Raw genomic sequence first — 56,940 nt, forward strand, 5'->3', positions numbered from 1 at the left:
TTTCTTCTTCCCCAGCCAGCATAGGTGAGGCCAAGCTTGAGGAGCAGGCGTGCTGGCTCAGGGTCCCTTTTGGGAGGCTTGGGGTTCAGCTCCTCCCCATCAGAGACCCTCCCCGGGTGCCAGCCCTACGCCTTCCCTTGTCATCCCAGCTCCCCAGAATGTGTCCTCCACACTCCCCACCACCATCTCCTCCCTGCTGCTTCCTCCTCTAACCTGGTTTCTCTGCCACCTTCCTCTCTGACTCTTGTCCCAAACCAAGGTTCTGGGCATCACTGAACCAAACTTAGGTCCGCTCACCTGCATCCAGCAGAGCCAGTCTCCTGACACCAGGGTGTGGTGAAGGGAAGGGCAGTGTTTATTGCAGGTATCAAGCAGGGAGCTCAGGCAGCTAATGTTCCAAAGGCCCAGACTCCCTGACAGTCTTCAGGGAGCAATTCTGAAGACAGGGTGAGGGACTGGGTCACAGGATGCCCAGTCAGCCCGTGGACATTCTTCTGACTGGTTGGTGGTAAGGGAATCAGGGGTCACCATCATCAGGCCTTTTAGTTCTGTTCAGTCTGGGGTCTACGTGCTTATGGTCAGCATACACTTCACTTCTTCCACCTGGTGGGGGTTTCAATCTCTGCCAAGCTGCTCACAGGCTAAGGCTCAGGATCTTATCTGTAGCCCTTGAGGAAGAACTAAAGGCCCTTGACTTTTGCTCAACTATTATTATTTCGTCTTCCTTTATTTCTGAATTTTCTCACTTCTCAGATTAAATTTTTCTTTGGAACTTGGAGAAGGCCTAGGAGGCTAAACTTTTTCTCCAAACAAGAGGCATGGTAGGGGGGAGGGTGTCTGTCCTGGGAAGGCCCCACAGGGTCCTGCTTAGTTAGCTGGGGATCCAAAGGGCTGCAGTTCTTCACCTGTTATCATTTTCATTCCAAACGAGACAGTTTTGAAAATCAAAGGGGACAGTCCTAGTGATTGAAGCTGTGGGTCACCCTGCTCCACCACCAGCGTCTCATGCCTGCATGCTCAACTGACGCCCTCGCCAGGCCTGCACCTTCCTCCTTCCTTTTTCTGCTGAAATAGTGGCAACACTTGCTTTCACTCCACTCAGACCTGTCTCCCCTAACCAGCTCCCTGTTGTGGGCTAGAGCCAGCCTCTCCTGGTTTGCTGAACTGATTGTTAGATTTTCAGAAATTTTTCAAATCAGCTGCCATCACCTTAAACTTACAATTTATTCTAAACCCATCAGTTGCTCATTATATTATTGTTTTCTATGCTTTTGATGATATATATGTCATAGCTCAGTTGATAAAGAATCTTCCTGTAATGCAGCAGACAAGGGTTCGATTCCCAGGTTGGGAAGATCCTCTGGAAAAGGAAATGGCAACCCACTCCAGTATTCTCACCTGGAGAATCCCATGGACAGAGGAACCTGGCAAACTACAGTCCGTGGGATCGCAAGAGTCTGACACAACTTAGCAACTAAACCACCACATGTCCGTTTTATTTGTTTCATGGGAATACCATGGGCTCATTGATTCCTGCATTTCTGCTCGCACCTGTGTCTTCAGTGACATCAGAGGGGCAGCTGGGGATTGTCTGCTGTGGGAGTAATTACACCATCCACATTGGCAAGCACTACACACCAGGGCAGGATTTATTGTCTTGTTGGTTGTCGATACTTTAGAAGAGTATCATAACAGTATATGAAAGAGAGAAAATGTTAATAAAGTAGATTGAACTTAAAAACTTACAGTGTCCGTATCCATGACACTTTTGATTAACACAGAAAAAGGAGGGACCATTTCCTAGCATTTGAGAACAGTTATCTGATTCAGTCAAGAAGTTACTCAGGTCAAAAAAGTATGTATGGGGACTTCCCCAGCAGTCCACTGATAAAGACTCCACCTTCTAAGCAGTGGGTATGGGTTTGATCCCTGATTGAGGAACTAAGATCCTACATGCTGTGTGGTATAATTAATAAATGTATCTCATATGAAAGTGAGAAATTGTTTATCTGATCACATATGGGGAAAGAGCTGATGGGGGTGCAACTTCATTTGTCAAATAATGGTTGAGTGGAAGGGTTTAGCAAAATCAGTGAGCATGTCTTATGAGAACCATCTGGCTGTGTGGGCCTTATGGTGTGGACTATATGCAGACCTTGTTCTGTTGTGCTTTGCAGATATTGCAGAATAAAGATTTGGGGCAACCCTGCATCAAGCAATCTATCAGTGCTATTTTTCCAACAGCCTTTGCTCTCTTCCTGTCTCTGTGTCACAGTTTTGTAATTCTCATGATGTTTCAAGCTTTTTCATTATTATTATTATTATAGTTTCTGTTCTGGTGATCTGTGATCAGTGATCTTTGATGTCTCCATTGCAGAAAGACTAAGACTTATTGAAGACTCAGATAATGGTAACACTTTCTAGCAGTATAGTATTTTTCAATAAAGGTATACACATTCCCTAGTGGCTCAGTGGGAAAGAATCTACCTGTGATGCAGGAGACCTGGGTTCGATCCCTGGGTTTGGAAGATCCCCTGGAGAAGGATATGGCTACCTACTGCAGTATTCTTGCCTGGAGAATTCCATGGACAGAAGAGCCCAGCAGGCTATAGTCCATGGGATGGCAAAGAGCCGCACACGACTGAGTGACTAACAGTTATTCACTTTACTATTGTTTGTTAGACATAACACTGGCGCACTTTTAATAGACTACAGTGTAGTGTAAGCATAAGTTTTATATGTACCAGGAAACCAAAAAGCCACGTGATTCACTTTAGTGCCATATGTGCTTTATTTTGGCATCTAGAACCAAGCCCTTGATATCCCTGAGGTGAACCTGTATTGTGGATTTTAAGCATTGTTTGTAAATCGTGTGTAACCCATCCTTTACATCAGTTACATTTCTCAAAAACACAAGCGTGTATATGTCGGCAAACACGGTTTTTCAGAGTCGGTGTGGACTGCTTGCTTGCTCAAGGCTGCCTGCCCCTCGCCCAGGCTGGGCACGATGCCTCTCTGCTGCCCCCGCAGGACTGTAACGCTGCACCAGTTTGTACGTTGACACACATCTGAACTTCAACGAGGACAGGGACGTCTCTGTAGCTCTACATTCAGCATAATGCCTGGCACACTTTAGGGGCCCCTCCTGAAATGTGATGACTGACTCCATGGATTTAATGGCTGAGCAGTAAAGGACACACCTCTGTGTGCTTCCTCCTCCTGGGGAGGGGCTGTATTCCCCCAATGAGTCCAGGCGATGATGTGGCGGGGTGATGTCAGCCACTTTCAGACAGGACCCTCCAGGTGCCTCTTCCTTCCCTGCTCGGGGCCCATGGAGACCAGATGTCCCTGACTTTGAAGCTATGTGACAAGGAGGGATACCTGCCCCATAAAGTGACTCTGAGTAAAGGAACTTTTATTTTGGTAAGCCGCTGAGATTGCGGGGTTTATTTGTTAGCGCAGCACAGCCTAATCTATCCTGACTAATGCAATGAGGAGATGGAGCCATGGGCGGTGACTCGGCGGGTTGAGCAGTTGCTTAGCGGCGGGGCCTGGCCAGGTTCGAACTTCATGTTCACTGTACACAGTGCCTGCCTCCCACACCCAAGAGGTTTCTCCCCTCCCAAAAGCTTTTTCAGAAATACTGTGAATCTGAGGAAATTTTGTTCAAAACCCTATTTCCAAGGAAGATCCGTTGGGACCCCCTCACAGGGAGGCTGCCAGAGGCAGCCAGCTTGCAGGACACGTGCCAGACCTGCTTGTTCCTTAGAGGATCAGCAAGTTCAGCTGGTGTCTGGGATCCATTAGCCGTCATTAGCCTGGCTGACCTTTCACCCGAAGCCTCCCTCCTGGCCTGGGACTTACCCCTCCCCTCTGAGTTATCTGGATGGATCTGGTGCTTGGACAGAGACAGAAGCAGTTTTACAGGTGACTTTCTTAGGGCATAGAACTTGGGCCCTGTATTGGGACAAGCCTCAGTTCTTTTTTCCTGTGTCCCCCTGTATCTCACACTGTCCCCACCCTCAGCACATCTGACACCAGATGTGTGGGGGGTGTTCTCCCATCAAGTGATTCTCTGCACCCCCAGCTGGGTGTCCTACAAGTCAACTCAATCCCGACACTACCTTCCTGGCGAGTGCATCAGAGCCCTAAGTGTGAGGGCTGAGTCCCATCCCCTCTGCAAATGCTGATCGCAAGTCATAGGTCCCCAGGTTACCCATGATTTCTCTCTGATTTGGCTACAAATTGGAATTTCCCATGATCTCTTCCCCTTGGATTAGAGTAATTTGCTAGAACAGTTCCCAGAACTCAGAACACTTACTTTATTATCTTCTTATATGATAAAGGATACAGATGAACAAGCAGTTTGATAGACACAGAGGGTAAGGTCTGGGAGGGTCCTGAGTCCTGGAGCTTCCATCCCTGTGGAGGTGGGGGGTGTTACCCTCCCAGTACATGGCTGTACTCACCGGCTTGGCAGCTCACCAGCCCCACAGTGGGGTTTTATGGAGGCTTCTCACGTAGGCATGATTGATCATTAACTCCATTTCCAGCCCCTCTCCCCTCTCTGGAGAATGGGGGAGGTGGGTATAGGGAAGGTGCTGAAAATGTCAAGCTTCTAATCATGGCCTGATCTTTATGGTGACTGGTCTCCATCCAGGAGCCCATCCAGAGTCTCCTCATTAGAACAAAAGACACCCAGGAAATTCTATGGGTTTTAGGAATCAATATGCACACATGATAAGTCACTTAGTTGTTCCTGACTCTGCGATCTCATGGACTGTAGCCCACCAGGCTGCTCTGTCCATGAGATTCTGCAGGCAAGAATACTGGGTTGCCATTTCCTCTCCAGGGGGTCTTCCTGACCCAATGATCGAACCCATGTCTCTTATAGCTCCTGCATTGGCAGGCAGGTTCTTTACCACTAACGCCACCTGGGAAGCCCAGGAAGCAATATAGCAGAAATAAATATATGTTTCTTCTTATCTCACAGTCCCCAAAGGCCAAGCAGAGGAAATAAAGTTCCCTATTGTCTGCTGGAGAGGCATTAGCTTCCGTAAACATTTATTTAGTGTGGATTGTGTGTTAGGCATTAGGCTGTTTAGATAGTGGAGCATGTATTGTATAGTATGTGTAATGTAATGGAGAATGTTTGGTATTAGCATGGTATTAGTCCAGCATCGCATCCTGTGTGTGGTGGAACCTGGATGGAGCAGTAGAGTCTGTGCCCAGAGGAGAGGATCAGCACAGCAGAGTGTAGTACTTGTCTCGTCTTGTTCCTCCTGTGAGAGCTTGGTGATTTCCTCTTTCTTTTAGTGCAAAGCAGGACTCTGGGACCATCTGGTTGAAGCCGGAGCCCTGAGTGGCAGGGGGGACGTGGGGGCTGGGCGTGTTCCTTCCTGGTGATGTCAGCGCCTTCACCTTCCTCAGCCCCACTCCTTCGTCAGGCATTCTGCCCATCCTTGCACTTGCCTCTCTTGCAAGCACCGTCCTTGGCTTTGCGTGATTTCCGTCTTCTCTCAAGCAACGTCTGTGTTGTGCTGTTTCTGATCTCCTCTGTTCCCAGTGTCAGGAAAGGTGCTGGCGTGTCTGTTGAATGACTGCTAGTCTACAGAGTTGTGTGGGCAGGGGCTGCACCCCTGCTCTGCAGTTCCACCTCACTTGAGGTTTCATACCAGCAACTGTGGATACTGACAGCCCCTCGCAGTGCCCTCCTCTCCTAACCGCTTTAGTCCTGACCTGCCTCTGGACCTTTGCACCGGCCGTGCCCTCAGCCTAGACCACCACTCCCCTTGCAGTCTCACGAGCTCCTGTGTATGCTTCAAGTCTCAGCTTGGCCACCTACCCCATCACTGCCCCCTCTTCTCGCCCTGGCCCTGGATTTCCTCCCTGTAATACTGCCTTCTCATAGTTACCGTGCTTCCTTGTCTCTTTCTTCCCTGGACTGCCAGCTTGGGAGGATGGCACTGGGTGTGTCTGGCTCACGGCCGTCTCCTCAGTCCCTGGGACAGCACATAGTAGGTGCTCAAATACTTGTCGGCTGAATTGGTGCATGGCAATCACGGCCAACATGTGACCACTTGATCCGCTCGTGGGAGGCCCCAAGGCCACGTGGCGAGGATGCAGGAAGTGTGGCCTGGCCCCTCATCTAGGTGAGGGTTCTCACAGACCCTCTCCCCCAGGGCTGCTCTGGGTGAGGCCAAGATGGTGGCCCGAGTCTACTAATCTTTCTGTCTCTCTCTGTCTCTGTCTCCCTCCCTCAAACAGGATTATCTGTGCTTTTGAAAATTTAAAAGTAACATCCTCACTGGAAGACTTCAGAGGTCCTCCTGTCTTTTCATGTTCACACACTCATTCTATGTAAGAGCTGCTCACTGAACACCTACTATGCACCAGATGCCACCCCAGGCACTGGGATGGTCCCCACCCTTCAGGATATCACAGTCCTGCATCTCTTCTGCATCTTTGCTCACTTCCCCATCTGTGCACCTTAGAAGTTGGGGCCTGTTCTTTGTTTCTAGCCCAGGCCTCTGAATCACAGGGAGGGCTTGCTCAAACCAGACTCCTGGGGTCCCAGCTCCAGAGTTCTTCATTCACTAGATCTGAGATGACTGCTAATTTGCCTTTCGAACACGTTTCCTGGTGATGGTGATTCTGTCGGTTAGGGAACCACACTTTGAGAACCACTGCTTTTGACTACACTGCTCGTACCGCCTTTGGATGTTTTGCACACCCATTATCTCATTTGGTCTTTCAGAGTCTCTCACCTGAGTACCTTAAGTGCATGGAGCTGGTGAGAGCTGAAGTTCAATGTAAGCCCAGGTTTTCCTATTGAAGACTGCCCTAGGTTAGAGGTATCGGGTGGCATCTGAAAATCCTCACCGTGTTGGGATGTCCCTGGTTAAGGCTTTGCCTTCCAATGCAAGGGGCATGGGTTCGATCCCTGGTCAGGAAACTAAGAGCCCACATGCTACAGGGTATGGCCAAAAATTAAAAAAAAAAAAAAAGAAAGAAAGAAAATTCCACCACCCTGGGAGTGCTGAGAAGATGACTATGGGTCTGGTTGGAGGAAGCGGGGCTCCAGTTGCAGAGGAAGGGGCCAGGAGGTCATTTCTTGGAGGGAGGGTCTGCCACTCCATCCTGGAAGGAGACTGGCTGGGGCAACAGGGGCTGAAAAACAGCTGAAGAAGGACTAATGGCCCCATCCACCTAGAATGCGGAGCAGGGTGGAGGCGATGTTGCAGAGGAAGGGGCCGTCCAGGGGTTTAACTGGGGCAGGTTTAACTGGGGCCTGGGTCATCCTACCTGCTTCGTGAGGGCTGCTCTGGAAGCTCTGGTGGTGAGGCCGCTGCCCTCCCCGGGGAATGGCTGGGAGTGTGCCGGGCAGGACGGAAAGTCTGAGGGCCCATCCCGGCCAGCCAGCAACTCAGAACAAGCACTTCCTCCCCGGCAGCCCCATGGTGACCAAGGGGCTCGGGCTGCACAATCCCCCAGTGTTCCCTGGAGCCTTGCAGCGCAGGGCTGGGCTGGGCACTTCCTCCTCTGGGAGGAGGCCCTGTGGGGAGGGGGGCTGCAGGGGAGCCCAGCTCCCAGAGGAGCTCTGCGGGCAGAGGCCAGAAGACGTGGAAAAGTGTGAGCCTGGATGGGGAGTCCTCCTATGTGTATCTAAGCAGGAAGCCAGACCTGCCCAGCCCTGGAGAAGGAAAATAAACTCTGGAGACCTATTTTTAGAAAGTGGCAAAACCCTATTTCTCAGTAGGCAGTGGAATTTAAATCTAAAACTCGCTTCCTTGCTGAAGTAGTCACTGGACTGCACTTGGGGACGGGACAGTGGTGAATGGCAGAGTCTGAACCAGGCTGTGAGACCAGCACCTGCTCACCCCTCCAGACTGCTGGGGTTGAACAGAGCCATTCTGGAAGGCTCTATAGGAATTCCCGTTTGGCCTTTGTGGTGCTTTTGGCGATGGTGATGATGGTGATGATGATGCTGATGACAGCAATGATGGTGTGTGCCAGGCATACACGTGATGTATGTGGTTCTTAACACATGTGATCTCATTCAGTCCTTACAACAACCCAATTAGGTGATTACAGTTCCCCTTTATTTTCTCAGATGAAGAAAGTGAGGCTCAGAGAGGGAGCTTAAGTCACACAGCAATTGCAGGGCTGGGTCAGGTCAGGATAATGACAACTCCTGCGCTATATGAGCCCGTCATGAAATCTCAGGGTTGGAAGGGGTGCCACTGGTGCAATTCCGGTCACTTTCCTCTGCACAGCGCTTGCCTGGTGTCTGCACACCTCCACAGAGATGGCCACTGACACTCCTGTGAACCGCTGTTTCTGTTTTCAGTCGGCTCTCAGTGCTATGAATTCCGTGTTCGTGGAAATCTCTCATGCCATCATCTCTGTGGCCATGCAGAACTGTACTGTAACAGCTCTTTGCCTCTGGGATCACTCTCACAGCATCTTTAGTTCTCTTCTCTTCTATTTGCAAGAAACATAGACAGCATATTAAAAGCAGAGACATTATTTTGCCAACAAAGGTCCATTTAGTCAAAGCTATGGTTTTTCCAGTAGTCATGTATGGATGTGAGAGTTGGACCATAAAGAAAGCTGAGAGCCAAAGAATTGATGCTTTTGAACTGTGGTGTTGGAGAAGACTCTTGAGACTCCCTTGGACTGCAAGGAGATCAAACCAGTCAATCCTAAAGGAAATCAGTCCTGAATATTCATATGACTGATGCTGAAGCTGAAACTCCAATACTTTTGCCACCTGATGGGAAGAGCCGACTCATTGGAAAAGACCCTGATGCTGGGAAAGATTGAAGGCAGGAGGAGAAGGGGACTTCAGAGGATGGGAAGGTTGGATGGCATCACCAACTCGATAGACATGAGTTTGAGCAAACTCCGGGAGTTGGTGATGGAGGGAGGCCTGGTGTGCTGCAGTCCATGGGGTCAGGAAGAGTCGGACATGACTGAGTGACTGTACTGACTGAACTGATTTTGCGAGACATGCTCAGTCCTGTCAGCTGTGCCTGCCCCTTAGAAAGGGTGGCCTGAGTCAGTGTGGAAGTTGAATGATACACTTAGAGCACCTTTGAAGGTGGATCTGATTTTTAGAAACAGCAAATGGTCTTTTGGAATCAAGATTTTGTGAGGTGGATGATTGAGATGAGAAAAAAAATTGGTTTCAAAGATCAAATCGAGTGATTATAAAATGGGGCCCAAACTGTCCCTGAAAGCATTTATTCCTAGAAGAAATTTACAAAAAATAATTTAAACAATAGCAAAATTACTAGGTGACGTGTAGACCCTCCCAAGGCAGGGAGACACTTCAGTTCTCTGAGAGCGGCACATCTCCTTAGAATGCAGACAGAAACTTCAACAATGCCGCTTTTAAATATCAGCAGAAGTGTAAAAACTTAAGACATGATTGGAGAGGGACCACCAGCTCAATCTGCACTGCAGCTGTGTCCCAACTGCAATGTGGCTGGGAATTTACGATGGTGAAATAGTCCCACCAGTGCCATGGAGCCAGTGGCCCCTGGCGGGGGCCAGGCCAAATGCAGATGTGGGGGGCTGCCCTGCCTCACCCTACCCCAGCGCTCCAGCTCCATGGAGCCAGGTCCTGGATTTTCCACTGAAGCCTGGTTGCCTTTCCAGTAACAACCATGACTTCAAAGGACTGCCAGCGAGCAGACTGGGCAGTTTCCCCAGTGAACTCACTCGGCTGCGTGCGTGGGTGTTCTGAGCACAAGGGTGTTGGAAACCACCCCCTGGCAATTCCAGGCTCCAGAACCGAGTCTGGAGGGAGGGTGGAGGAGGGATGCAGCCAAAGGATCTGCTCTGAACTGAATCCCCCAAGGCAGGGGTCACGAGTAGTGAGTTAAGACACCCCCAGTAGGGTTGGCAGGGAGGCAGGGAGGCTGGGGCCACCCTCTGCCTTCTTTTTCCTCTTTCAAGTCCCCTGCAGCTCACTGGCCCACTCTTTCCCCCAGGCCTAACTTCCAAAGGCTTTACTTGTCTCTCTTTTCATCCCCAAAGACAAGCCCTGGCACTGTTGGCAGAAACATGAGGACAGTCCAAATCAGAGATGAGACTTCATGAGAGCTGGGCACAGGAGGCAGGCCAGGGGGTGAGGGGAGAAGCCCTGTACGAGGGAAGGAGACAGAAAGAAGAGGGAATGACATTGGCTGGCACAGCCTTCATGGCTTCACAGAAGGTTCGGCAAGCAGGGAGTGTGCAGCCAGTGGCCCCCACGAGGCCCTGTGAAAAGGAGAGGAGGAGCCCAAGGTTGGGAGGACCAAGTGATGATGCTTAGCACCACCTGTTGTGTCTGTCGCATTCAGTACCACCTGGGTCAGCTCCTAAGCTTCACAAACAAAGAAATTAAGTTCCAGACAGCTCTTCACATTCTAAACATTTTCATTCGGTTCATTTGGCCTTTAAGATAGAATAAATAAAGAGCTTTACAGAGTTTCACCGAGCTTCCCTGGTGGTGCTAGCGGTAAAGATCCTGCCTGTGATACAGGAGACTCTAGTTCAATCCCTGGCTTGGGAAGATCCCTTGAAGAAGGAAATGGCCACCCACTCCACTATTCTTGCCTGTAGAATCCCATGGATAGAGGAGCCTGGCGGGCTTCATGGGTTCACAAAGAGTTAGACATGACTGAGTGACTCACACACACACACACACACACACACAGAGTTTCACAAACACATGGACTGTGAGCTGAGAAGAGCTCAGTCACGCATGCCCGGAACTGTGGGTCTGGGAACCAAGGACGGCAGGACACCTTTTCGGCTACAACGTGCCCTGCACAGACAAGCCCCACCCCACCCCCCACCCCCGCCCTGTACCTTCCTGCTCTTTGAAATTGTCTTCACAAGGCAGAGGTTATTTCCCCCAAATTTAAAATGCTTAGACACTGAATAAACAGTCCCAGAAATGGGTGTACAATAGAAATAGTTAGAAGCTGAAGAGGACCTTGTAGCTGGGCCATCTCTGTGACTTATCAGGGATGTGGCCCCATGAGGAATTATATAATATCTTTAAGGGCCCCTGAGACCTGAACGCATCTTTAGTAATAAGAGCAGGCCTCTTACGCACATCGCAATGCTCAAAGGGAGTCTAACCACACAAAAATGTCAGAGGATGCCAAGGGCGGAAGCCAGCCAGCCACCGAGAAGCCCGCGGGCACACACGTGCTCAGAGCTCCCGGCTCCCTGGATGCTCAGAGTCCCTGTTGACTCAGCCCCACCCCTTAAAGGTATTTCTAGAACTTAGGTTACTACTGCCCTTGGCAGCTCTGCTTTACACACAAATACTCAGAGGTTGAAATTTACGAAGTGTGACCTGTTTATCAATGACTAAGTTCCATTAACCTCAGCTTCCAAATGTGAATTCTTACCTCTGGCCCGAGTCAGACGGTCATAACAGCTGCCTGTGCTGGGGGCAGGCAGGGCAGTGTGGGGTGGGGGCAGTCATGGAACCCTGAGCCTATCCCACCAGGCAAGGGGCTCCCACACCCAGAAAGTAAACCTGGGGCTTCCACAGAACTAGGGTGGGTTTTCAAAATGCTCCTTGAGCCTCAGCAGTCCTGCTCAGCTGGGGAAGTAGCTGGCCTCAAGGGTCCTGAAGAAGCCGTGAGAATCAGGAAAGCCTCCTTGAACTTAAGCAGGAGGCAGGGTGAGTCTTCCTGACTCAGACCCCAGTGTGACCCCAAGCAGGTGGGCTCATGGGGGACTATGGCAGACAGATGTAAGGGGCTGCCAAGGACTCAGGGGCAGAGAGCACCCCAGGGTCACCCAATTCCCTAGGCACCCTCTGCTCCTTAGAGAGACATGTGGTGCTCCCAACCAAGGTCAGAGAATACTGGGTTTGTTTGTCATTGAGGCTTTTCAGGTCATTTCTGGAAACCACCATGTCACCCCTCTTTTAGCTTGTTGAACAAAAGGTTTGTGCTGTCTCGATGATAAGAAGCAAGGCCAAAGAGCATCATTCACAGCCAGGTTTGTACCTAGCGGGGCAGCCTCACCTGGGGTCATCAGTGCCCCCACTAGAACAACAACCAGGAGGGAGAGTGAGCCTGCTGGTGATAGCAGCGATTAGCGTTTCTGGAGTCTTAGAATTTGAAATGTGTGGGAAAGAGTTCTGTTCTATTTTTTTGAGTCAAGAGACAGTTTGAAAGGACTGGGAGGTTTTTGTGCTGAAAAGTGCCCTTCAGCCATCATCCTGTTGCCCAAACTTTGCTCATGGACAGGTGGGTTGATTCCCTGACACCGATTTTTCTCTTAGAGAAGAAGGTGCTTCTGGCGGAGGATGGCCAGTGGGGGAGGGCCAGTGGGAGAGTACCGCGGTCCGTGGTCAGTGAGCAGGCGATGCAGGTGCCTCTCTTCTCTTCGGGGCCAAGCAGGGCTCCAACTTCCCCAGGCCATGGCCGCTGACAGCCCTGCCTTCTCTTTTCTCGGATATCTGAAAGCCAGGCTTGTCCAGCGAGTAGATTAGGAAAGGATATGGGAACTTGTTCCCCATATTTTGAAGCAGGGAAAAAGAGCCTTCTTGTGAAGAGAAGAAACAAAACCTGTTTGGTGACTTGTCATTTCAATGAAAACATAAGCCTCTCACAGGTGAGCTTTCCCCTTGAGCCTCCCCTTCCTCCTGGTTCACAGGCAGGGAAGAAAAACACCAAACAGCTCGCTCGGCTCCTTCGGAGAACGTGTCGACTCGGTGACAAACGTTTCAGGAAAAGTTTCTTGATAAAAGTAAATCCTTTTTATATTTATCTTGTTTTTCTCCATTCCTTTGGAAAGAACTGATTTCTTAGATCACCTGCATAAAAAAAACACCCCTATCACATCCTCTGACGGTCACATTTCTCATAACCAGAGCTGTGGGAATACAGTTTTTTTTCTTTTCCATTATGGTTTCTCACAGGATACTGAATATAGTCCCCTTTGCCGTACAGAAGGATATTGGTGTTTATTCTTTCTGTATATACTAGTTTGCATCTGCTAATCCCAAACTCCCAGTCCATCTCTCCTCCACCCTACCTCCCTCTTGGCAACCACAGATCTGTTCTCTATGTCTGTGAGTCTGTTCCTGTTTCATAGACGAGTTCATTTGTGTTGTGTTTTAGATTCTACATGTAAGTGATACTATATGGTATTTGTCTTTGACTTACTTAGTATTGATAATCTCTAGGTCCGTCTATGTTGCTGCAAATGGCATTTTTTAGAGAACAGTTCTAATTTTTTTAAAACAAAACATTCAATCAGTCTTCAGGGTTCCTTCCATAAGACCTGACTTATCAATTCTATGAAACTCTTGGGGAGCCTACATTGGAGGCCACCCAATAGGAACTCTGAGTGAAGAAACCTGTTGAAGTCAGTTTGAAGTCAGCTTGTTGGGGGGAGAGGGAGGGGGAGAGAGAGCAAGAACGGAGCAGCTCCAGCTGAGCCCTCTGGTCTTGAGAGACTTGAGACACAGGAGGGATACCCCCACCTCTGCCTTTTCTCCTCCACAAGCCTTATAAGAGGGGAATGACCCTGGGCAGACAAAAGCAAAGATCAACATTTCCACCAAATTTGTGAAGATAAGCCACGCACACTAGCCAATAGAGCTGGAGGAGGTGCAGGACGCTGGACTCTTACCCTGGAAACTGCAGGGTATTACCCTTTGCAGATGACTCTGGTTTGCCAGTTTGAACACACCTGCCTAAAAGCAGAGAATCCCCCCTTCCCCCACTCCCTGCTTTTTTAAGTATTAACTTAAAGAGTTTCATCTTTATCTTAATACTTAAAATCAGTTTAAAAAAAAAGTTTCATCTTTATCTTAATGGGGACTAAAATGGGGGTTGATTTACAAGCATCACTTAAAAAAAAACTGAGCACTTAGGATTCATATTTCCTTTTTGTTACAAGTTTGCTTTGAAATATGGTCCTTAAAATTCCCTTGAAGATGATCCTTTAAGGATGTCCTATCACAGAGTTATGGGAAGGAAACAAATGGCCCTCAGGAAACGAATTTTGTTAAGGTGATACATATAAATACAGGTTGGTTCATTAGTGGCTAAAATTTGAGCTTTGTACAAGATATAGGGGTTTAATTGCTAGGGTTTTGGGCACGAAGTGGCCAGAGTAAGTCAGTATAATTATGAATAAGTAGGCAGAAAACATTATGAATAAACAGAAGGAAAGAATATAACCACTTAAAAGAAAATACCTGAGAATAAGGGTAAAATGCAAAAATAAAGTTGCTTATACTTAAGAGACATCTCTAAATTTATTTTTCAAAAATATCATTATGAGAACAAATATACTAACATATAGTCAAGTTTTAATCACAATGAAGTCATAGGACAAGAAAAAAAGAATCCTCAAATACAAGAGATTTTAAAAATGTAAGCCATTTTAAAATACTGTGTAACATGGCATCTCGCTTTATAAAAAGGAAATAACAGCCCCCAAGAATCCTTTAAACAAATCCAACATAAACAGAAGCAAAACAAAAACTATTTTTAAAAACCTGTAAAATCAAAGCACCTATTTAAATTAAGACCATCGAGAATCTATGAGATTATTTCGGGAGGACAAGAGCTAGGCAAGTCACTAAATACTGTCATTCTAAGGAAAACATTACAATCATTTTATGTAACTTACAAGGCAAATTGATACTATGAAAAACACCCTTCACAGCACATTTAGAAGTCTGAGTTTAAATAATCTCAACAGGAAAGAAACAGATTCTGTGACAGTGGCTGAGACATACAACGAAAGAGTGTGACTGTCAAGTGTGGGCCTTCCTGGTCTATTTTTAGAGGTTTTAGACTCCAGCCTGAAATAGTTTTGATAATAAAGCTGGTGGTTACAACTCAGCATGGGAGACACTGTATGGGAGAAAACCAGTTTCATGCTGTGTAACCTACTTTGCTGCTTTTTCCCTTTTAAGTTAATCCTGAGATCTTGCCCATGGAACATGGGGGCTGTTAAGACTCTTGTTTCCTTCTGTTTACCAGCCACCTTGGAACATGCAAAACTAAAATTAGGTGATAAAATTAGGTTAAAATTAGGTGATACATGACATCTTTAAAAGTGTACTTCATACACATACAAAAAATATATTTCACTAAAAAAAAAAACCTTTCAGTAAAAAAATGAACTCTCATGCTTAGTAGGAAGCTTATTTGGATTATTAGTTTAATTGGGAACAGAACACATTGTTGAAGAAAAAGCACTTTAGTTCACCGAAATGTTATGGACATGTGTCCTTAAAAGTCTTCTTGATTAGGAAGTAATTTCTGTGGCATCATCTCAACACTGAGATGGTTTGTGTATCAAAAGAATAGGAAGTGCTTGAATCTTGCAGTTATGCAACAGGGTTTTAAGAAGTTAATATATATGTAACAATGTGTGTGCATACCACCTATATCTGTATATATGTCCCTATAAACATATATTATGTACATGTATATACACGGTACATGATCATACACATATCTCCCAGTAACAAAGACTCTGTAGTTTGATAAGACTTTCTTAAAATTACCCCCTTTTCCAAACTGAACCCTTACATTCCATTCCCATAACTCAACATTACAGCAAATCATACCCTAAAGGCTTTAATTTTCAATTAAAAAAAAAAACAAAAAACTGGGCAAACCAAATTTTATCAAGAAACAAAGGCATATCTCAGGCTAACATACTGTCTTTCACCTTTAAAAAACTAACAAAAGACCAAAACAGTACTTTAAGACACTATGGAAATTGAACAAGCACTTCTTTATTTTCTTGAAAAGAAGGGGAAGTTCCCTTTCTTAGGGAAACGAGTATGAGATCTACACTGGCTTTCCTCTCATGCATTCGGGGATTTAAAGGTTAGATCAGAGACTCAATAACAGCCAAAAAAAAATCAGACCCAAATCCCCTTCCTCCTAGATCCAAAAAACATACGGCATTTACAAATCATAGAAACCTGTAGGTTTTCAAGGTTATTCTCTGAGCTCTTGGAAAAGGGAAGACAAGATGTGGTGCGGGCCCTCTCACGTGGAAGGCTGTCCCAGTTCGGATGCAGAATGGAAGGGGGACAGCTCGTCTACTGACTCCCAGGCCTCATCTCTAGTCGTCAACCGGGTACCCAGTCGGGGCTTTGCAGCTGCGCTGTGCGCATGAGCACATCCATTTTTGGCTCTGCGTACCAGGGCACCCTGCCTTCCCCGGCGCCCACTCGCGCTCCATCATAAGTTCTCCTTCAGGAGGCCGAGCTTCCGCAGGGCCTCCCGGCGGGCCTCCTCTGTGGAGCCCCGGCCCGAGAACTGGACAGTGATACCTTGGGGTCTGAACCCCACAGCCCTGGGGAGCGAGCCTGACCGCTTCCTGGCTGCCTGGCCGCAGTCCGGCTGCTGGGGTGCAAGTCTGCTGGGGAGGGCCGGGTCCGGACGGAAGGTCACCGTCTTCCCGGTGGAGACGAAGGGCCCGGCCTGGCTCTTGAGGACGTCGTGAATGCTCTGGAAGCCGTTAGCCAGCGGCAGGGGCTGTTCTGTCTGCACGCCTCTGGACTGCTGGGCGCCGTGGGCCCCTTCTCGCGTGGGGACAGCCTCCTGGGCCGGGCCTGGCTGGCTCTGCTCGGGAGAGACGCTTCTCTGCTCGGTGGGCTCGCCCCTCTGGGCCCGGTCCTCCGTCTCCCCCACGGAGAGGAAGGAGACGCCGTTGATGTTGGCCAGGACCTGGGCTTTGCGCTCCTGCACGTTGACTGCGGCCTTGGAGATGGTCTTATTGAAGTCCTTCCCCGCACTGTTGGTCACGCTGATGTTGCTCGGGAAGCGGTGGATCTTGGGCGCTGGTTGGGCCGCATGTCGGTGCCACGGTGAGTGGTCTCCGTGTCGAGGGGCCAGAGAAGCCAGCGTCCTCCACTCTGCAGGCCTGCCCTCTTTGGACGGAGATGTGGGCGAAAGCCCTTCGTTCCCTGCCAGCTTCTCAGATATCTTCTGGGCAATGACGAGAGGAGTGGGGACCGAGCGGGGCAGTTTGGGGTGCTCTGCGGGAGGAGTGGTGGGCTCTCTCCTGGGGTGGGCTGGAGCTGCTGCAGGTGAGGCAGGTGGGGAAGATGGCAAGGCCTCAGGCCCTGGGGGGTCTGATGGGGGAGACTTCTCTGCATCCTCTTTCTTGCGTTCAAGGTCAGTGGGGTCTTCCTTTCCAAAAGGGACAGCCCCTGAAAAGTAGCAAGAATCCTCATAAGCTACGGCCATATGTAGAAATAAATGCATCGCCTTTCCTTTCCACTGACTTTACAAAGGTCTCAAGGCATGTAATACCAGTTTTAACAGTACCTCCCGTACTAAACTCCTTCTACAGCCCCTGAACTAGAGAAAGAGAAGGTAGTACGATTCTCAGAATCACAGGATAAAAGAAGTACAAGCCAGAAGCAGTCAGTACCTGGGACGCACAGGAGCCATCATCCTGAGACATGTACCAGGAGGAAACACCACCTTATGTTATAGGGGATTTTTACAAACGGAAAGGAGGTGGGGTAGTTTGTGGTACCCACCAACCCCTCCCTCAGATCCTCTAGGTAAAGGATAGTTGGATGTGTCCCTCTCCTCCAGAAATAGAAATGTTTCCCGAGAGCCTCTGACAGAGGTTACTATGCCAGCCTGTGAACCTTTACTATTAATATAGTCTAACATACCTGATCATAGATCACCTAACACTTTTCTGCACTCATATCTGCTGCAAAATTGGGAACCATGTATTTATCTTTGTATCCTCAGAATCTCACACAATACCTGCCCCCGAATGGGTACTTAAAATTGTGATGAAAACATCATGTTAGAGAATTGATGGGTAAATGGCTTACAGTCAAAAAGTGTTTTCCCTAGCATAATTATACGCTCTGACATGTTTTAAAGATCAGCTGGTTCAAATTTATCTTAGGAATTATTCTTCAGAGAAGTGTGATAAAAATGGGAAATTCATATTTAAGTCTCTTCTTTGAAAATTGAGCCCCATATTTGGAACATAAAATCAATAGTATGTGAAATTCTGTGTCATACACAGCGTTGCTTACAAAAAATAAAGGTGGGAGGGATATATTTCTAGAGGCATGTGATAAGTGGCAAAATTTGCAGACAGCAGGGTAAAGATATTTCCCCTCCTATTTTTCCCTCATCTTTTTTCAGTCCTTAACCCCCTACCCACATTTCCAATATTCTTTCCAACCAGGAAAAAAAAAAAAACAAAAACTAGAAGAAAGTTTTCTCCTTGCCCATGCCCCTCAGTTTCTTTCACAGGACTCAAGGGACAAAAAGCATAGCTCTCCTCTAATGCCACCCTGAGTCAAGCAAAATTGACAAAATAGCTACTGAGCTGAATTTTTGTTCTGATCGATTTTGTTTTCCTAAACCAGCTGACTTTTCAGTTCAAATACTCCCACCTCGGAATAGGGATATAATCTTACACAAGAGTGGAGATTAAACTTCAAGGGCTAAAGTACTAGTCTTTTGTATGTTTTCTTTGTAGAATGGGATTGTTACCTGAAGCCATTTCCAGTTCCCTTTCTTTCTTTTATCCACACATGCAATCTGCTTGTTCAACTGATTGGTCTCATTCTTTATTCTCACCCTGTTGGAATTTCCCTTCCTGTGTTGTCATCCTAATATGCCATGAAAACACCTATTTGGTTGGTCAGTCAAACTACAGAGAGGATGCTTCCACCCTACAAAAAATCTGATCAGCCCCACAAGCTTCACAAGCTTCCATACAGGCTAGAAACACAGAGACCATGAGAAGAAGGAGGGCTCTGTGTCTGGCACCACACAAGGAGCCACGTCAGGCTGCTCCTGTCCTCACCTGCGGTCTCCTTCACCACCCTAAGGCTCTCAGGCTCCCCAGCTCCAGGGCCCGGCTGCACCAAGTCCACGACATCCTCTGGCTCGGAGGGAGCGGAAGTGCTCTCTTCCAGAGACCTTGGAGAGTGCCACTGGGCGTCACCAGCACACAGGACCTTCTCCTCAAAGTCATCTTCCAGGGAATCAATTGTCTCTTCAAAAAACAGGAGGACGTCCTTTTCCTCGTGTGTGAGGTACTTCAGGCTCTCATCATCCTGTACAAAATGTTTGGGCGTGAGGAATGAGATAAAGCCAACAGTGGCTTCACAGAAGGGAAAAACCCACAACAACACAGGGATCAATACAGAGCCCAGGGTAGAAATCATGGACCCTCCAGTTTCCCACCTGGGGAGAGTGTACCACCCAGGTAACTGCGCCGGCACACCTCTGCCTGTGTGTCCCTCACCATTAGACCTGCATGGAGAAGGAGGTTGTCCAAAAGGTGTGGCAAATTATGGATCTTAGACAGTTTTGTTCCTTGTGAGTCAATGACAAGAAAGCAATTCTTCAGTATCTCCAGAAGAGGCCTTTTCAACTCATCGCTAACAGATACACTTGGTTTCAGTGGGGGGATCTCCGGTTAAAGATGGTGGAGTAAACTTACATATTTATCTCATCTCCCTCCAGAAACCTTACTAAAACAAAAATGGGCTTTATTTTTTTTTTTAATACAAGTCACAAAGACAACTATAATAGGAAAAGAGGTGACAGCAATATTTGGGAAGGTAGACAGCAGAAAGAAAGGTGGGAACTGACGCAAAAGACCCAAGAAAGGTGAATTTTAGTCAGCAGCTGGGGGCAGGCAGAAACCAACTTCCTGTGGTATGGGGCTCAGACTTCACAGGGGTCAGCACAGTGTGGGGGTGCTGGGAGGTTCTGGAAGTCTGGCTAAGATGACATTGAAAAGAGCAGAACTGGATGAGAGGCTCTTTCAGAAGCAACTAGGTCACCCAGGCAGAAAACTAGATGTTTATTCTTAAGGTAAAAGAGGGATCAGAAGGGGTGGGGGCATCAAGCTGAGTTTACGGTGAAGAACCATACTGATAAAGGGGAGTCAGGGAATCAAACCGACCCTCTCTGGACAGAGGATCAGAAGGACCTTCTCTGGGGAACTGAATGGTCCAAGTGCCAAGAGGCTCCAAAAGATCACTCTACCAGTGAAGTTACAGTCAACCACCCCAGCACAGAATATTTATAATCAGTTTAATATCTCACTCTTAAGCATGTGCATAGAGCTAATGACCACCAAGCAGGCGAGAAAAACCTTTAAGGAAAAAGACACATCAAAACAAGAAGGAAAAAAAGGCAACTTACAAGAAATAAACCATGCAGAATGCTGAAAATTCCAAGAAGATCATGAACATTCTCAGAGAGATCAGAGGAGAGACTGAATCCATAAACTAGAATCTGATGCTACTTTAAAAAACTAAAAGAAGAAAAGAGCTCTTAGATATTAAAATGACAGGAAAAAAAGAAAAGCCTAGAAATAAACTAGAGTAACTGGAAAAGCACAACAAAAAAGTAAAAAAAAAAAAACAACACATTTTTTAAAGCAGAAAATTAGAGAATATGTGTGGGAGGGCCAACAACTGAATAAGAATTCCAGAAACAGGAATCAGGAAGAACAGAGGGGAGGAAATGATCAAAGTAAACAGGCAAGATAATTCAAGGAAATGCCCTTAAACAGAAGGATGCAAGTTTCCAGATCAAAGGGTTGTGAGAACGACCTGATAAACAAGTATAAAACAGTGCTACACCAAGGCCCACCCCTTGAAGTTTCAGCCACAGGAGATCAGTTATAAAGTTATAATTAAAATGGTATTTTATCAGTGTACAAACGACGAATGAACAGAAAAGAGAACCTGGAAACAGCCTGACCCATGCACTGTCACCTGATTTACAACCAAGGAACCTGCAGTGGGAAAACACTGATCTTTTCAAGCAGTTGTGCTGGAAACAGTGAATCGTGACCTCACACCATCCACAAAAGTTCATTCTGATGAACTGTAATGGGCCTTCAATCTGTTTTAACAGACCCTCCAGGTAATACTGATGCACTAACATTTGATATGCATTGATCTGGTTTATTTTCTCTCAATAACATCTTGGAGTTTCCAGTACACAGATTTTACGCAGTTTTTGTTATTTCTCTTCTTAGGTATTTGATGTTTTGTGATGCTATTAGAAATGGCATCACTTTAAAATATTTGTATTTATTTATTTGGCTGCACTGGGTCTTAGTTGCAGCATGTGGGATCTACTTCCCTGACCAGGGATCGAACCTGGGTCCCCTGCATTGGAAGCGGGAATCTTAGCCACTGGACCACTGGATCGCTCAGATATGGCATCACTTTTTAATGTCTTCTAATTGTTGCTGGTCTGTAGAAATACAAGATATACTGACCTTGAAATAAGTAAATTTAACAAACTTGCTGCACAATACTAAGTTTGTAGGTTCTTTTCAGTATTGTGCATATACAGTGGTGTCTGTAAATGAAAGACTTTTATTTCCTCCTTTCCATTCCTCATGCCTTTCATTTTTTTCATTTTGCTTTATTCTACCACCAGGGTCCTCCAGTTAGCTGAACAGGAGTGGCATTTTTGTCTTTTGCCCAATGTTAGGGAGAACGTTTTCCATATTTCACCATTAAGCACAGTGTTTGTTGTAGGTTTTTTTAAAAAAATGATATTCATCAGATTAAGAAAGCTGTCTTCCAAAAAAAAAAAAAAGAAAGCTGTCTTCCATTCCTAGTTTGCTAAGTGTGTTTTTCTTTAAAATAATGAATGGGTTTTAAACTCTGTCAAAGGCTTTTTCTTCCTTTGTTGCAGTGGGTCTCAGCTAGGAGTGATTTTACTCTGCATGGGGCACTGGCAATGTCTGGAGACAATTCTGGTGTCACAATTTTCTCTTAATTCTGTTAATGCACTGAAGTACAATGATTGATTTTCAACTATTACCAACCTTGCATTCTTGGAATAAGTCCAACTTGGTTGTGATTCTATCCTTTTTATACATCACTGAATGTGATTTGCTAATATTTTGTTTAGAATTTTTGCATATATATTAACAAGACATAATAATTTTCATTGTCATCAGGTTTTGTATGTATTTCCTTTTTCAACTTTAAACTTAGAAATAGTGTGCTCTAAGATTTTAGTTCACAGAATATCTTATTGCTCCACTTCTTTTAAAAAAATATTTGTTTATTTATTTGGCTGCACCAGGTCTTAGCTGTGGCGCTCGGGATCTTCGATCTTTAGTGCAGCACACGGGATCTTTAGTTGCATCGTGTGAAGTCTTAGTTGCGGCACGTGGGACCTAGTTTCCCAACTAGGGATCAAACCTGGGCAGCCTGCATTGGGAGTGTGGAGTCTTAGCCGCTGGACCACCAAGGAAGTCCCTTTGCTCCACTTCTTCTGAGGCTGAGTGGGGTTGGGGAAGGAACAGACTGATTTTAAGAGCAATTTTTTTTCCAGTTGAAATTGTAATAGTTTCGTATTAACTAGATCTCTCTAAGTTTGTCAGCTTACATACCTAACAGTTGTGTAGCCCCTAAAAACTTCTATTTTCCTTCTAATAAGAGGCTCAGTCTGAAGAACATTAGGAGAGTAGTAGGATACTACAGGGGAAAATGGGCACAATGCATTCCTTATTTAATATTTTTTATTGAGCACTGAACAAAGAAGAGAGGAGCAGATTTTAAAAGAACTAGTGTAATATCTTACAAGTCCTCTGTGTCTACAGAATATTTGACTAATGGGTTCACACTTTATTCTGAGAACTCCAGAATCTGGCCCTACCTAGCTTTTAAATGTCACTCCTACTTCTTTCCCCTGTCTACTCTATAGCAGGGCTGATAAACTTTTTTCTGTAAAGGGCCAGATAATAAACATTTTGGGCTTTGCAGTCTTAATGGTGGCAACTGTTCCACTCTTGTCAATGTGGTGTGAAAGCTACACGAGATATGTAAATGAATGAGCTTAGCTTTGTTACAATAAAACTTTATTTACAAAAACAGGCTGGGGGGCCAGATTTAGTCCACAGGCTGGGGTTTGCTAATTCTTGCCCTATGATCAAATCAAATCACTTGCTATTTCCTACACCTGTTTCTCTGTCAGCAATGCCCATGTCTACACAGCCACATCTACCTGTCCTTCCTGATCCAATTTAAATGTCACCACACCTCCAGCCTACTCCCATAACATCCACTGAATCATGCATTCAAATATTTGAGCATCTAGTAAGCACTGGGCAATGTAAATACAAGGGTGTAAATGATGTTCTTGCTGTCTGGTTTAGTCCCTTTAATGAGGGCTTCAGACAAGAAAATAAACACTTTACTGGGTGGAAAAGACTATGACAAGGTGACTATGGGGTGTTAGAGAAACACAGAATGGGCATCAGTTCACACTTTGGGGACAAGGAGTCTGATATGGAAAAATTCTGGAGAAGAAATGATTGTCACTAATATTGAAGAATTGGGTGAAAATTAAACAAAAAGAATCCAGGGATATGTATTTTGGAGAGATCCTGTTGGCCGTAGTGTGGAAAACAGGAAAGAGTTCAGACAACTGAATACAGAAACAATTTAGACAAAAGTTAAAAGTCACCTAAAGAAGAGCCGTGGTGATGGGAGAAGGAGAGAGAAGGAGATGGAGCTGAGGGATGTTTAACAGGAAGGATCAACTCTTTGTATAAAATTCTATTTTTTACTGTAGTTGTTCATCACCCATGCATTTTCCTTTTGCTAGACTTAACAGGAAAGACCCACATCTGAGGTATCCATGAACTCTGCACAGAGCTGTCGCGTGTCCAGGAGGCAGGCACTGGAACCATTGTCAGCTGCCTCCTCACCATGAAGGTCTGTCCTGGTGCTGTGGCCACCAGACACACAGCTTTCATAACAAATCCAGCAATGCTACTCAATCTGTGATTTTTCTAGATTTAGTGCATGTTGGTGGGATCATCTTGGTCACTGTATGGCACAGAGCTTCCCATCTCCTCTTTCCTGTCTGCCTCAGTCTTGCTGGATTATCGTGCGTCCATCATTCAGCACATGCCACCCCACATGACTCCCAGAGTCACCATAAGACATTTCTCATTTTTCTTCTCTCCATGCAAAGCCAACAAATTGCCAACATCTGTTGGGTCATAGAAAAAGCAAGAGAATTCCAGATAAACTTCTGCTTCATTGACTACACTAAAGCCTTTGACTGTGTAGATCACAACAAACTGTGGAAAATTCTTAAAGAGATGGAAATACTAGACAACCTTACCTGCCTCCTGAGAAACCTGTTTGCAGGTCAAGAAGCAACAGTTAGAACATGGAACAATGGGCTAGTTCAAAATGGGAAAGGAGTACATCAAGGCTATATATTATCACCCTGCTGATTTAACATATGCAGAGTACATCATCTGAAATGTTGGGCTGGATGAAGCACAAACTGGAGTCAAGATTGCTGGGAGGAATATCAATAACCTCAGATATGCAGATGATACCACCCTTATAGCAGAAAGTGAAAAGGAGTTAACAGCCTCTTGATGAAGGTGAAAGGGGAGAAGGCTTAAAACTTAACATTCAAAAAACGAACATCATGGCATCCGGTCCCATCACTTTATGGGAAATAGATGGGAAAACAATGGAAACAGTGACAGACTTTATTGTGGTGGACTCCAAAATCACAGCAGATGGTGACTGCAGCCATGAAATTAAAAGACGCTTACTCCTTGGAAGAAGTTATGACAAACCTAGACAGCCTATTAAAAAGCAGAGACATTACTTTGCCAACAAAGGTCCATCTAGTCAAAGCTATGGTTTTTCCAGCGGTCATGTATGGATGTGAGAGTTGGACTGTGAAGAAAGCTGAGCGCCAAAGAATTGATGCCTTTTAACAGTGGTGTTGGAGAAGACTCTTGAGAGTCCTGTGGGTTGCAAGGAGATCAAATCAGTCAATCCTAAAGGAAATCAGTCCTGAATATTCATTGGAAGGACTGATTTTGAAGCTCCACTACTTTGGCCACCTGATGTGAAGAGCCAACTCATTGGAAAAGACCCTGATGCTGGGAAAGATTTGAAGGCAGGAGGAGAAGGGATGACAGAGGATGAGATGGTTGGATGGCAGACTCAATGGACATGAGTTTGAGCAAGCTCCTGGAGATGGTGAAGAACAGGGAAGCCTGATGTGCTGCAGTCCATGGGGTTGCAAAGAGTTGGATATGACTGAGTGACTGAACATGCAAAGCAGTTCAGCTCAGTGATTCAACAACAACAGAAAATGCTGCAAGTCTAAAAGGATTAGGGTTTTTAGCATGATGAGGGCTTCCCTGGTGGCTCTTTACCAGTTGGTTAAGAATCTGCCTGCAATGCAGGAGACCCAGGTTCAATCCCTGGGTTGGGAAAATCCCCTGGAGAAGGAAATGGCAAGCCACTCCAGTATTCTTGCCTGGAGAATTCCATAGACAGAGGAGCCTGGTGGGCTACAGTCCATGGGGTTGCAAAGAATCCGACACGACTGAATCAGAGCAACTTTCACATTAGCATGACAAATGTCCCTCTAGTTAATAATTACAACCACCGATGTCGTTAGGGTGACATAAAAATGCTAATAACCAAGAACAAAGATAAACGTTAAGCCCAACTTTTCACTGAATCAAATGTCTTGGGAAATAAACTACTGCTCTCTACCCTCTTCCTCCTACTTTGACTTTCCCAACTCTGTGTTTCTATTCCCTGGATTTTGAGATAATCTACTTTGGGAGGTACCATGATTTCTGTTTGGTTGGACAGACAGTAGAATTAAATAGGCAGCTGGGCTGGAAGAAACCATCAACTTAAGACACATGCCCATTTCACACATTAAGTGAGGAGCAGATGTGAGAATGGAGGACTTCCCTGGTGGTCCAGTGGTTAAGACTCTAGGCTGCCAATGCATGGGGCCTGGGTTCAATCCCTAGTCAAGAAAATTAGATTCCACTTGCTGTGCAGCACAGCCAAAGATTTAAAACAAAACAAAACAAAAAGTAAGAATGGGTTATATAAACCTGGCACATCTAATCCAACCTCAGAGCAAGGAGTCCCAACATCAGATTTCATTTGGAGAGTAAGCTTAGGAAGGGAAGCTCCCATTCAACCATTTGATATCATGCAACAAACTGTGGGAGTCAGGGGCTGAGAGAAGGAACCCAGAGAGCATGCAACCCATCCAGCTCCCTCCCTGAAAGTGTGAAAATCGGCTGCAGAGGCAATGCTGTGACTTCCTAAGTGGCTCAAGTATTTCCTAGAGTGGCCAAGGCCAGAACTAGTTTTCTGCTTGCTCTCTGTTCTCTCTAGTCATTTCCCTTTCTAATCACATACTAATCCAAGACCTGTGCTTGGATGCCTGCTGTTCTTGTACGTCTGATCCTGGAATTCCTCAAGCTGACATTTCTGCCTCAGTGTTACTGTAAAACACGAGACATAAATCAATTTTAATGGGGCAGGTCAGCAGTCGGAGCCCCTGGTCCTGGCAGACTCAGATTCTTGCATCCTCCTCTGTCCAGCCTCTCTCGCTTGAGTTAAGAGTGTGGAGGACGGGCTGGGTGACTTGTTCACGATCAGTCTGGCCTTGAGCCTTGACCAGGGGCCAAACACGCCGTGGGCTCAGTCTGTTGACTAATTCCCCAAACACGCCGCTGCCCTCCACATGACCCTGCACTCTGCGTACCCGGGAGAGTCAAGGAAGCAGAAACAGAGGGAAGCCCCAGTGGTGAGGGCCGAGGGTTCAGGGCCAAGAAAGGAGCAGACGGTAGGTGGCCGAGAGAGCTCCCGTCTGTGTCTCTGTCCCTGGGAGATGCTGCTGCTGCCTCTCTCGGGCAGGGATGTTAAAGAGGAAGACCTCAGCCTTGGGGAACCCTGACAGGCAAGGAGGCATGCACAGGCGCATCTATGAAGCCAGGAAGTGGATGGGAGGCTGGCCAGGGCCAGGGGCAGCTGGAGGGCCGGGAAGTGACTGCTAGAGGGCTCGGGGTTTGTTTTGGATGACAAAGATGTTCTAATTTGGCCATGATGATGGCTACACATCTCTGTGAACCTACTGAAAACCACTGAATGGCATATTATAATGGGTGAGCCACAGGGTCTGTGAATTATATGTCAATACAGCTGTCATAATATGTTTAAGAAAAAAAATGCAAGGCAGCGGCCTGGGGGCCCCACAAGAGGAGGGAAGAGAGCTGGCATCCTGGTGGGGTGGCCCCCACTTGATCGCTGGTGCTACTGGACAGGAGACATGCTAACTCAGTCCCCGGAAAACTAAGCGGAGAGGGAATGAGGATAAAACACACACCAGCTTTCTTGGAAAGGGTGAATGGGAGAGAATGTACGTTTGTCCCTATCATTTGGAAGGTGGTAGGAGAAGGCAATGGCACCCCACTCCAGTACTCCTGCCTGGAAAATCCCCTGGATGGAGGAGCCTGGAAGGCTGCAGTCCATGGGGTCGCTAAGGGTCGGACACGACTGTGCGACTTCACTTTCACATTTCACTTTCATGCATTGGAGAAGGAAATGGCAACCCACTCCAGTGTTCTTGCCTGGAGAATGCCAGGGACAGGGGAGCCTCGTGGGCTGCCGTCTATGGGGTCACAGAGTCGGACACGACTGGAGTGGCTTAGCAGCAGCAGCAGTAGGCTGACAGAATTTTTTTTAAAACCCCCCTTCTATCAATGGAGTTTTTATTTTTAAAATGTTTTCCCTCGTAATATTCACTTCCTTTTTAAAAAATTGGAGTATAGGTGCTTTACAATGTTGTGTTAGTTTTTGTACCACAATGTGAATCAGCCATATATCCCTTGCCTCTTGAGCCTCCCACCCACCCCCATCAATGAAGTTTTTAAAGTGCATACTTGGGCTGTGGAGTAAAGGGAGGTTCTTTATGGCTACAAATCTCCAGATGCTAAAAGAAAAGCTAAAAGAACCGTCTAGGAAACCATCTCTCACCTGTGCTACCCCTCCCACCACACTGCCTGCGGGTGGGGTCTACAAGCGTCCCAGGAAAACACTGCTTTGCTTCAAGAACTTGGGAGTACAGACATTTCTACCCTAATCTGTGTACTGTGACAGTGAAGAAATAATTTCTAATGTATTCAAACCAGAAAATTCAAAACGCCAAATCTACTACTGTAACTGTAACACGCAAGCTTGAGTCTCCTAGGAGTAGGACAGAGTCCTGGTCTCTCCGAGGTCTACCCTCTCCAGCAAAGATGACAGCACCAGCGTCCCTCTGGTCCCGGTAGGGCTCCGAGAGGAACAAACTCTGGCCGGATGACAAACTCTTCCAGCGAATCTGACCAGTAGTGATAACAGTCAGCAATCCTAGACATCCTTATGGGAATTCTGGGGTGGGACAGGAGATGTGTTTGTAGGGAAATGGCAGAGAGGATAAAACCTTTATATTGCTGAACAAAAAAGTCAAGAAGGCTTAAAACACTCATACTAAAATAGCAGCAGCAGAGTTAGTTGCTCAGTTGTGTCCGACTCTTTGTGATCCCATGGACTGTAGCCCCTCCCCGGCTCCTCTGTCCAGGGTATTCTGGACAGGGTATTCCAGGGTATTCTCCAGGCAGGAATACTGGAGTGGGTTGCCATTTCCTCCTCCAGGAGATCTTCTGGACTCAGGGATTAAACCTGAGTCTTTGGCATTTCAGACAGATCCATTACTATCTGAGCCACCAGGGAAGCCCCCAAAACCCCACTTTAAAAAATCCTGAATTAATTCAGTTTTGAGGCTTCTTTTCTACCTTCGTCTTCTTTTATTTTTCTATCTTTTGGCCACACTGCACAGCATATGGGATCTTAGTTCCGCAACCAGGGATCCATCCTGCACCCTCTGTGTTAGAAGGGTGGAGTCTTAACCACTAGACCATCTGGGAAATCCCATGTTTTTTTTCTTTTGTTTTGCTTTTCTTTTAAGCAAAGAAATTGGGTTCAATGGCAAATTAAGACAATGGTGATGACTCCCTGTGAGGGAGGGGGAAAAAATGAACCAGCAGAAATCACCTGTATCTTAAACCAAAAAGAAAGCGGGGGGATGGAAATTATGAACATTGTTGTTGTTCAGTTGCTAAATCCTGTCCGACTCTTTGCGACCCCACGGACCACAGCATGCCAGGCTTCCCTGACCTTCACTATCTCCCAGGGTTTGCTCAAACTCATGTCCATTGAGTCGGTGATGCCATCCAACCATCTCATCCTCTGTTGCCCCCTTCTCCTCCTGCCCTCAATGTTTCCTAGCATCAGGGTCTTTTCCATTGAGTCGGCTCTTCGCATCAGGTGGCCAAAGTATTGGGGCTTCAGCATCAGTCCTTCCAATGAATATTCAGGGTTTATTTCCTTTAGGATTTGCTGGTTTGATCTCCTTGCTGTTCAAGGGTCTCGAGAGTCTTCTCCAGCGCCACAATTACAAAATATTATGATGGCTAAAAAAATTTCTTGAGATGAACCCAGATCTCTTAACCCCTACTCTCCTGGGTTAGGCCACCTTGGGTGTTTGTTTTGGCAGAATCTGAGTTGATGCTCACATTTTCTTCCTAGAGACACCAAAATGATCTCCCTGACACCTGAGTAAGGCTTTACTAATTTAAAAACCCAAGTTGATGATAGCCCCCACCCCCAACACACCAACTAGGAGCTGAAACTCAACACAGGGGCAGCAAGAAGAGAATAGGAATCAGTCTCTTCTGTGAATGCCACGCTTACTTTGGCAACCTCATAAGAAAGCCCATAAGTACATGTGGCCTTTCCCACGGTTTCATCACAGGGATTTAATTATGGTGATTTTTAACTAGTCCCCATTGTAATTTTTCACTATGGTTAACGTAAACCTGTACTTCTGGCCGGAAAGAGACACAACAAGCCAGTGGGGGATGAGATACGTGTGCAGTTTTGATTATAGATCAAAAGAGTCATGGCTTTGAGAGCTGCCTTGAACTTCTCTGAACTGGCAATGTTATAAAGCTGTCCTGACCGATATGGGAACGCCTTAAGTGCATGGCGTCATGTGTGAGACCCCACATAAGCTTGTCACACGTCCCAGAGCTCCACGCGGCCATCGGGTCACCACACTGTGAGGTCCCCAAAAGATTAAAGTCGAGTTTTATTCCATCACCTATCTGATCTGGTGTATAGCAGGCATTTACTCCATGTTTACTGAATTGATCTCTCATCAAAGTATTTAGCTTTGTTTTAAAATAGCCGTCCTGTCCAGGAAGTTTTGGGTTCAATCTGGGGAAGGAGCCAGAGCTCAAAGGACAGTGGGGTTGCCACTGACCAGCCTCTTCTCCTTTCCACGCCTCTGTTCTGTGTCTTCTCCTTGAAACTGTCTGGTAACCAGCGTGTCAGATTCTTAGTGTCCTGTTTGGACCTCAGTGGAGCCAGTGTGGAGACAGCCTCACCTCCACTTGTTTTACCTTCTTCTTCCACAACTGATGGGTGAGACCAAACGACCTCAGAGGTTTGGGAGAGGGAAGGGGTGGTCAGGAGCTGACAACTGCTATCTGATCACAGCCTCATTCTGTGACTTAAGGGCCACAGGATTTGTCTGCTGAGGGACCAGGGAGGGTTTCAAGACAGCTTAAAGGAAAGGAAAGGTGAAGTCACTCAGTCGTGTCTGACTCTTTGCAACCCCATGGACTATAGCCTACCAGGCTCCTCCATCCCTAGGATTTTCCCTAGGGAAAATCTGGAGTGGGTTGCCATTTCCTTCTCCAGGGGATCTTCCTGACCCAGGGACTGAACCCGGGTTTTCCACATTGCAGGCAGACGCTTTACCTTCTGAACCACCAGGGAAGCAGCTTACTGGATATCAAAACTTCAAAAATGTAGCAATGAATTTAGGTCATCATTTTTGCCCAAGCTAGAGGTAAAAATGAATAGGAAGTATGCTTGGGGACTTGGGATGTTTCCAATCCACTCTCAAAGTGGCACACAAATCACGAAATTCCTTAATTCCTACAGTATTCAGAGGGTCCTGCTCTTTCCAGCTAGCCAAATCATATTCTTTCCTGGAAGAAGCTCCAGGGTGCCCGCAGGCTGAACAGACTTCAGACTGTGTTTAGTCAAAGAACCTAGGGATCCTGGCATGGGGCAGCACTGGTCCCTGGCAGTGAACCCCAGAGGTCTGATGAGACGCATGAGTGTCTGAGATACTCTCCTTAAGAGATTAGGAATATAGGTCACCTACACCCAAAGCTTCCTTTGTCACCCCGAAGAGCTGTCATTTATGAATGTTTCCAAATCCTTCCTGAACCTTTTGTTTTGAATCCCGTCACCTCTCGAGGTTTTAAGTTACAGAACCACCACCACAACTTTGTATTGTACTGAAGCCGTCCTTGCACTTCAGAGGAAAAAGAGATCCTCTTAGTCAAGTGTACAAAGATTTGGTCAACTTGTTCTAGTTCTAGCTGTACATTCTGCTAGAAAGTGTTCAGAGGAAGAATTCTTTACAAAGAAAATAATACATGGACACAACCACAACTAGCCACTTGAAGGGCTGACTTTCCCGGCTGGGCTGGGGCGTCGCTGCCGCACGCAGGCTTTCTCTAGTTGTGGCGAGTGGGGGCTTCTCTCCAGCTGTGATGCTTGGCCTTCTCACTGTGGCGGCTTCTCGTTGCAGAGCACAAGCTCTAGAGCGTTTGGGCTTCAGAAGTTGCAGCTCCCGGGCTCCAGAGCACCCACTCAGTAGATGTGGCCCATGGGCTCAGTTGCCCTGCAGCATGTGCCATCTTCTTAGACCAGGGAATCAAACCCGCGTCCCCTGCACTGGCAGGCAGGTTCTTCACCACTGGACCACCAGGGAAGTTCAGCACAACTAACCTCTTGAGTGATAAAGAGTTCATTTACTTCACTTTCCTAGAATAGCCTAGGTCATAACCGCAGCCATGTGGATAGCCACAACAATCCTACCTAAGCAGCTCTTTCAATTTTTAACTTGTACTGGGTCAGGAGAAAGGGTTCTAAAGAACAAAGATCTGTTCTCTTCCAGGCAACGAGAGTTTAAAAGCTTTACGATACTCTCCTTTAACATTAGGCATTAATGTTTATCTTCTTCTTAAAATAACATTTGCTTAAAAGAAATACCCACTTCTATAAATTGGAATCAGACTGCCTTCTAAAAGTTATTTATTTAGCCTCCCTGGGTCTTAGCTGCAGCACGTAGGATCTAGTTCCCTGACCAGGGATTGAACCTGGGCCCCCTGCATTGGGAAGGCAGTCTGAGCTTCAGGGAAGTACCAGAACTTGACTATCTTTTACTTAAAGACCCTTACAAGGGGTGCATTTAATCCCATACAGTCTGGAGGCCTAAAAACACTATTGCTGATGAATCTTTTATGAGGTCAGAGAATCAAGAACAGGGAGTATAGAAACTACTACAGTTGATTCTCATTCTAAAGAGACAAATCATAAAAAGACTAAGTATTTAGAGTAAAAACATATAGATCCTCCCCAAATTTAGACTCTTAGAAAGCAGAGTATAAGGATAACAAATTTTTTAAAAACTTAGAGATTCTGTAGTGGTGTAGACAGTCCACTCATTCAAGGGAACCTGGCTGCTAATATGGTGTTTTGTAAAAGTCAAATGTTCCACAGGCATTTAGGAAACTCTAGTTGCCATTTAAAATCAAATGCCAGATTTTCTCAGTGTGTCAGTTCTATCTAAGCAAGACACACAACTGTGAAATAAAAAGAGATGACAACTAAAGTTGGCCCAGTGATTTTTCCATGAAGCAAAATGCTTGAAGCTTAAAAAGAGTCCACTGGTCTAGGTAGAAAGTACTGGAATGGGATGGGAGCACAAACTCCATCAGACAGTGAGAAGCAGGTAGATGAGTGGGGTATGGACCGAATCAAGCAAACATAATATAAGAATATAACTGAATGACGTGCTTCATAAAAGTATAGATTCCGTAATGCTGTTTCCACAACTATTCTCTATTACATAAAAGGATGAACATACAGATGAATCAAATATGTCACAGTGTTACTGTAAGATTTTACCAGATAGAAAAGAATAGAGGGGCAGGCATTCTTTAATTTAAATTCAAGGTGATGCCCCACAATAAGATGGGTGGAATTACAAAATGGGTGAGACATTGGGTGGGAGGAGGGAGAGTTCTCCTTTTACCATCTCTTCTTCACTGGTCAAAGCAAGACATTCAGAAGGCTACTGATAAGAGGTGGATAGAAGAGAGAGCATGGGCCCAAGCAAGATGAAGAGGCAAAAAGAAGTGGTGCTATTCTCCACCCGGGGCTAACAGGGCACTTGGGGAAGCTGGTACCAGCAATTAGGAAGCACCGGTTAGACACTGGGCATTTCATCTCTACAGTAACCCTGGAGAAAGAAATCGCTATCCCTCTCAGCCCCCCACCCCTTTTTGAACTGATGGAGAAAGTGATTAAGTAGCTGTTCCGGCTTACAAAGGGAGGCAAATTTAACTTGAACCCAGGCATGTCTCCAATATCCTGTGTTTATTACTATTCTGAGCTGCTTTTCAGGCTACTGAGTAGCATCAGTAAAGAAGAAAGCAACTGGAAAAATGCATACAGATTTCTTGGAGGGCTTAAGAGGGATTATAAACACCTTGGGGAACGGCCTTCTGATCTACGCTTGGCTCCACTGTGGAACCTGCGTCCCCCAGCACCGAGGCCCACAAACGCCTTCCAGCACAGGCAGCTCAGAGCTGTAAGGCTGTGCTCACCTGCTCACCTTGACCCCCTGGGGTTTACAAATGTAAGAGATCTACAGTCTTTCTCGTCTTTGAACCGAAAGGTATTTCTAATATTTTACCATAAATACATCCATGATAACAGTTTCACAATAAACCATTTCTCCCTGTGACTGGAGCTGAAACTTAACAGACCTCCTTTCAAAGAAGAGCTTTGGTCTCTGAAGATGACTCCCTGGGTCTAACGTCCTGACAGAGTCAGCATCACACACATCCTCCAAATCTGACAGAAGAGGGTATGAAAGCCCCACCTGCCTAGATGGACACTGCATAAAGAGCTTTATTTACATGGTGGTCTCTTGCAAACTCCCCAGGTTCATTTCACAGTTTTGCTTCTGATTCAAACATCTTATTGCTGCTCTGGTGACACAGGTCCCTCTGAAAGGCTCTGTTCCTTTCCTCCTACACCTTCATGGCCGAGAGTGTGATGCGCCCTGGGGATGAAGGACTCGTCCCCCACCTGTTGGGCATGCTGCTGGTAGGCGGCCCTCAGTTGGCAGTCCCCTTGGGAACTGTCCTGTCAAGGTTGTGCCTCCCTCCAGGGGTGTCCCCACCCAGGGCTGATGGCTGAGTAGTGGGCGTCCAGGCTCCATGCTCAGCCCACTGCGAGACTGCTGGAGGGCCTCCCGGCACCAGGGCTTCCTGAGGATTAGCTGAGGCCTTCGCTGGGCCTGCATCACAGCTTCTCTCTCTGCCCAAGTCCTGCTTCCTCTTCCTTCCAGATGCTGAGCCCAGGAACGGGCCTAAGAAGTTTCCTGCACTGGGACCTCCATCTCAGGATCTGCTGCCCCGGGGAGCAAACCTGCAGCCTATTGTGTCAGGATGGACCACAGCCACCAGAGCGCAGGCTCCACCGGCACCCTCACCTCCGAGAACGTGTTTCAGTGTCTGAGCAAAGGGAGAAATCACCCACGTTAGACCCAGGGAGTCATCTTCAGAGACCAAAGCTCTTCTTTGAAAGGAGGTCTGTTAAGTTTCAGCTCCAGACACAGGGAGAAATGGTTTATGGTGAAACTTTTATCATGGATGTATTTATGGTAAAATATTAGAAATACCTTTCGGTTCAAAGACGAGAAAGACTGTAGATCTCTTACATTTGTAAACCCCAGGGGTCAAGGTGAGCAGGGTGAGCACAGCCTTACAGCTCTGAGCTGCCTGTGCTGGAAGGCGTTTGTGGGCCTCGGTGCTGGGGGACGCAGGTTCCACAGTGGAGCCAAGCGTAGATCAGAGCCAAGGGAGAAACCACACACAGGCTCCCCATGTGTGATGGGGTAGGTTCCACAGTGGAGCCAAACATAGATCAGAGCCAAGGGAGAAATCACACACGGGCTCCCCATGTGTGATGGGGTAGGTTCCACAGTGGAGCCAAGCGTAGTAAAGAACCCGCCTGCCAGTGCAGGAGACATAAAAGAAACGAGTTCAATCTCTGGGTCAGAAAGATCCTCTGGATAAGGGCATGGCAACCCACTCCAGTCTTCTTGCCTGGAGAATCCCATGGACGGAGGAGCCTGGTGAGCTGTAGTACAGTCCATGGGGTCACAAAGAATCGGACATGACTGAAGCAACTTAGCACACATGCACGCAAAAAATCACACACACAGAAGAGACAGAAAGCATCCTCCGTGGACAGGTTTCCCTCAAGCCCTGTCTGCCTTTGAGTGTATGAGTGTGAGCCACCACAGGGGATGTGGTGGGAGGGGGCGTTACGCCTCACGTGAAGAGGGGACCCCGCAGGACTACCACAGAGGTGGAAAAGTAGCAACTTGCTGGCCCCAAATTCAGAGCACTAGACACACCTGGGGTCATGGCCTCTCCCAGGAGGAGACAGAAGGGATTATTTTGACTTTCTAGCAAAAGGGGCCATGGAAGAAAGGATGCTAAGACATCCGCCTCAAGTTCAACAAGACAATGAATGTGAAAGACACAAAAATAATTCAAACACTGACATAATATACACTACACCTATTTCCTCAGAGAGAGAGGTCATCTGACGACCATTCGCAGCTTTATTCCCCGCAGGCTCACAGGGCAGCCTTCAGACTGTGTTCCTCAGTTAGCCACACCACATTCACATCAGGGCAGGGCTGTTTCCGAGCTGCGCTTTGGAGAACAGATTCCACCAATGGCTGGAGTATTAATCTGTATGTCTTCTCTACCCAGTCTTTCAATGTGTCTTTTTAAAAAACAAGTTGCCCGTTTTTGGCTGTGCTGGGTCTTCATGGCTGCGTGGCCTTTCTCTGGTTGTGGTGAGCAGAGGCTACTCTTCCTCTCGGTGCCTGGCCTTCTCACCGAGGTGGCTTCTCTTGTTCCGAAGCACAGGTCTCGGGCGCGTGGGCTTCACTAGTTGCTTAGTTGCCCTGCACGGCATGTGGGATCTTCCCAGACCAGGGACTGAGCCTGCGTCCCCCCGCACTGGCAGGGGGGATTCTCTACCGCTGAGCCACCAGGGAAGTCTCAACATGTCTTTTAACATATACATTTTTTAAGTTAAAAAATTAGTCCCCAATTCTCCATACTTAAGGATTTATAGGTTCTCAGATATTCAGAGAGTAATTTGTAACATATTTTTCCTTTGGTGAATCAATCAAATAAAATTTATTACATACTTAGCAGGGTGGTTGAAAAAAATTTCTTTTTTTTTCCGAGTAGGAGTCTATAAGATTCTATTATTATTACTATTAACTGCCCTCTGTCTATTTCTTTCTTATGCTCAGCATGAAAAGTGAAAGTGTTAGTCACTTAGTCATGTCTGACTCTTTGTGAACCCATGAACTTGTAGCCCACCAGCTCCTTAGTCCATGGGATTCTCCAGGGATTATCCAAGAATACTTGAATGGGTAGCCATTCCCTGCTCCAGGGTATCTTCCCAACCTGGGATCAAACCTAGGTCTCCTGCATTGCAGGCAGATTCTTTACCGTCTGAACCACCAGGTAAGTCCCTATGTTTAGCATGTGAAAGTATCAGTCGCTCAGCTGTGTCCAACTCTTTGCGACCCCAAGGACTGTAGCCCAACCAGGCTCCTCTGTCCATGGAATTCTCCAGGCAAGGATACTGCAGTGGGTATGTTCAGCACAGCTGAGGTTAATTTCAGGGCTCCATGTATCTGAAGGAAATTCATGCTCCCATTAGAAGGCAGGCTGAGAAGAACAATGGACCATTATTATTAAGATTCAAGATGAACTTTCTCCTGTCCTTCCCTTTATGAATATGAAGGTCTCCCTCCCTAACCCTGAGGGGTGGGGAGGGCCAAAAGGTCATTTCTTAACTTTAAAGACTTTTTTTCTTTTTTTTTCACTCAAGTGGCCAAAGCTTGTTGATGCTCATTTAAAAGTCTGGATGCTGAGAGAAAGGGATATGGAAGCATTTATACTTGTAAAGGAGTTAAACATCTGTTTTAAAGTGAATTTGATTTATCTTGTGAGGTGTTTCCCATCTTCCAGTCACTGGACCGTAAAGGCAGATATCCGGGCCGGACTGGTGGCCGCCTTCAGGTACGTGTGCTCTGGGTTGCAGCAGCCAATTCTCTGCTCTGCATGTGTGCAAAACTTAAGATGATTAACATCAAAATGCCACTTCAGAGAGAAAATATTCCAAAACATCAGGCCAGTTACCCCAAAAGGATGCTGTAACATACTCCTGAGAGGGGGGCGAAGCCAGCCAACATTCAAGCACACAGAGCACCAGAGAAACAGTCACTCACCAGAGTGAGGCTTCTGGAACGGGAGCTGCTGGCCTGACTCTCCAAACTGCTCCCTCTGCTCAGGTCACGGAGCCTGCAGCCGGGTGATGAATCAGGGTCCATCTCCCAAGAGTCTGACTTCCGGTGATGGACAGGCATCCCCACAGTAACCCCAGCCGCTGGCTCACTCACAGGAAGTGGGGAAGGGGCCAGTGTCCCATGCCCAGGTGGTGGTCACCCCTGGAGGAGTAAGCACAAGGTGACAAGGGTTAGTCAGCACAGATGGTGAAGGCCTCGTGCCCCGCAAGACACATGGGCATTGAGAGTTAGAGTCAGCTGGTCTACAGCTTCCACTGTTAAGACAAGTATGACCCCCCAGGTCAGCTTGTTTGGTGATGCTCATTTCCAGTTCTCCTTTATCTCCTTCTTCATTATGAAGATGTAAGGATTGTTTTTATTGAAGTACAGTTGACTTACAATGTTGTAATTTCTGCTGTATAGCAAAGTGATTCAGTCTTTTATATATATATATATATATATACACATGCTTGTTTACATTCTTTTCCATTACATTTTTATCACAGGATATTGAATATAGTTCCCTATGCTAAACAGCATGATCTTGTTGTTAGCTATCTTAGATAATAGTTTCCATTTGCTAATTCCAAACTCTCAGTCCTCCCCTCCCCTGCCCCCTCCCCCTTGGCAACCACAAGTCTGTGCTCTATGTCTGTGACTCTGTTTCTATTTTGTAGATAAGTTCATATATAGATTCCACATATAGGTGATATCATATGATATTTGTCTTTCCCTGTCTGACTTACTTTACTTAGTATGAAATCTTGAGGTCCATCCATGTTCCTGAAAATGGCATTATTTTATTCTTTATGGCTGAATAGTAATAAGATTTTTTTTCTGGCTGCACAGCATGTGGGATCTTAGTGAACCTGGGCCCACGGCAGTGAAGGCACCGAGTTCTAACCACTGGAGTGTCAGGGAATGCTCATAGTAAGAATTATTTTTAAGGGAAGATGGGTGTACTAAAAATTGTTTTGGTGCTGAAATTCTGATGAAATCATATTCTGACACAGTCCTCTGCTCTCTGGGTCTGTACTTCCATGCTCCGCACGCTCCGTCACGTTCAGGTTCTGGCTTCCCCGTGCTGCTCATAAATTCTAGCCTTTTCTGCCTCAGACACCACAACATTATGGTTCCTTTCCAGCTTCATTACAGTTCAGAGTTTAGGGGGAGTGACAAGACCTAATGAATTGCTAACAGAAGACTGACACTTGGGAGATCCTAGACTTTGGAGGCCATGATGCTACTGCAATTTCTACATAAGATGCTAAGGCCCCATCAGTTAGTTAATACTGTCGGGAAGCTCACATTTTCACTTTCAGAGACAAAGACAGTGAAACTGTCCCCACCCCCCAACCCAAGCCCCTTAGTCTTGTACAGTCCTCGGCTGTTCCAGCAGGAAATTCAGTTCAGCCCCTGAACAATAGACAGTCGAGTTAAACAAAACTGTCTAGAAGACCAAAGAAGCCTAGCGGGGAATACGGGAAGACACTGCCTGTGTTACACGTGACCTGACGTTACAGCAAGTGAAGACACGGGTGTTCTTCCCTCCCTAGACGGAAGGCGCCGCTGGGAGGCCTTACAAGCCCCTGAAGATTCCTGAGGGGGCCATGAGCTAAAACAGCCCTAGGTACTATCTGGGTTATGTACAGGCACTAGTGTGTACATTACTTCTATTCTTTCTTCCTTCGGCTGCAGCACTTGGGATCTTCCGTCTTCACGGTGGCATCTTTAGTTGTGGCGTGGGAACTCTTAGTTGCATCATGTGGGATCCAGTTCCCCGACCAGCGATTGAACCCGGGCCCCCAGCGTTGGCAGCATGGTCTCAGCCACTGGACCACCAGGGAAGTCCCAATGCACGTATTATTCTCAGAGAAAACTTAATCAGTATTGAACACCGTTAGGTGGACCCTGTCATTTAAGACATCCAGAATTGCTGAGCAATCTCATAGAAATCCCGAGACGTTAGAACAGATTAAAAAAGAAATTATTCTTCACCCTCATTTCTCTTTATTTCCCAGGTCAATCAGCACTAGTCAAATGGCAATTTAGGAGCGAGGCTAGGGAACAGAAAATTCTGAGCGTATATACCCTTTTGTAAGTCACTATTATGCCAAATGATTTAAAAAAAAAAGACTTGAGAAAATGTTAAAAGTTTTGCAACTTAACAATAAGAAAGCCTAAACACATAAGTTTTTAAAAAGAAGAAAAAGCCTAAACAAATAAATAATAAGAAAGCCTGAACTGTCCACACAGCCAATAAAATGCGACTCAGATGTTCAGGTATCGGTGGTGAAACTCCCAAGAGTATCACTCTAATGAATTAAGTGCCTGCTGTGAGTTGAGCATGCACACACACACACACAGCAGACACACTCTGTGTGTGAATGGCAGTGGCCGGTGACAGAGCTAGGTGAAGGCAGACAGAGGCGTCACAGCTGCATCCTGGGGTCACGTGGGAACTGGGACAGGCATTCTCAGATTCCTTCTGCCCTGCAGATTCCTACCCCTTGACTCAGCACTGCCTCATCCCGAACTAAGTCATCAGGACTCACAGAAAGGGGGCCAGGCAGTGAGGCGTCCCCTCAACAGCCAGAGGAAAGGCAGGAAATGAGGTACTGATTCACCTCCAGTGAGGGACCCGGGGGCTGTGTGCGGGGTGGGACAGGACCTGGCTTATCCTGCCAAGTCCCTCGGCAGACTTGGCTTGGGGTCTGCGCAGAGTGCAGCCCGTGGGGCGGGGGCAGTAACTGACCACACCATCCGAGAGCAAGCCTTTCTCCTGTGCTTCTCCGATGGCTCAGCGGTAAACCATCGGCCTGCCGATTGATGCAGGAGGCATGGGTTCGATCCCTGGGTCGGGAAGATCCCATGGAGGAGGAAATGGCAACCCACTCCAGTATTCTTGCCTGGAGAATCCCATTAGCAGAGGAGCCAGGTGGGCTACAGTCCGTGGGGTTGCAAAAAGTCAGACATGACTGAGCACGCGTGCACACCCGCAGTTTAAAAGTTATTCTGATACTGTAAAACTGCAGTGCTTAGACTTCTACAAACAATTCCCTTGAAAGAAGATGAGGAAACTAATCAGAATTCTTCAGAAGCCAGAGGTTGTGGGGGAGAAAGTGGAGACCTTGGCTCAATACCCTTCACAGGCTCACACAGTCAATCTTCTTTCATCTCTTAAGGAATCAAGAACCAGGGGCTGCTCCTGGTCCTCATTCTCCAGAAGCCAAAAATATAGAATTCCCCAGGAGAGCCACGGAGGGGGACGGATTTCTGAGCGAGAGGAGTATGGGTCTGCCCCGTCAAGGGGACAGCCAGAGATAAAGAAGCGGGAGCAGACCCATCTGACAGAGTGGCCAGAAGCTAAGGGTCTGTGAGTTCACGACCACCTCTCAATGTCTCATCTCCTCGCCCAATCAAGGCCTCACATTTTATGGCTGCAAATGTGCGCGTTATACAAAGGGAGACCAGGGTTGGTAAGAGGGCCCCAGAGATGAAAACCGCCTTCTCCCCGGGAAGCAGAGCAGGAGGCGTCACAGGTTAACACCATGGAGGGACCCACAGCCGTGTGTGCACGTTCTCTGTTCATTTGTTAGGCTTCCTGTGTTTGTTTCTCAGCATTTACTAGGAGTTTCCTTTTCTGGTGAGGTCCAGTTTATCGGGACAAGGTTGCAAGTGATCCACAGTCTTGGTAAATCTCCATGTGCCGAGAGCGGCCAGTCGTGGCCCTCGGAGCTGACAGTGCTGGTGGAGCTGATGGGGCTGTGGCTGGTGAGGCCAGTGCACGCCCAGCAAGCGCATGGGAGCCAGAGAGGAAGGTGGCTTCCCACCCACCCCTCCCCTGTACGTTCCAGAAAGACCCAGAATGGCCTGGATGGAAGGTAGCCGGCCCTCCTTCCACCATCATCCCCTTCCATCAGAGTTCCAACTGGCCACAGTCAGGTCTACAAAGCAATCCAAGGATCTGGGTCTTTCCATCATTCACCAAACCCTAGAGCTGAGTCATCTTGTCAAAGTCCCATCTCAGGCACAGCAGCTTTCAGCCTCGTCACACAAACAGTGGTGGGGACATCACTGGCTCCTCCCTGTCCCTGCCGCTCACAGCCAGCCAGCTGCTCGGCCCTGTTGATTCTTCCTGCACAATGTCAGCTGGTTCCACTTCCTTTCTGGGCCCCCTCCCAAGTACAGGACCACATTTTACCACATTTGACTTTGCTCTTCACCTTTTCCACTCTTGACCATCCTGCTGGATTAATCTTGAAACACCACTGTGATGTCACCCTTCTCCTAAAAGCAATCACCTCCCCCCCCACCGCCAGGCTGCAGAATCAAAGTTCGTCCTACCCACTGGGCTTCCCTGGTGGCTCAGACGGTAAGGAATCTGCCTGTAATGCAGGAGACCTGGATTCGATCCCTGGGTTGAGAAGGTCTTCTGGAGAAGGGAATGCCTACCCACTCCAGTATTCTTGCCTGGAGAATTCCATGGGCAGAGGAGCCTGGTGGGCTACAATCCATAAGGTCCCAAATAGTTGGACACAACTGAATCGACTTAGCACGCACGCCTACCCATCACTCCTTGCTTCCCTTTGCAATCCAACTTCCTCTCTAATCTCAGCATATTCTTCTGATGTTTACCATTCTCCTACTTCACAAGGAGCAGATGCCAGGTGCTAGAAAAAAACAGGCAGGTGAATAAGAAGCATCTCCTCCTCAGGGGAACTTGGTCAGGGTATTGGTCCTTAATCTAGCAACGGGTCAGACCCAGACCTACTGAATACATCTTCGGGGGTAACACCTGAGCGTGTGCATTTTTATCACGTTCCACAAGTAACTCTGCCACGTGGTGCCAACTGTAACAGAGGACGGATGCATCGCTGTGTTCAGCGCCATGACACGGCACACGGGAATCAAGGGGAAGGTGGCCACACTCCCTGGGAGGGCTCAGAGACTTTCAGAAAGGCCAGCACTAAGAGATGTTTGAGATTTCAGGAGACTGCTAATGAAGCAAACCGTGCTAGGCATTCGAAACATAGAGTAAGCAAAGCTATGGAAATACATGACTTGTTTGAAAAGTGGTGAGTGGTTGAGGTGAAGCGCTGAACTGGGCTAAAGCACAATGCCAAATGGGCTGGAAAAGGGAGGAAGTGCAACTAGATGTACGAGGAGCAGACCTGAGCAAAGCAGGGCATGAATTTTGTTTTGTTTAATTAAAAAAATTAAAAAAAAATTTTGGGTGGTCTTCACTCGGGGGGGGGGGGTCTTCATTGTGGTGCTCGGGCTTTTTGCCGTGCACACAGGCTTCTCCAGTTGTGGCACTCAGGCTTAGCTGGCACATGGCATGTGGGATGTTAGTTCTTTGACCAGGGTCCCTAGAGATTTGAGGAACAATGACTTTTCCTGGGAAACTCGGGAAACTCTGCAAGGCTCAGTGGCTCAGGAGGTGATACAGGACAGATGAGTTTGGATTTAGTGAGAGAAGCAAAGGAGACATCCACAGTCAAGAAACCTGGGGACAGTCTAGAAAGGAAACGCTGAAGACAGCCTGGCTTTACTTGGAGGGAGAAACCCTGAATTTAAACTTTTCTTGGATCACAACTTAGCTCGAAATTAGCCAGGCAAAGGCTGACCAGACCCAGTTTACTAAAGAATCTAAACTGGAACAAACAGATGAGTTCCCTTCCATTCAACTACTAGGCTTTGTCCCCTGGGGTGGGGGGAGGGGATCAACTTCTTCTGAGACTTAAGATTCCCTGCAGACAAGCTAAACGGAATCACAAGGGTGATTATTGTCTTTGCAGTTCCGAACATGAAGGGGAAAATGATCCTCCTTAACCAAGTGATGTGGAACTAATTTTGCTTAGCACAACTGTGTGACAACTCTAAAATGAGAACCGCTCCGACTCGCTGCCAAGGCAAACTCTTCACAAAAGATCTGGGTTGGGTCTTGGGGCTCTGAACCCCTGGACTGTGATCCAGGCTTAGAGACCCCAACTCCTGTCCAGACCCCACTGTAAACTTCCAGAGCCGAGGTACAGTCGGCAGAAGCACAGCCTCCGCTAGGAAAAGGGGGAGAAATGAGCTCCTTAAAAACACCCCCACTTCCCAGGGCAGGCCGGATCCATGTGCAAACCCACATCCCACTCTTTCATCATCTCATTCTACACTCACAGGAACATTGGGAAGTTTTGTTCCCAAACCTAGAAAAACAATCTGAAGATAGAAATTACCTTGAAGACTATATCCTGAGAAATCCCAATATAATGATTTAACAGCCAAGCTGCTTCCAAAAAGATAAGTTCTTCTTGACCTTCAGGGACATTAAAAATGCAGGAGCTTCACAGTGGAAACTGTTTCTGAGTCACCGTAGATCATTACCAGGTATGGGCTTTTCCTCTGGTTAAGCAGTGGGTGCAAGTAAAGATAAGAGTCATATTACATGGAAGGTATACACTCTGAGATAATATAATCTGAATATACACAAGAGACATTGTTAGCCTTAGTGCTGGCAGGTTTTTTTTTAGTATTTTTATTTTGGCTGCACCGAGTCTTAGTTGCAGCACGCGGCATCTTTAGTGGTGGCATGTGGGATCTAGTTCCCTGACCAGGGATCAAACCCGGACCCCCTGCATGGAGCACGGAGTCTTAGCTGCTGGACCAGGGTCATCCCAATGCTGGCACTTCTTAACAATCTTCACCTGTCCTAACACGCTCTGAGTTACTCAAATAAAGATGAGAGGAATCGTATTTTATGGTTTCCTATAGTTTCTGTTTCTGTGCTCATTCCTAGTTTTACGGCGGTGATGTGCAGTAACAAAAGTGAGTTTTATAATGAGAAACAACCTACAAGATGAAGCTGTGATTGATATCAAGACTCTTTTGTATTGTTTTATTAGCCCAGTCCATAAATTAAAAGGAAACAGAGTCCTGATATTCTTTCTTTTCTACTATGCAACTTAGTTAGGGCTTCAATAGAATTCTTAGGCTATAAATAATCATCTCATTTCTCCCCCTAGTAATTTACAGACGAACTCCACAGAAACTATTATGCTCTGGTTATCACAACACATCTGATAGTGCAACACAGCTCCATCCTGTCTCCCATTTCACACATAAAGGACAGTTTCTGCACTCCCCCCCCAATCACCCCCCAAGGTACCAAAAATGCACATTTAGACACAAACATACAGAACTGACCTGGCAGGTTGGCCAAAGTACTTTTGGGGTCCTGAAATTCATTTTCCTCCAAGTTTTATGCTCTCAAAACTTTGTTAAAAATAAAACAAAGACTCAATGTAACATTCACCAGTGAGTTGCACGGACCTAATAAACCTTTCTGAAATCCTGGATTCCTTTTGGGACCACAGGCCTGTCAAAGTTGGCAGTTTTCGTTTTCCTAACCAATCCTGCCAAAGAGCTGACCTGCAAGACCCAGGGCTTTCAAGTATCTCTGGAATCGGCCTAACTTTATCTCTTCAAACCTGTTTTCCACGATACGAACCCTTTTACCCAGCCTGGTCTCCCTAACACTCTGAGCCACGTTTGGATTGCCTCCTGTCACTCTCCTCCCCATCTTCAGAGCCTGGCTCAGAAACGATGGCAAGCCTCGTCCACCCTTCCTTCCTTCTGGAAGTTGCTAGTCACCCCTCTCTCCACCTGCTCCTCCCGCCGACTGCTCATCTCCCACCACTTGTTAACCATGCAACGCCACCTTTGTCCCTTGGATACAACTCACACATCAGATGTCATTATGCATGTAATTCTTCTTCCTCAGTTAGACTAGACTTGCGGGCAAAGCTCCCTCTCTCTCTTTTTATTTTTATTTTCCTCTCTCTCTTTTTAAACTATAGCCAGGGATTTTGGAAATATTAGTCCCAAACTATTGACTTAGCATTCATTATATAAGCAAAATTTATATTTTATTTTACAATTTTTTATGGAAGTATAGTTGCTTTACAGTATTGTGTTAGCTTCAGGTGTACAGAATAGTGATTCAGTATTTTGTGCAAATTATATTCCATTATAGGTTATTAAGGGCTTCCTTGATAGCTCAGCTGGTAAAGAATCTGCCTGCAATGCGGGAGACCTGGGTTCAATCCCTGGGTTGGGAGGATCTCCTGGAGAAGGGAATGGCTACCCACTCCAGTATTCTGGCCTGGAGAATTCCATATAGGTTATTATAAAATAATGGCTATAATTCCCTGTGCTACACACTATATCCTATAATAGTTTGTGTCTATTAATCTCATACCCCTAATTTGTCCCTGCCCCCACCTTTGATAACCATAAGTTTGTTTTCTATGTCTGTGAGTCTGTTTCTGTATTTATATGCATTTGTATTATTTTTTAGATTCCATGTATAAGCAATATGTAGTATTTGTCTTATTTCACTAGGCAAAACTCTCTATATCCATCTACAGTGCTGCAAATGGCAGCATTTCATTCTTTTTTTGTGGCTGAGTAATATTATATTGTATATACATCACATCTTCTTAATGCACTCATTCCCTGATGAGTACCTGGGTTGCTTCCATGTCTTGGCTATTGTAAATAGTACTGATATGAACACAGAATTTATATTTTAAAACTCTAAAACCATTAGAGTATCCTTAAAATGGACCTTTGACCTAAAGGAAAAGTTAAACGTGTAAGAATCATTTCAGACACGTTAACCTCGTTGCGGTAATCACCCTTTATTCCTCTGTCATATTCAGAGACCAAAGCCTTGAAATTTAGGAGAAATTACTCCCAGTCAACCTAGAGATTTCAATCAAGGACAAATGTGAAGCAGGAAGGGAGAACTTTAAGCACGAATGATGATCTGATAGAAGCTTGGCAGCAATAACACCGGAAATGCTAAGCCAGTAATGCTTCCTGATATTAACACGTGACAAGTTACAGGATGCATGCACCCATGTGTACATCCACAGGTGTGACCAGGACCAACACGAAATCTCAAAATGGGCTGCCACAGAAACAGACAGCGGAAGCAAAATAAATATGTAGTAGCTATTCTTTCGGAGAAGGCAATGGCACCCCACTCCAGTACTCCTGCCTGGAAAATCCCATGGATGGAGGAGCCTGGTGGGCTGCAGTCCATGGGGTCGCTAAGAGTCGGACACAACTGAGTGACTTCACTTTCACTTTTCACTTTCATGCATTGGAGAAGGAAATGGCAACCCACTCCAGTGTTCTTGCCTGGAGAACCCCAGGGACGGGGGAGCCTGATGGGCTGCCGTCTATGGGGTCACACAGAGTCAGACACGACTGAAGCGACTTAGCAGCAGCAGCAGCAGCTATTCTTTAGTGTGGGCTCTTTCTCCATGTCAAGAAAACAAAAGCCTTGAAAAGAAAAGAATGCCTCCCAAAATACTCACTATGCAAACTAGCAAACTAAGACTAGATCCTGCACAGAACATCAAAGGAAAATCTTTCTCAGGCAGAGACTGGTAGTTGCTGGGAGAGCTGCAGGCAGAGGCTTACTTCTGTCTGGAGTTTTAAATCGTTGACGTGGTCAGTGGTTTAGCATCCTTTTCCTACGGTTTTGCTTTTTCTCTGAGTTGGGTATTTTCCTTACTTCTGAAAATGTCCTCTGTAAGAACTTAGGACCTTAAACTCTTAACTAGCACTCAAGGGTATGAAAGACAATTAAGCACTTCAAAGCCTGGCAGTTTTACTTCTCCAGAAGAATCTCCATGCTTTCATCTAGAGTTTTTTTTTTTTTTTTTAATTAAAAAAAAACCTCTTACTGAAAAATGTAGAAAAACAAGGTTGGTTTCAGATCATCTCAATTGTGAATAGTTTCAACTATTAGTAGGAGGCAGTAATTAATTTTCTTAAGGCCATACGCCACATGAAAGTAATTGATTCACCTACATGTAAGCAAACACTTTCACACCAGAGGCCTCACCCAGGTAGGCTGGTTAACCTGCCCCAAGGGGAGCAGTCTTTCCACCCCAGTGTACTACCACTGAACAGAGGAGGCAGAAATCAGATCTTCCCAACACAAATCTTCACCAGAAAACAAATTTAACCAGATTTGAGTTTCGTTACTAATAACAAAAAGTAATGACCTAGGAAGAAGCAAACATAAAAGAATCAACAGGAGGAAAATCTAGCTTCATCTGATGAAATGTCTGCAAACGTAGACACTTCAATTTTTGATATTTTTTAGCCCATTTTTTAAAAATGGAAAGAATCCACCTGCAGTGCTGGAGACTTGGGTTCAATCCCTGGGTCGGGAAGATCCCCTGGAGAAGAGAATGGCAACCCACTCCAGTATTCTCACCTGGGAAATCCCATGGGCAGAGGAGCCTAGCAAGTTGAAAGTCCAAGAGGCCACAAAGAGTTGCACACGACTGAGCAACTAAACATATGCCTACTGCATTTCTGGATTGTTTGACAAATTAAAAAAAAAGATCGAAGGAAAAATCCCAGCTTAAGTTGTTCTATTTTGGTTAAACAAGCTTGTGTGCTTCCTCTTTATTCAGCAAATGTTACCAGAGCAGCCACTGTGTGCTACTCCACGGTGCTAAAACGTAGAACTTCTTACTTGGACATAATAAGTATGCCTTATTGCTTTATAATGCTTTTTCTTTCTCCTGAGAAGCTCAAAAAAATTCTTGGCTGAGTTTTTCATTCCTCCTCACAGCAAAAATAAAGCTGACCGAGAGCACGTTCATCCAGCTCTGGTATTTATAACACCTGGTGAGACCGGAAGCCAAGACCTGGTTTACATGTCTTATCTCAGGTTGAACAGATTTAAATCCAAACCGGAGGGGAGCAGAATTCCCGCAGGACCTCCTGCTGGGTCCATCCACTGTGTCCAGCTTTGAACCCTGTCTTCTCCAGCCTCTCTGCAAGCCCTGCGCCTGCGTCTCCAGAGGCTTCCTCCTGCCCGCACTCTTTCTGGACACCCCCTGCAATCCAGGAACAAAGCACTCAACTCCCTCCCTGTAAATCCAGGCCTGTGGGCACAGGCTCCTACCCCAGTTTTAACAGAGGGGAAAAGATAAGGGGCTTTCAGGACTTTTTCAAGAAATGGGTATAACCAATATGAAATAGGCTTCCCCAGTGGCTCAGTGGTAAAAAATCTGTCTGCAATACAGGAGTGCGTGAAAGTTGCTCAATTGTGTCTGACTCTTTGGGACCCCGTGGACTATTCAGTCCATGGAATTCTTCAGGCCAGAATACTGGAGTGGGTAGCCTTTCTCTTCTCCAGGGGATCGTCCCTACCCAGAGATCAAACCCAGGTCTCCCACATTGCAGGCGGATTCTTTACCAGCTGAGCCACTAGGGAAGCCCAAGAATACTGGAGTGGGTACCCTATCCCTTCTCCAGCGGATCTTCCTGACCCAGGAATCGAACTGGGGTCTCCTGCATTGCAGGCAGATTCTTTAACAGCTGAGCTATCAGGGAAGCAAAGCAGGAGACCTGGGTTCAGTCCCTGGGTAGGGAAGATCCTCTGGAGACGGGAATGGCTACCCACTCCAGTATTCCTGTCTGGAGAATTCCATGGACAGAGAAGCCTGGCCAGCTACGGTCCATGGGATTGCAAAGAGTCTAACGTGATGTAGTGACTCAACAACAACAACAAATATAAAATAGATAATTGGCAAGGACCTGCTGTATAGCACAGGGAACTATACTCAATATTTTGTAGTAACATAAGGGACAAGAATCTGAAAAAGAATAGATATATGTGTATGTAGATATAACTGAATCACTTTGTTGTCCACCTGAAACTAACACAATATTGTAAATCAACTATTTGTGTGTGTGCTCAGGCATGTCCGGCTCTTTGTAACCACATGGACTGTAGCCCGCCCTCTGTCCATAGAACTCTCCAGGAAAGAATACTGGAGTGGGTTTCCATTTCCTTCTTCAGAGGATCTTCCCGAAGCAGAGATCAAACCCTTGTTTCCTTTGTCTCCTGCCTTGGCAGGCAGATTCTTTACCACCAGTGTCACCTGAATGCTTCAGTTAAAAAAAAAAAAACAAACAAAAACGAAATAAAACAAAGAAATGTGTTCAACCAAATGTTTGTTGAAAAAACTGGAGGACTCTAATGAACAGTCAAGGTGATACTGATGTCAGCATTTCAAGGACTGCTTATCAAACTCTCTGGGAAAAAACTTGGCACCTTGAATGAATCAGCACTGGAATTCGATGATTACTCAAATTACTCAAAATTTGACAAAGGCCTCTTGGCTACTGAAGCTGTCAGGTTCCCCACCGCTTTGGAAAACAAGACTGACATGAGAATTAGTTAGGGAATACAGTCTTAAACACACTGTATTTTTATGTGAATTTTCAAGTTCTCGGACAACATTCTTCCAGAGCTTGAGAAGGGAAGGGTCAGATGTCTGGCCCACAGTTAGTGGATCAAATCACTGACGTAGGTCAGAAATAGCTGGGGCTTCCCTGTTGGCTCAGAGGTTAAGAATCCTTCTTGAAATGCAGGAGACATGAGTTCAATCTGTGGCCTGGGAGGATCCCTGGTGCAGCGGAGCAACTAACCCCGTTTGCTGCACCTACTGAAGCCTACGTGCCCTAGAGCCTGAGCTCCTCAACAGAAGTGGCCACTGCAGTGCGAAACCCGAGCGCTGCAATGAAGAGTAGCCCCCACTTTCCGCAACTAGAGAAAACCCTGGGCAGCAAGGAAGACCCGGCGGAGCCATAAATAAATAAATAAGAAAACAACACCATCAGTGAGAACAAAAATACAGTTGAATAGCCATGGTTAACCTAACGATTTTGGATCTGAATTGACAATTAGCACTGTAAAAAAAGGAAAGTGTTCTTGAGATACAGTTCTCGTTGTAGTATGGCTTTAGCACCCGTTGATGTTAAAATATTTTTCCTTTTAATTAACTTCTTTTTAATTGGAGGATAATTGCTTTACAATATTGTGTTGGTTTCAGCCTTACATCAACATAAATCAGTCATAGGCATACACGTGTCCCCTCCCACTTGAACCTCTCCCCACCTCCTGGCCCATCCCACCCTTCCAGGTAGTTTCACGGAGCAAATTCTGCCCGGCTGTCTGTTTTACATGTGGTAGTGTGTATGTTACAGTGCTACTCTCTCTCTTCGTCCTGCAAATTGTGTGGAAGGGATTTAAAACAGGTCTCTGGCTTATAAGGAAAATGAGCCCACAATTCCTGGCTCCTCAGAGTTCCGTGTGGGAGCCCTGGTGTAAAATGATCTTTTACATGCCTGGTTGGAACTATGAGTTGTTTTTTTTTGTTTTTTTTTTTAATAAATGTTTCTCCTCAGACAATACCTCTGAAATCACAACATTCATTCACAGTAAGAATGAACAGGGAGGGAAAAAAATACACAACAGATTCACGTTGCACACACTTTACAACCTGATTGATGAAGTGAAGCTCAGCAGGAGCTCAGTCAACAAATTCACTGGTTCTCGATGCGTGTGGGGGACAAATCACATGAGGAAACCGAGGTCAGAGAGAGCTGGATTTAGGCTTCAGCTTTCCACTCTAGAGGAATGCCTTTTCAGACTTTTTCTGCACCAGAACTTCTGCTCAACATCAGACGTTTCCAGCACCATCCCCTTCTCTGTACCATCTTATCTCCTTCATCTTTCTAGCCTCCCTTCCTCAACCCTTGGCACCCCGCTCAACTTCAGGTTACTGCCTCAGTGTACGTACAAACCTCTCCTCCACTGCAGAACCCGGCCACTCATGACCCGTCCATGGTTTGTGCCCCCAAACTCAAGGCTGAACTCTTCAGCATGATGAGTAAAGCCATGGCTCACCGTTCGGACAACCCACTGTCCTGCCCTTGTTGGCCTGGCTCCAACATTACCTCCTGAAAGGTCAGGGTACCTCTGACCTCTGCTTCCAAAAGACGCATGGGCCTCTGAGATCGACTCCCACTTGACACCTGTAACACTCTCACTAGATCACAAGTTTCTCGAAGGCTGGGACCATATTCACTGACATCTATCTGCACTCCCAGGTATGCCCAGCACAGAAGGAACTTGAGAGTTCATGAAAGCGCTTCGAACCCTGGGGATCTTCACAGAAAACGTCAAATGTGCCATTGTGGAAAATAGCAACTGACCAAACTCACCTGTTGAGTATACAGGAACGGAGCCATCTTTTGTCTTTCCACACAAGACAATTCCTTGAAGTGAGCTATACAAAAAGAGCTTTTTTACAGACACTCAGAGAATTAGGTTTGTAGGGGAGAGCTATGGTGAAGCCTGAGTGTATCATCTCCAGTTTCAAGGTCTGAGAGCACCAGAGAAGTCACTTAGTCCTTCCCCCCAGGCTCACAGACCAGGAAACTGGGGTCCACAAAGGTAAAGTGGGGAACCCGACGGTTACACAGCTATTTGGTGCTGAAACCTTTGGTGGAGAGAGTTAAGTACTGTTCTTTTTCCCGGTGCCAGGCACTATTAATTGATTAAAAAAAAAAATTACAGCAGAAACTAACGCAATGTTGTAGAGCAACTGTACTCCAATAAAAATTAATTGTAACAGTTTATGGAACAAATGAGAAAAAGGAAGTAAAATAAAATATAATCTGCAAACATCTAAAACAGAAGCGTCTGAGGAGTGGCAGGGTTGTATCTCCAGGGACAGTTCAGTGACCAGAACATGGCAGATGCCCCAACAGCCTACAAATATTGCTGAATGAACAGACCAGGCCTTCAGATAACTAGAATAGGTAGAATGTTAAACATTTCAAAACTAGACAACGAGGCTTCTGGGAGATGCAGCAGAAGCCGAAAAGAGAAAACGTAAAAAAAAAAAAAAAGAAGCCAAACAACAGAATGAGGGTTTGAGAAGGAACATACTATACAAACCAAGTCTTATAAAAGTAAGTACTCTTGGGACTTCCCTGGTGGTTCAGTGGTTAGGAATCTGCCTTCCGATTCTGGGAGCTCGTGTTGGATCCCTGGTCAGGGAACTAAGATCCCATATACCGCAGGGCAACTAAGCCCACGCACCACAACTAGAGAGCCCATATGCTTCAACTAAGACTGACACAGCCAAATAAATACATAGATAAATAAATATATATTAAAAAAAAAACCTACTCTTATTCACTCAAAAGATGCTGGTGATAGAAAAGTTAATACAAAGGAGAATCAAGTCCTTGAACAGAGTTTTCTCCAAAGAAAATCTCGAAGTGGTCACTAAGTCCATGAAAAGATGCTCATCATTATTAGTCATTAGTGAAATGCAAATCAACACCACAAAAAGACACCACTTCATGACCACTGGGGTGGCTGTAAAAACAAAAACACAGAAAACAACAAGTGTTGGTGAGCATGTGGAGAAACTGGAATCCTCAAACATTGCTAGCGGGAATGTTAAATGGTGCAGCTACCGTGGAAAACAGTTTGGAAGTTCCTTGTAACTTCACTACTCACAAACCAAAAGGTGGAAACTACCCAAATATCCATACGCTGATAATGAATAAGTAAACTATGATATATCCATTCAGGGGAATATTACTCAGCCACAAAAAGGAATGAAGTAATGATTCATGCTACAAATGGATGAATCCTGAAAGCACTGTAAGTAAAATAAGCCAGATATACATTGTATAAGTCAACTGGTATGAAATATTCCAAAAGGCAAATCCACAGAGGCAGAAACAGGTTAGTGGCTTCCAGGGGCTGGAACAGGGGAGGAAGTAGAGACTGACTGCTTAACGGGTATGGATTTTCCTTCTGCGGTGATGAAAAAGTTCTGGAACTGGATAGTGGTGATGGTTGCAAAACATTGTGGATGTACTCCAGTTTATTGAATGTCAAGTATATTGCAGTACAGAATCTGCCTGTCATTGCAGAAGACGCAAGAGACCCAGGTTCGATCCCTGGGTGGGGAAGATCCCCTGGAGTAGGAAATGGCAACCCACACCAGTATTCTTGCCTGGAAAATTCCATGGACAGAGGAGCCTGGAGGGCTATAGTCCTCAGAGTCACAAAGAGTCGGACACAACTAAGCAACTTCACTTTCTTTCTATATCACATCAGACAAAATAGACTTTAGGGCAAAAATCCTCACTAGTGATAAAAGTAACTATGTGATAATAAAAATTCAATTCCTATTAGACAGTGTATGTCTAACAATATAAATGTACAGATGCATAGTTAGAAATTAAAATAGAAAGTTGTATGTACATATAGTCTCAGAATATTTTTTAGCTCAAATATAAGGAGCTATCAACAAAGACCCCATTACAGTGGGATCTTTCAATACACCTCTCTCAATGATTGACATGTTAAGCACACACAAAGTTAGTGAGAAATGATGAAATTAATAAAGTTCATTTACTGGAGTAGGAAATGGCAACCTGCTCCAGTATTCTTGTTTGGAAAATTCCATGGCCAGAGAAGCCTGGCGGGCTCCAGTTCATGGGGTCACAGAGTCAGACGTGACTGAGCACAGCACACAGCACAGCATTCAAGTCATTACAATTGTAGGTATTAACTAATATGAAGAGAGACATATACAAAGAAACAAGCAACAACAAAAAAATAGGATTTCAATAAAGTTCATTGAACGGATATCTGTAGACCTCTACAGAACAAAATGAAAGAAAACATGTTTCTCAAACACATATAATGTGAATGTACTTAATGTCATTGATCTGTACACTCTAAAATGATAAATTCACTGTTCTATGGTTTTCACTATCAAAGAGAGAGAGAGAACCAAGTCTTGAGTGGTAGGTATTTGGAAACATCCAGTCTGAAAATACAAGTTTGTATGGAACAATCACATCGCTATTCAGTAAGGCAGCATGTTCTGCCCTGCACATTTCTTTACCATAAACCTAGCACCTACTTCCTCAAAACATGATTCAAGATTAATGCTGCAGGTTTGGGAGGGGGACAACAGCATTGCTGAGAAGTGAAGCTTCGGGGTGGTTCTCTACAGAGGCTGCTATGGGGACTGCACGGTCCTGACGCCCCTGTGCTAACGTGAACAGAAGCTGAACCCACTCAGATTCAAGAGAGGAAGGCTGCAGGGCCCCAGGGGTAGAGCTGCCCAGCCCGTCGTCCTGAGAACATGCAGGCAGCGGTGAAGCCACCAACACTGCACAGAGAGGGCAGTGGAAGCTGAAAGGAAAAGCCACCCTCTACCAGCGAAGGCGCAGGTTCTGGGATGCTCCTAGGATGTCCTGGTACCACTGGCAGCCGATGCACTTGAACTTTTGTTCCAGAGGATGCCCTGTTCTCAGCTCTGCTCCACCAAGCCTTTCTCCTCTCTCCCCCAGGCTTCAAGGCTCAGCTCTATCTCTTGGAGTTATTTGAGATGATCTTGACAATCAGCAGAGGGTGCCAACCACAGGCTCCTAAGGTGTCTGAGAGCTTTGGAACCAGGGCCAGGTGTAGCTTCAGCTTCCAATGAAGGCTTTACTCGATCTGGTTTAATCAGTTCGGGTCGAGTGGCAGTTATCTAGATGTGCTGGTGTGTCCCATGACTAGTTCAGCGCTCAGCACATTGGAAGTGGTCAGACAAGCTTGCAAATATTGCTGAATTAATTTATGATCACCCAGTGTGTTAGTCGCTCAGTCGTGACTCTGAGACTCTATGGACTGTAGCCTGCCAGGCTCCTCTGTCCATGGGATTTCCCAGGCAAGAATACTGGAGTGGGCAGCCATTCGCTTCTCCAGGGTATCTTCCCAACCCAGGGATCAAACCCGGGTCTCCTGCATTGCAGGCACAGATTCTTTACCCTCTGAGCCACCAGGGAAGCCCCATGAATGCCCAGGGCCTGCACTAAAACAGGCAAATCCTGCCCACAGCCTCAAAGAGAGTCAACGTGGAGCCAAACGCCCTCATATTTTCTTAAAATCATCTTTCTCCTTTCCAGACTTCTCTAAATAATCTGATTTTGGCTTTCTGATTTCTACTAAAAGAGAAAATGTGTTACTTTTAAATTATCAGCATCCAATATCTTCAGTTCAGTTCAGTTCAGTTTGGTCGCTCAGTCATGTCCGACTCTTTGCGACCCCATGAATTGCAGCACGCCAGGCCTCCCTGTCCATGACCAACTCCCACATGTAAAAAAACCTCTGTAGTGCTGTTACCAAGGCATATACCCAGTCCCTTAAAAATGGCCATTACAGGTCTGAGCAAGAAAATACACAAGATTCCATACATATACTGTCAAGTTTGGCAAGAGAGATTTTTGACAACTTCCACCCTTCCCACCCAATCCCAAGTAAATAGGGCATTTGTTTGTATTTCCACATTGGTCTCATAAACCAAAATACCTCCTCCACCTAGAAAAACAATCTAACATTCAGACACTGAGCTTTGAGGGCAGACTTTTTTCAGTGCATGCTAGAGCAGTAAGAATGTAGTGCTTAAAGAAAAGCATCTTTAATAAACTTAGGTTCTCCTGTGACCTTACATTTGTATCTGATTTGGTGTTTCTATAACTTCCAGAAATACAGATTAAAAAAAAAAAGTAGTTCTCAATGAAAATTAGAGCCAGAGGAACCTTCTTCCTACAGTCTCCAGCAACAGACCTGAATGTTCTACTGTATTTAGCAGGGGGAAAGGCACAAAATCATTTTCCTTTCCTGTGAGTGTTCGTTTTGCACCAAGTGGGTCCTGGCAAAGAGTTAAATGTTTTCTGAGGTTAGTTCCTGCGGTTTAAAAAAAAAAAAAAAAGGCTAGATGCTTAAATTTAGACTCCGTAAAACAATACTGGGAAACTTTCAAAGCCTTGGAGAAATACTGGAGTTTGTTTTATTGCCTTTTGTTAAATTGCACCACATCAGCCACAAAGTCTTCTCTTTTTTAATCCCTCGCGCCCCAGCTCAGGGACAGTTCCTACACGTTTCCCGCGTGACTCAGTTACCTGTTGAGGGTCAGGGGCTGGGGAGCGGGGGTGGGGACGGAAATCCACTGGTCACTTTGCGCAGGACCCAAGTTTAACAGGTGGCTTCGGCCACCTCCTGCCAATATGAGACTCTCGCCCTCCTGCCTGCGGCGGAAGGGACACAGTGCCCGGGAGTTGCACAGCCGCTGCGGCTCCTCCGAGGAGGGCAGTGGGGCCAGGGCAGGGGTGTTGGGACAACCCCGGACCGCTCTGCGAGCAAAGCAAGAAACGTGCCATTGACCACCGTGCACCCCCCCGCCAGGATAGCCTCGGAGTCAGAAAACCACGCGTCCTCCCCACCGACCCCGAGCCGGGCGCACGCCTACTCCCAGGATCCCGAGGGAGGTCCCGAATTTCCTGGGTGAGAGGCCACTGGGCCGACGACAGCCCCTCGGATGGCGCCAGAGTCTTTCCAAACTTCCAAGGGACGAGATGCGAAAGAACCGAAGATCTTTAAAAGAGATCCCTACCAGGACCGCACCGGCAGCGACCCGCGGGAAGAGCAAGCCGCTGGCTCACTAGGAAAGGGGGTCGCCCTTCCCCTTGGGGCCCCACCCGAACCCCGACTTCCAGCGATCGGCTCCAAACGCCGCCGGGTTCACCGTCGTGCGGGGCGAAGGGATCCGCTGCCAGGGCGCCCTCCCGCTCTCCCACCCTGTCC

At 46.3% G+C, this 56,940-nt stretch overlaps 1 protein-coding gene across 1 annotated transcript; it reads right to left on the reverse strand.

The window, feature by feature from the left end:
• Positions 1-14,265: 14,265 nt before the first annotated feature.
• On the reverse strand, positions 14,266-37,814 carry PROSER2 (proline and serine rich 2). Its single transcript, XM_010854100.1, has 3 exons — positions 37,344-37,814; positions 18,847-19,099; positions 14,266-17,209 (listed from the first exon to the last, which is right to left on the reverse strand). The coding sequence occupies exons 1-3, from the start codon at positions 37,479-37,481 to the stop codon at positions 16,236-16,238; spliced, it is 1,365 nt and encodes a 454-aa protein (XP_010852402.1). The 5' UTR covers positions 37,482-37,814; the 3' UTR covers positions 14,266-16,235.
• Between the last annotated feature and the right edge of the window lie 19,126 nt (positions 37,815-56,940).

Source organism: Bison bison, unplaced genomic scaffold, assembly GCF_000754665.1.
Source record: "Bison bison bison isolate TAMUID 2011002044 unplaced genomic scaffold, Bison_UMD1.0 scf7180017864337, whole genome shotgun sequence".
In the NCBI taxonomy this organism is placed as follows: domain Eukaryota; kingdom Metazoa; phylum Chordata; class Mammalia; order Artiodactyla; family Bovidae; genus Bison; species Bison bison.

Coding starts and splice junctions, on each gene's coding strand:
- PROSER2 (XM_010854100.1), bottom strand. CDS start 37,481: ATGCCTGTCCATCACCGGAAGTCAGACTCTTGGGAGATGGACCCTGAT. Junction 19,100..37,343: donor GTTCCAGAAGCCTCACTCTG/GTGAGTGACTGT, acceptor CATTTTGTACAG/GATGATGAGAGCCTGAAGTA. Junction 17,210..18,846: donor GGTGGTGAAGGAGACCGCAG/GTGAGGACAGGA, acceptor GCTACTTTTCAG/GGGCTGTCCCTTTTGGAAAG.